This window comes from Vigna angularis, chromosome 5 (assembly GCF_016808095.1).
Source record: "Vigna angularis cultivar LongXiaoDou No.4 chromosome 5, ASM1680809v1, whole genome shotgun sequence".
Taxonomy (NCBI): Eukaryota; Viridiplantae; Streptophyta; class Magnoliopsida; order Fabales; family Fabaceae; genus Vigna; species Vigna angularis.
Window position 1 is genome coordinate 6,731,330 of NC_068974.1, and position 72,089 is coordinate 6,803,418.

General features: G+C 34.7%; 3 protein-coding genes across 6 annotated transcripts; 1 reads left to right on the forward strand and 2 right to left on the reverse strand.

The window, feature by feature from the left end:
* The first annotated feature begins 13,055 nt into the window (after positions 1-13,055).
* Positions 13,056-22,892, forward strand: LOC108318758 (probable ubiquitin-conjugating enzyme E2 26). Of its 4 annotated transcripts, none has more exons than XM_052877903.1 (8): positions 13,056-13,519; positions 14,817-14,957; positions 15,047-16,084; positions 16,166-16,229; positions 16,608-16,747; positions 16,843-17,154; positions 17,791-17,888; positions 22,399-22,892. In XM_052877903.1, the coding sequence occupies exons 1-8, from the start codon at positions 13,448-13,450 to the stop codon at positions 22,472-22,474; spliced, it is 1,941 nt and encodes a 646-aa protein (XP_052733863.1). In that variant the 5' UTR covers positions 13,056-13,447; the 3' UTR covers positions 22,475-22,892. The 4 variants fall into 4 exon arrangements, with proteins under 4 accessions (XP_052733863.1, XP_052733862.1, XP_052733864.1 ...); XM_052877904.1 differs by lacking the exon at positions 17,791-17,888 and having other exon boundaries at positions 13,061-13,519; positions 15,047-15,392; positions 15,570-16,084; XM_052877906.1 differs by lacking the exon at positions 17,791-17,888 and having other exon boundaries at positions 13,062-13,519; positions 15,047-15,392; positions 15,615-16,084.
* An 11,784-nt stretch (positions 22,893-34,676) lies between these two features.
* On the reverse strand, positions 34,677-37,458 carry LOC108339557 (uncharacterized). Its single transcript, XM_017576699.2, has 2 exons — positions 37,117-37,458; positions 34,677-35,236 (listed from the first exon to the last, which is right to left on the reverse strand). Exons 1-2 carry the CDS (start codon positions 37,325-37,327, stop codon positions 34,923-34,925), a joined length of 525 nt encoding a protein of 174 aa, XP_017432188.1. The 5' UTR covers positions 37,328-37,458; the 3' UTR covers positions 34,677-34,922.
* Positions 37,459-59,948: 22,490 nt separating this feature from the next.
* Positions 59,949-62,122, reverse strand: LOC108339874 (E3 ubiquitin-protein ligase RMA3). Its single transcript, XM_017577095.2, has 2 exons — positions 61,939-62,122; positions 59,949-61,087 (listed from the first exon to the last, which is right to left on the reverse strand). The coding sequence occupies exon 2, from the start codon at positions 61,061-61,063 to the stop codon at positions 60,311-60,313; it is 753 nt and encodes a 250-aa protein (XP_017432584.1). The 5' UTR covers positions 61,064-61,087; positions 61,939-62,122; the 3' UTR covers positions 59,949-60,310.
* Between the last annotated feature and the right edge of the window lie 9,967 nt (positions 62,123-72,089).

Consider the following 72,089-nt stretch of genomic DNA (forward strand, 5'->3'; position numbering starts at 1 on the left):
GATAAACCGTTTACCTAAAAATCTGGTTGGTTGGACAACTCAACTGTCTGGAAAACACAACCGCTTGGTCGTGGTTGATACCGAGTCAGTTGTTTCCATGATTTGCGATATCATGGTTAGATATTTCTAACCACTTATGCTTTGGTTTATCTGGATTAATTGATCCAGTTAGACTAAAGCTGACCGAATGTCTATTGACTCCTACGCTTCACTGGGTTGACGTGACCTTGTGACCTAATGTTGATCGCTTGGTTCAAGTAACAGACGATCGCTATTAAGACGATCGATGTTAGGAGCGACAATAACAAGTATATGATATGACGATTGTTCTGTACAGAAGGTTGGCGATCGTTCGGGATTGATCGTTTGATGACTCGTTAATATGTGGCTTGTTTACTCTTGGTAGTCGTATGGGCAAAAGCTATCGTTCAGTCGTTAGTTCAATCTACTATTGTCATCCGCTCAACTCAGATATCCTACTATACAAATACTAATAGTTAAAAATTGCTACAAAATTTACTTTTATTTTATAATATTTTATTATATTATAACAGTTAGAACCTGTCATAAAATATATTATATTTTATTATTATTTAATATTTATTGAAAATTTAAAACCGTTACAAATTGTTTAAATTATTTTTAAAAAATTTCAAAATTCCAAAAAGTATTTATGAATTATTTTTTTATAAATTTTATAATTAATATTTTAATTATTAGTTTCATTTAAAATTACATTTTAAAATATAATAACAGTAGGTTTAATAATTTTATCATATTTAAAAATTAATAATCTAATTTTATTATATAATAATTAAAAAATTAATAATCTAATATTTAATCGCAAGAAAATCTTCAAGTAAGTTGTTGTAAAAAAGATATCAACTTTTCATTTCAAAAAATTATACAACCACACATGTCGCACAATTTAGCAATATAATATCAAATCAATTTATTAGTTCTAAAATATCATGTTATATATATCATCCAATCCTCGATCAGATAAATTCAATCTTGCAAACTCTCATAAATCCTAATTATGTCGTGCAACACTTAAATAATAATTGGGGAATTGACACACTTAGATATGGCGACAAACTTAGATATGGCGACACACTTAGATATGGCGACAACCTTGTTAGCATATGTAGAGTTGTTTACGTTGTCAACTTCAGAGGCAGATTTGGCCAAAAGACAAGTTAAATCCAAAGTCTATAACAAAGGAACTGTTAAAGGAATTGATGATGAGTTAAGAATAGAAATGAAGGATGAGGAAACTAAAACAAAAAAATAAAGAGAAAAACAAAATGGGTGTAACCTTGCGTTATAAAAATTGAGAGAAAAAAAGAGAAAAAGTGTGAGAGTTATTCTAAAAAATTGAGAGAAAAACAAAGTGCATAAAAAAACATAGAGAAAGTACCTATTCAAGAAGAAGAAGTGGGGAGTGAAAAAGAAAGTGAGAAAAAGAGAGATCATGGGAAAAAAAAGGAAGAGAAGAAAAAGAAGTTATTTGAGAATGGTGACCCTCTTGTTACTCACCTACCATACCCTCACAGGCCAACAAGAAAGAATAAAGAAAGACAATTCACAAGGTTCCTGGATATGATAAAAAAGTTGTAAATAAATGTGTCATTCACTGAAGCAATGGAGCATATGCATAACCTATGCAAAGTTCAAGAAAATTTTATCAACCAATAAGAGGTGAATCTTAGAAGAGGAAACTCTAGAACTAGAGGCTGAATGTAGTGCAATTATTCAGAAGATTCTACCACAAAAAATTGTTGATCTAGGTAGCTTTACACTACTTGCGAGTATAGGACAATTTACAGTTGGAAAGCCTTGCTTGATCTTAGAGTAAGCATTAACCTCATGCCACTATCAATGATTGAAAATATTGGTGATGTGGAGATCTTACCTAGAACTATGACGTTGAAATTGGCTGATATATCAGTCAAACACCTTTATGGAATAATAAAAGACCTGGTAACAAGGTTGTCAAACTCGAGAGTTTACTTAAACTCGTGAGAGCCCAATAAACTTGACTCCTAAACTTGTAAGAATTTACTTTACTTGAAAAAAATTATATGAATAACATCCTAATTCAAATAAGTTCACAAAATTATATAATTTCAAATAAATATGTGCATAGAAATATTGTAAAACATAAATTGAAATGTCAAAGTGTCTATGTCTAATCCTCTAATCCTCTAAAAATGGCATTGTCATCTTCATCATCATTTTCATCCAATTCTTCTCCTAACGAATGTTATGCATCCTAATTGTCCCCAAAAATAATGTCATCAAGATCAAGAACATCTAGAGTAGGATCTATTGTTGTTCCATCTAAGTGAACATTTTCACCTTTAGGTTGCTCAATCTCAATAACGTCATTGAAATCACACAAAAACACTAAACGAGGGTGGATAGTGTTTTTGAAGTTCTTTCGCAAAGCAGCATCTAATGACTTATAAAGAGAATGTATATAAATTGTAAGATGTTTAAGCATTGGTTTTATGAGATAAGTAAATGGAAAATGTTTTGAAAAGCAAAGCAAAAAACCATAGATATTTATACTGGTTCACTCAACTTGAGCTACATCTAGTTCTCCCTTAAGAACTTTTAAGGGGTTCCAATAATCTTTTCCAAGATTACATGAGTTTTGCCTCTCTAGGTTCACACCGAGTATTCTCACCAATCCTGGTTTACAACAAGTATTATAACCACTCTTGGTTCTCTAGTCAACATGACTACATCGCGTTTAACCACTTCTGGTTTACAACAAGTATTCTTACCACTTGTGGTTCCCTAGTTAAGATAACTAGACTGAGTTTAACCACTCCTGGTATACAACCAGTATTCTTACCACTCCTGGTTTCACCCTAGACAATACATCTAGACAAGTATTTTAATTCTCTTTAGAATTTACAACACAAACAGTGTTAAGATCACATATACATGTAATAACTCTCAAGGAGGATATAAATATTATGAAGTGTTTTGTGTTTGCTAATATTTTTCTCTCACAAGATATTCAACTTCAGAAGATGAATGAGCATAGGAAGTGATAGGTCTTGGAAGGTTTACGTTAGGAAAAATAAAATATAGAATAAGAAGTGGTTAGGGGTAGTTAGGAGGACTTTAAACAATAGTTAAGGGAAGTTTTAATAAGTACTCAGGCAACTTTTGTATTTTAATGAGGGGGCATGTACTAGTTCTGGTTGTTGAGTGTTTTATTTCTGACTAGGGACTATTTTGTGTAGAAGGGAATGTTTTTCCTTTGAGGTTGTTGATTGTTTTTAGTATTTCCCATTTAATAAATTGTTACCTCATAGTGGGATTCATTTCTCTATTTGTGATTGTCTATTTTGAGATAGAATCTAGATTTCTTATCACCAAGAAACCTAACAGCAAGCTTGAGTTCACTTTCTTTCTATATGATAATCTTATTATGTTATTTTTTTCTTGGCTATCATCATCTTCTTCTTTTGAATCTTTCTTCTATATATAGTTTCTCTTGAAAGATGATCTTTAGATAGAGAAGTTGACTTCACGAGAATAAGTAGTCTTTAGAGGGGAAGTCAGACTTTAGTCTACTTTGTAGGTTTCAAACCTTTTTCTCAGAGCCTTAATCAAAACTAAGCTTGTGCGATGTGATTGAGCAAAGGGCTTCAAGGGAAACATTCTCAGAATGTTCTTCTTCTCTCACAACATCTTTTTCTATAGTGTAGTGATTCTGATAATATCTTTCTGCTTTATTGATCTGCATGAATATCAAGAACAAAGTATTAAAGCATCAAAGTACTTTTTTGTACATGCATTAAATGTTTTGAACGTTGATAAGCATTAGACAGTCTTTCATGTTCAAGACAATTTATCATTTGTTATTTCATTCATAAATGCATCGTTTGGTAAGACATATGGCATGTATAATCATCAAATGATATTAATATAAAATACTTTTTCAAAGGCTATAGTGTTTAACGGTCACTCATCAAATTATGTTTTGTTTTTTCGAAGATTTGCTTGCGATAACACTTGTATTGATAAAAATGTAGTTTATAACCTTAGTGTTACACAAGAGATGGACTTTTTTTTTTTCATAAAATGCTAGCTTGTTATGCTCATATAGTCTATTAGATAATTTCAAAGAGAGATACTTTCTATCAGACGCTGTTTACGATTTTCTAATTCATTTAGACAACTTGATCTAGAAAACATTTGTTATCTTGTCTTCAGACACTATCTTCATTAGAAGCTACTATTTTTTTTAAAAAAATTCATATACAAGAATATTTCGTTTAATTCTTTTTTTAAACCTCAAAACTTGAGTTTCTTAAATAGTCTATTCTCTAGACGATCTTGTCTTAACAATCATCTGCCTCTTCAGTTATCCATTCATTATCTAATTCAGTGTCATCAAATGGAAGCGCAATAGTTTTTCGAATTTGTCTACTTTTCAATTTAAAGTTATATATCACAAACTAAATCATTTATCTTTTTCTTATGCAAATGATTTCTTCTCTTTGTATGAACCTAAAATGAAATATCAAATTTTTAGTAAAGATATAAACCTAATAAACAAAATTATAAATTAAAAATAATTTAAATAACCATTTCAAATGAGCTTCAATTATGCTCACATCCCAAAGAACTACATGTCAAACTTAGAATTTGAATAGCAAATCTCTTCAACTCCGAAGTACCATCCCCAAACATCTCTCACCATTTCCCGGGATTTAATTTTTTCCTACATTCCTTTGTATCTTCCATTCCAAAAAGTCCTATAGCAAAATGAAATTCAACAATTTGTAAATTAATTTTTCTTCTTTTTACCATATCCGGTACCAATCTTCTCATGCACATATACAATCTTTCTTTCATCTCTCCATCATAAAGTTGGACCTAATATTCTCTTTTGCATAATCCATCTCTTCATAAGTGAAACCCATTGCAGGTTCATAAATGAATCCAATTGCGTGTTTTACATTTGAGTCTACCAATCTCAAGACCACCATAAGAGGGGCAATAGCTTTCAGGCATGTGGAGACAATCTTCCAAAATCGGCTATCTAATACCACATGTTCTACTTTCCCCCCCTCTTGTGATTTTCCAAACTTGTCCTCCACTCCTCAAAGCTAAACATGGCCATCAATGATGCCTTCAATTCCTGAAGACAAGCAAGAGTTAAATAAGCCGTGGCAAATCTAGTCACACCTGATCTTCTCAAGTCTCTACCTTTAGTGAACTTTTTCAACAAGAAATTCAACATTGATCTTCCATAAATATAAGTGGTAATCTTTCTTCCCTTCTTAATTGTCAATTCATTGACCTTCAAATTTTTTTCAAAATGTTCAAAGATCAAATCAATATAGTGCGTTGCACACGGAGTCCAATGCAATTTTCCCTTTTCTGTAACAACAACTCTCCAACTGCCTTGAAATTTGCAGCATTGTCAATGACAACTTGAACAACATTTTCTTCTCCAACAAACTCAACAATGTCGTCTAATATTTTGAATACTTTATCATTTGTTTTTGAAAAGTCAGAGGTGTCAAGTGAATAAAGAACAACCACTCCTTTAGGACTATTCTCCAAGAAGTTACAAATAAAACGTCTTTTTTTTGTCCGTCCAACCATCAAACATAATGGTACATCCAATTCTCTTCCATTCCTCCTTATATTCCTCAAGGATTGCATCTATTTTGTTCACAACTCGTTTCAAGAGCTTCTGTTTAATATCACGATAAAATGGTGGTTTATAGCCAACTCTATACTTACCAATCATTTCACACATCTTTTGCAAATGCTAAATTTCTAATTACATTTGAAAGGAATGACACTAGTATAAAAGAGTTCAGCCACTTGAGCATTAACTTCTTCCTTGTATCCTTTTTTCATCATTTGATTTATAGTTGCTTGGACTCCCCCTTTCTAGTAGTAGCAACTTTTTGTTTTCCTTTAAAACTGAATACCTTGTGTCCTCCTTCAACACTCCCACTTTCTTCATTGTCTTCATCAATGGAAATTAACTTTCTTTTCTTTAATGAAGCATCCTTAACTTTTGCAACTATTTTTATCATTAAATTTTTATTTCATTCGAAACAAAAGCACAAGATTCAGAATCCTCCCTAGTTCAGGAAAGATGATGTTTAAATCTAAATATACCTCCACTCACAATCTTTGAGCAATAGATACATTTAACTTTTCTTCCTTTACTATTAATATCAAACTCATGTTTCCATCCAATCAAACCGATTTCCGAAGCATTTTTACTTCTACTTTAATGGACGAAGGTACACTTGGATTAGTTACATTGACTTTGATGCATTTCTATAATGTTCCAAGTTTTTTCACTACAAAAGATGTTTGTTAGATTAAAAAAGATTTGGCAAATATTATCTTTTGATATTTATTGATATAGTTAAATAAGGTAATAATTTAACAATATCAAATAAAATATCTTAAGATATATTTTTCCCAAATTATCTTTAATCATAAAAATTTATCAATTATCAAAGTCTTTTTAGTTGAAAAAATAGAGAAAACCACAAGATCCAATTTTTGTTGCCTATTCCCTTTTCTTGGCTTAGCCAAATTTCATCACTTTTTTATGCTATGCTTGGATTGACTTCTTCTGGTCTTGATTATTTGCTATTCTTGGATATCTTTAAGGTGCCATGAGACCTTACCCAATTTATTTCCTCAACTCAATGAGCTCAACTTAACTACAACTACATCAACAACATCAAAATATCCAAAGAACATTTATGCAACTAAAAAGTTATTTTTAACATGCTTTTGTATCTCATGATAAATAAACCCAATTATAACAAATCCTAATTAAAATATTCTATTAAAGTACAAAAACCAATTAAGAATCCAATATTAAAGGCTAAATGAGGGAATTAATATGCACTCATCAGGGTACTAGAAAGCCCCTTAGTTTTATAAGTTTAATCACTAACCTTTGTAGGATACAAGATGTAGTTATGCAAGATCAACCAAGAAGAAGGTTGAGGCAACCTATTACTAATGCATACATCAGAGTCCATTGCGTGAACCCATTGTATAATGAACTAGAAGTGGTAGCAGGAAGAAGGCCACTCGAATCTCCAAATTGTGAAGACACAACTCCAACCACTACTGAAGCTGCAAATTAGCAACCACAACCAACACCTAATTCACCCTATATTCTTTTTCACCAACAATAGGAAGCCATCAATTTTTTTACAACACAATTTACTTACATGCAACAACTATTGGCAGCAACTTATAAGGCTCAAATTGCCCTACACTAGATTTTTTATACCTTCTTTTATCAACTTCGCAACAAAAGGCATATTTTCTTCATAACTTATGATCAATTCAAAGAGTTTATCTCTTGACCTAAAGATAGTCCTTTCTTCAAAGGGGAGTGTAATGGTGGTGTAATAGAACAACAAGACTTTACACAGGAACCTACACCACAACTTCCAGAGCTAGAACCAAAACAACAAACTCAGCAACTTGAGCAGTAATATCGAAGCCTGAAGTTGAGGCAACCTATTACTAATGCATACATTAGAGTCCATTGCATGAACCCATTGTATAATGAACTAGAAGTGGTAGCAGGAAGAAGGCCACTCGAATCTCCAAACTGTGAAGACACAACTCCAACCACTACTCAAGCTGCAAATTAGCAACCACAACCAACACCTAATTCACCCTATATTCTTTTTCGCCAACAATAGGAAGCCATCAATTTTTTTACAACACAATTTACTTACATGCAACAACTATTGGCAGCAACTTACAAGGCTCAAATTGCCCTACACTAGATTTTTTATACCTTCTTTTATCAACTTCGCAACAAAAGGCATATTTTCTTCATAACTTATGATCAATTCAAAGAGTTTAACTCTTGACCTAAAGATAGTCCTTTCTTCAAAGGGGAGTGTAATGGTGGTGTAATAGAACAACAAGACTTTACACAGGAACCTACACCACAACTTCCAGAGCTAGAACCAAAACAACAAACTCAACAACTTGAGCAGTAATCGAAGCCTGAAATTGAGGAGGAAAATGTTGTTGTAGATTTGAATATAGAAAGAGAGGAGGCTAAATGAACTAAACAAGTAGAGGAAGAAGTAGTTGATGAACTGATTAGGAGCACGAAGCTGATTAGGAGCCCGAAGCTGATGAGGAAACAAAAAAAGAGGAGGAGTTTTTTCACATAATCTCCTCGATAGGCCCAAATTTCTGAACCCTACCAAACCAAGTTTCTTTTTTTAAAAAAAATTATGCAATTTTAATTTCAAGAACTTGTTATTTTACTGCAACTGTTTTTAAATTCCTTGCATGATGTTTATTTTGATAACACGATTAAAAGTGAGTAAGCAAGTTAGAATAAGATGTACATAAATTTTAAAGTGTGCCACGGTAGTGAACATCTTTTGAAACAAAGATTGGAACATGATTCGAAACCAATGGAAGCCTACTCCTGGAATTACAACTTCGAAAAACAAAACTTTTAAATGAGCTTGATTTTGACATAGTCAAGAGGGAGTAGCACCTTAGAGTCTTTCCTATGATGAGAGTGAGAAATCAAATTTTCAAATTGAGAGTGTAAGAGCCTAAACAGGTTGTACACAAAAAACTCATGTGTAGAAACTACTTACTGGATCTTGTGCCACATCTTAGAAGAAACAAAACTTAACCAACATGAAAAGGATCAAGGCCATTTTTTATAGTAAACTCTAAAAAGCTAGAGCTAAAAACCATACCTATAATATTTATTGTTGAATCATTTTAGCACCAAGGCCTTTTAAACATACCCCCTTACCCAAAAAAAAATTATATCCACCTTCTTACTAGAACAAGATGAGAAATTCAATGTTGTTTGATCCTTGGAAATAGAAAGGAGGCTAGATAGAAGTCACAATTAGAAAATCATAAACAAGAGACCTGGAATTTAGAAACTTAAAAAAACATATTTAAATAAACACTAGCTGAAAAATAGAAAAAAAGAACAAGATAAAAAACAATACATGTGAGAAAAATGAAATAGTAATAGGCTTGAGAAATTGAAAAAACAATCTATCAAGGCCTCAAGAAAAGCTAAAAAGGAAAAGGATAAACTCATTGTACATTATTAGTTGGTCATGTTTTTTCTTAGTGAGCTTTGTTTATTATTAAAAAACCATGAAATCCTTTGTAAGGCAGACACATTACAAGCCTATAAAAGTCCTTAATGATCCATGGAAGTTTGGTGTAGGAAGCATTCGCAAGATGAGGATGAAGGTCTGGAAAGAGAAAAATATCATTGTGATGAGTGAAACACTATACATGAGAGGATTTCTCTTGCATAAACAGAGATCACATCTACAAACTCTGCATTGACTCTAAGATTTCAAAACTACACTATGATTTTTGAAAATGGATGAAACATTTATGCTTTTCTATATTGCACTGTCTAAAGAGGAAGCAACCATTGTGCTTAGTTCATGAACCAACCTTTTGTTTGTACATACACCTGATAATTTAGATTTTAAAATATTGTTAAAGGGAAAACAAGGTTTAATGTTAGGGGTCTTGATAAATGCCCTCTATTAGTTAATTTTAATGTTTAATTAACACTTATCTTGTTTCAGTTAATTTAAATGTTTAATTAACAGTTATCTTGTTTTAGTTAATTTCAATGTTTAATTAAAACTTATCTTGTTATAATTCTATGTAAAATCCATGTTTATCACCCTAATTTTACTTATTTTGTAGGTAAAGAAGAAATTAGAGAGTCAAAGTTAAATTTTGAAGAAAAATAGAGAAATTCAAGCACTTTTCAAGTAATATGACACAACACCGCTACAACACTAAATGACACAAAAAGAAAACCCAACATGGAAGGTTTCCTCAAGCCTTGACTTGAGGCTCAAGCCATGGAAAATATGTCATCATGAAGTAATCTCAGGAAGGCTCTAGCCAAGGAATGCACAACTTAAGCCTAGGAGGAAACCTCACGGCTGAAGCCATGAACCACCGCTTGATCCATGTTGTTAGGGTCTATAAATAACATTATTTCATATCTATTTTGAGAGAGTTGTTTGGGACTTTTTTAGAAGACTTTTAGAGAAACTTAGAGAGAGATGCTAGAGAGTCTCCTCATTAACATCCTTTGTTCTTATTATAACATATTTATAGGATTAGGTGATGAAATTTCTTCCTTGTTATAACTTCTTTCTACCATTTATGAAGAGCTAAATCTCCTATGGGTTAGAGTGAGATGTAACTACTTTGAACTCCCTTGTATTCGGTACTATCTTTCGTTTATGAATGTTTGCTTTTGATTCAAAGTTTGTTAATTGATTTATACTTAACGTTGGATGAATTGACCACTCATCGTACTTCACTTGCTTAAGATTCAGTTGAAACTAGTCTTAAGTTGTGGTATAATTAGTTATCTTGTGGGCTTCTATATGATAGAAATAAATCTTGGGTTGTAGTTGGAGATAAAGTCTTGATCTTAATGCAGGTGACCTATTCATGCAATCCCTAAGGAACCATACTAAAGGGTGGTTATCTTAGGCTCTAGGTGTCAAGGATGAACCTAGAGTTACACCTAAGCAAACTCCCAAGACTTGATCATTTGTAGCTTCATATCTAATAGTAAATCTGATGTAAGAGAGGGAAACATTGTGAAGTCAAACTCCAACACAGTTCAATCATCTAAAAGTCACTCATATAGTAATCCACATTATTTTCCAACTCATTTTATAACATTTTCACCAATACAAATATGTTTTCAACACATTTCAAACACAATCACTGTTTTATAAAAATCAAGATAGTTTAAACATTATATTCTCCGCCAAATCCTCGTGGATACGACACTTGTTATGCTACAAGTACCCATTATACTTGCTGGTGTATTTTGAGTTGCACACCACGAAACAAACATGTGCACATATCAAATGTTGTAGGAGGTAAAGTTGATTATTAAAGTTTTCCTCGTAGTATACTAGGTGTTAGTGATGAGTCAACATGTTATTGTTTATTTAATCCTAAAATGAAGAGAATTGTGAATAGTAAATACATATTGTTCAAAGAAGAGCATAATTGGGATTAAGGTTGAAATTATAAGAAATCAAAATTGAATTGATGTTGGGTGATGATGAACTCCATAGTGATGATAGTGAGAAGGAGAATAATGATGAGAATAATAGAAATTGGTTTGAGGAAGACATGGAGCTCGAGAGTGATGGTGAAAATAATGAAGGTAATGGAGTTAGAAATGAAATGGAAGACTTTGTTAGTGGTGAAGGATTAAGTGAAGAAGAAGAAAAAGAGATAACAAGGTACATAGTCCAAAGGTATATATGAAAAAAAGGGAAAGAGCACAAGAATTAAAAGTTACATAAAGCTTTGTATGGTTTAAGACAAACACTAAGAGCTTGGTTTAGTTGTATAGAGGCACAATTCATGCATAATGACTTTAAAAAATTACCAAGTGAATAAATCTTATTCATAAAAAGAGGCACTGAAGATAACATATTAATTGTCAACATCTATGTTGATGATCTATTTTATAATAACAATGATATGAGTATGATTACTTTCAAGAAATGTATGACACATGTTTTTGATATGACTGATTTAAGAAATATGAGATTCTCTTTCGACATTGAGATCTTTGATTGAATATTGTGAATGCTGTCAAATATTTTATCAACCAATGATGAGAAAGGGAAATACTTTGTAGATCAAAGACTGCAAGAGAATCTCTTGAAGATTGAAGCCGCAACACATTATATTTGAAATTCAGAATTGTTGAATGACTAAAAAAGAAAGAAGAAATAATTCAGAGGAACTAATGTATTCTGAATGCAATATCAAGAACTTCCAAATGAAGAAAGAAAAAGATTTTGAAGATATTCTCAATGGAATATGCATCACTAGTTAAAAAGACACAATGCGACTCTAAGTACCAAGATCTAGATTATGAAAATAAGAAGAATGCGAAAGAAACTGAAATGTTAAAACATTATCATATTAGGAGGAAAGAAAACAGAGAATACTATGTGAGCATTAGAGTTATATTCCTCTTTGTATAGAGTGATATTGGGTTGTGTGTAAACCATTGTAAATCCTTCACCAAGTGAAGTTATACCCTATGCGTGAGAGATTATTTTGATGTCATTGTGAGTTCTCTATCTTAGGAGGAGATTAAGAAAGGATGCTTGGAGATGTTAATACTCGTTGTAACCTAGAGAGGTTTATACTCGTGTTTCTTGGAGAGATTGATACCTAGAGTGATTTATACTCATTATAATTTGGAAAGGTTGATACTTGTATAAGGTATTTGATAAGTGAATTTCTTAAACAGGTAGCTTAAGAGACTAGACGTAGTTTCAGGTGGAAGTAAAACAATATAAATCCTTGTGTGCATTCTGCTTTGGTTTACTCATTAATTTATTGATAATATTATGTTTGCATGAAATGATTTTAGATGTTTATAGACTATTCATATTCTTCTAAAGCAATCTTGCACCAATAAATGAAATAAATTTTTAATGCTCTAAAGTTGTTTCTATTTCTATTTAATAAATCCTGTTTCATAACAGTTTGTTTTGAATTATCACATTATGTAGACATATTTTTATTTATTTTGTTTTGACTAGCCTATTTATAGTAACAAAATAACTCAATTTTGCACAAGTACATAGGTATCTCTATACTTTTAAAAATTAAATAAAAGAAATTAGAAATTAAAATAAATCATAGACCTAATTAGACCTAAGTTTACTTATAAGTTGTTAATATCATCCCAAGTCAATAAATTTAACACTTTTCTTTAATAATTAAAACTATTGATGATAATAATAAACATTTATATAATCAACAATAATTCCTTTTTATAAAAAATATTAAAATATATTAGTTTCATTAAAGATTTTAATTTCAATTAATAAAAAGTTAAATATTTCAATTTCCAGTGTTGGTTTGGAAAAGGTGGCCAAAGTCCATTGTGAATTAGAATATTTATTTCGCGAGTTCTTTCTACGAAAGCTCATCAACCCAAAAAAAAAAAAGAAAGAAAAAATGCGCACACACATATAAATTACACACACCCACACTCGTTGTTCGTTGCTGGCCATGTCAATGTTCATGACAAGGCGCGAACCCCCTTCGATAAGAACCTTTCTCCTGCCTCTCCGCTCTTCACATTGGATCATTTCCTATTCTCTCTCCTCTTGCGTTTTCTCCCTTTTGTTTCTCTCTCTTCTCTCTCTTCAAACGCACCGTTTCGCATTTCCATCGCACGATCCACCAGCATTCTTCTCACTCCACTTCCCAGTAATAACCCCTTCCGCACTCACTCCCTCAAAATTCGCGACTCTGCCGATTCTCTGCATTGAAACGCCGTCGTTATCTTCGACTGTGTTCCCGTTTCCGAAGCTGTTTTGATCGAGAGATGGACCCCGGCTTCGTCGAGATTCCACCTCCGGTGACTAGCAACACTCCCAATTCGATGAAGCCGGAAGAGGTGTGTAACTATATAACTATATGATTGTATAAATATATATCTCAGTGTCTATGTATCATCACTAATTTTTTTCTTTAATTTAATTTGGTTTTGTTTTTTTGGAAATTGTTTTATGTAGCCCGAGCTCTGGCTAAATTCTTGAAGTTTTTGTTCTGATATGAGGTTTTGAATGATGATCGTTTTGGTTGATCAATTTGGGTTTCATGACGCTTTTTATTTCCTAAAGGCTTTATTTTTTTAGTTTTGCGATGGCATGCATTTGATGGAGTTCGAGTTTTCTCGGATTGCGTGCTACGAGCTTCGTTTATTGATGTTTGGTTTCAGGAGGGGTATAGTTTCTTGATTTTAACATTGTAAATTTTGTGTGTTTTTTGGTTTGTAATGTTGTTTTTGCGAAAAAGAAAACATTTTTGGCTCTCATTTTGTTTCATTTTTTCAGTTTAGCCTCCGGAGTGTAATCATTTTTAGTCAGGTTGGGAAATTGTTTTTATCAGCCCAAGTTGGTCCTTTCTGTACGTTTTTTCACCGACAATCTTGATTTTGGACGATGTGACAAACATTAATTTGATATCGTATGTTCATGTGTTACCAAGTTAACCAACTTTTGAGATTTTGGGTTTTTTTCCTAATGGTTGCGCTCTTGTTACCAAGATTAGCTGACGTTTTAGGAGTTTTTGGCACAATGGTTGGTGATTTAGCTAATATTTAATTTCACTGTGTTCGTGATCATATCTGCTTTCTCTTCTGTATTTTTTTAGTGACGCTTCAGAAAAACTAAAAAGATAAGAATTTTGACTGAATTATGCTATTGTTGGAAGGAATAAATTGGTTTGGTTGCTCAACAAACGAAGAATTAACAAGCTTGCCAAATAATTTGATATAAAAAGGTTTTTCTGTGTAGCGTTTTCATTCTTTTCTTTTGTTCCCCTGAAACTTTTCTGGTATTGTTACATATAAAGCTATGTTCATATTTAAATTTGGGTTCTTTTCTGTTAACATATTGTAATTGCAATTCCTAATTGTATAGTTGTTTCTTGTCCAGTTGTATCATTGCTGGGAATATCTTAACATGCTGAATTGCTGATTAATTCTTTTTTATAACATCAGAAATTTTGAACAGTGCTTTATTTCCTAATTTTGACTGAGATATGCAAGTTGACTGAATTAATTGAATTTACATACACTTCAATAACAACTTTTCCCCTTTTATATAGTTTTCTTTTTTTGTTTTTCTAGATTCAATTATGACTATGGGATTTATATAGATTTGTATATTAATTGTATTTTACTTTTGTAGGCCATAAGGCATGATGTGATTGACATAGATGACGACAATGATTCTACTGAATTAGTATTAGTTGGTGATAAAGTTGGTAAAATTGACAAGGGGAAGGCGATAGCAACAGTTCATGATGATTATGGTGATCATCAAAATATGGTATACGACTTACCGTTTCTCACAAATGGTTGTTGTTATCTTTTCCAACAATGTGAAAGACTCAAATTTTGCTGGAAATCTCTTTTCAGGAATTGTTAGATGATGATGTTATGGATAAATCTGGATCAGGTGATGGGCACAATGCTGACAGTTCATGTGATGATGATGACTACTCTGATTTGTTTTCGGATGATTACATTGATGCAGACCAATCTGCTTTAATACAGAATCATTTTGATAATGTGGATATACCTCCCGGAATTGAGGTACCTATTCCTTGGATGGCAGATCTAGGTTTGAAGAAAACTAACAATCATTCGTTGTCTCCTTGGTCTCATACCATGTCTGGTGCTTACGTTTCTCAAGTGACTGATTCATCTCAGCATTTGTTAACATTAGAGCCTTCTAACCTTGAAACTCAAGGACCTTCTGCAGGTAATTCTAATTTGCAAGTTAAAATGAATACTATTATTCAGCACCCTTCTGGAGTAGAGTTATCTTCCCCTCTGGTAAAATGCCTGAATAAGAAGAAATCAAATGCCTCAAAACACAGGAGGCATAAGCCAAAGTTGGCATTTGGAATGAAGTCATCTAAATCTAATTTATTTACAGGACCTTCTGAAAGTAAAAAGAAGGCTAACATTTTTTATGCTCCAGCTAGCAACATCTTTGTAGACAATTTTGAGGCCAAGAAACTGCCAAATGCAAGTGAGGTACCACATTGGGGACATTTTGGAAATTCTAAGACAGCAGATGGAAGTAAAACTTTGAATCATTCAAATTTTGTTGGATCTTCTTTTCATTTTCCTGGAGCTGGATTTAATAATGATATGTGGTCGAAGAAAGATCTTCATTTTCAGCCACTCTCTAGTTATACTGTTAAATCAAGTTTTGTTGGTCCCTTTGTTCCTTTTAGTGCTGCTCCGGAGCCCTTGTTTGATAACTCTAGGGTTCATTATCCTGTGGGAGATGGAAATAATGGAGCAGCTGCCGAAAGTGCTGTTGCTACAATATCCGATGAAGCCAGAGATGAAATTTTGAGGAAATTTCAAAACTTTAAACAATTTGACACTATTGAAAACACTTCAGACCATTACTTTCTTAATGCTAGCTGTTCCATGAAACAGGTAACAGTTTAATGCATTCCTTTCTTTTTTCAGTTTTAATATTAATTATTTAGGCTTCATGTCAATTTATTTCCTGAACAGGTTTCACAGAAATGTGCTAAAAGACTCCAGGAAGAGTGGAAGTCATTGGAGAAGGATTTGCCGGGTGAGAGTTTGTTTAGTATTCCTGTAATAATGCCTAAAATAATTTCCACCAAGTCACTCTGTATTTTATTAAATTGATTTCTTTTCAAGCTGATGGATCTTATGGTATGATTGTGATTGTTATTAATATGATAAGGGTACTTATTGTCATACAAAAGGACCATTTGCATGGTTTCATTGTTTTAATAAACACATACACACGCGCACTTATGAAACAATGATACATTGTTTCCGTTCATGGAGTCCAGATACAATTTTAGTCTGAATCTGGAAGTTAACATGGCTATATATTATGTTTTGAATGATTATGAGCAATATGTGGCATGCTTTTCGGGAAATCCCTTGCTGTTTCTTTGACACTTGATTTTATCTTGATCAGATTCAATATTTGTCAGAGTTTATGAATCAAGAATAGATCTTTTGAGGGCAGTAATTATTGGAGCAGAGGGAACACCTTATCATGATGGCCTTTTCTTTTTTGATTTTTTCTTCCCAAGTAGCTATCCCACTGTACCCCCGGTCAGTGATTGAGGATACTGTATCTGAACTACACATTTTTTCATGTTCACATTTTTCTTTTTTCAAATCTAACCAAGGGGCATTTTTCAATGCAGGACGTCCACTACCACTCTTGTGGGCTTCGGCTCAACCCAAATTTATATAGTTCTGGCAAAGTTTGCCTTAGTCTACTTAACACCTGGTCTGGCCATGAGAATGAGAAGTGGCAACCAGGTGTTTCAACAATTTTACAGGTTCTGGTCTCTATACAGGGTCTAATCCTGAATTCAGAGCCATACTATAATGAGCCTGGATTTTCCCATCTAATGGGTTCTAAAGAGGGTGCATTTAATTCCTTGCATTACAATGAGAACACATTCATCCTATCATTGAGGACAATGGAGTATATCATGAGAAGACCTCCAAAGGTTTGATTCTTGAAATATCTTGTTTCATTTTTGCGTATATTAAACAATTTTTATCGTTTGAGAAAGTGTACCTTGTCATGTTCACTCATACCTTATTGCACACTGATGGAATGTCTTATCACGTGAATCCCATATTTCATGCATTGCACACTTTATTGTATAGTTATTTGGGAACAACGTGGTGCATTAATGTATTATTTATCCGTTCAACAGCATACCCATATTCACTTAAGATATGTTCACTGCTGTTACTAATGAAAAAGTTGACCTGGGCCACGCTGATCAGTATACAACTGGGCCTAATCTGTCAAAGGATGTAGGATGTTGGGCCCATTAGAGACAAAAAGGCTCCCCAAGTAGTTGAAGAAATACTGCTGATGTTATATTTCCCATAATTTTGTTTTGCTGTGAACTGTGGTTCACAACCTGGTATATTCAGTGGGATGGGCAATTGCTTCAGTAGTGAAGAATTTGTTGGATTTCTCTTATTCTTTTAGGACCTTCCTTTGCTTGATAGACGTTTTCTCATTTATCCTTCATCAGTATCAATTGGTTCTTTCATTGATGTCTCATGCCTCCAAAAAATGATGAACTGCTTCATTAAAGTATTGCCCTGACGTTGTGATGCAAACACAGTTCAAGGAACACTGTCACAGTGTTCAAGTGGAGATGGCTATCATGATCAGATTCTTCAGCAATCTCCCAATGCAGGTGGTCCTCGACTACTGCACACTGTGAGTCCACCGAAGATGCACCTTCTAGCCTTTGATGGCTCTGAACGACTTGCCTGCTTTTTTCAAGCTGAATAGTATTTTGCTCTTATACACACTTCTCTTCATGAACTTATTACATTTCTTCCCTTCTTTGTGTAGGGACATACTCTTGCATAGTATTAGTGGATGTTTTCTAATCATCAGATCATCAATTGGGATGCCTTTCTCTGCTTTGTGGAGCTATGTTTTTGATATAGGACTTTGTATAGTCGGCTACTCTGTTTTTCTTTTGTAGTTGTTAGAAATGGTTAATAGTTATTTCTAAATAGGGAAGTGATGTTCTGACTTACTAATTCATATTCATTTATAAAAATTCCAAAATCTCTCCTAATTCAGTATAGTTTGGAATCCAGTCTTCCCTTAGAATCCCAAATTCTTTAAATTCTGAGTAATTCCTTCTCCTAGAATTGTCTACATCAGTGGTATCAAACAAATTTAATGGCTTTTCAAGGTGCACAGTTCCAGCTTTCTATTGTCTGTCATCCTCAAACGGATGGACAAATTAAACTGAGGTTGTTAATAGATGTTTGGAAACCTTCTTAAGATGCATGCTGCAATGTTCCTCAGGATTGGTCAAAGTGGTTAGCTTTGGCTGAGTGGTGGTATAATACCACTTATCATAGTATGTTAGGTACTTGGGTTTGGAACCTAACAAGAACACACTCAGAAGATAAAAACAGTAATGGAAGAATGGGATTTTCTATTATTCACCATAAAAGAATCCTCTTTACAAAGAATGGGTTGGGAGCATAACCTCCCTGGTTGAGAGCATAACCTTCCTCTACAGGCTAAAGACCTGACTTTACACAAAATACACTCGATCCCCTCTATAGAGTTACAAGAGCTCTATTTATAGCAGCTCTGACCCGTTGCCCTTTTTACAACTGACACCCGCACACCCTTAACTCCTAAACCCAATCTATCTATCATCCTAGATCCTAACATTACACCCCGCTGCAGAACAACCTTGTCCTCAAGGTTGGAATTGTAAGATTTGATCTCCTAACTCCTCTTCATCATCGTGTAATGAATGGAACCCTCTGGCAACTGCCCTCCAATTCAGGTATGGAGGTTTGGGTAGTGGCAATTCCTCCTCCAATGACTTCCATTCTTCTTGGATTTTATTAGCTTCTAGCATTCTGGTCACCTCTTTTCTAGAATCATAAGCCCTGAGGAAATGGTCTTCGATGTCTTTCAAAGCTTCAAAAAGTTCTCTCCCCTCGGCAGGTGCATCAAGAACGACAAGGCCCTTTTTTTGTTCGCTGGTCCACCTCTTCACAAAATCCTGCCTGTGTCAAGGGCTAGTTCTCATCCAAGCACCGCCACATGTGCCACATCTGTTCAACCTCCGTCGTCGCTGCCGTCTCGTTTTCTCTGGTGAAGTTAGGGGTTTTGTGCGCATCGAGGAGCGCGACCCATCCTTGGTTGTCGTTGCCTCATTCTCCTCCACATGCAACGTCATGCACGACTTCTCTACGATCAGCTTCCAATGTGTATTTGTCACGCGCCACCTTTCCGGTGTGGAAATTACACTGTGACACTGCCATTCGTCTTGCCGAAGCCTCCTGAGTGCATTTTTGTCCTTATTTCTTAGTTTTGGTGGTTGTAACTCAGACCTAGGGTTTTCTCCTTTGGTTGTTTTGGAACCCAAAGTCCTTCAAATCTCTTTTTCATCATTGTTTGACTCACCGAATCATGTTGAGTCCATATACGTCCTTGGTTCCTGATTTCAAAGTCAGTAGACCGCGCCACTTTGTCACTTTTTTCTTCATTCGTTATTGGTCACTTTCTCCTTGGGCTTGAGTCTAGTTTGTTTAGCCCGTGGTTCTTGTGATACAGTGCTAAGTATCACCATTTGGGAGTAGTTCAGCACAAAACCTTTGGACCTCCAACCTATCTTTCGCCTTTAATGTCATCATAAGTCTCAATCTTTGTTCCTCGAATCTGTCATCCTTACAGTTCTCAACACAATCCAACCATGGTTCCTAGTGGTGCTTTGATGAATAAAGGAGACCATTATGACATTCTACTTTCTCAGTTTCCGTCATTCGCCATGTGTTGGAAGTCCCACATCGACTAGAGATAAGGCTAATTCATACTTTATAAGTGGGTGCAAACCTCACCTTACAAGCCGGTTTTGTGGGGTTGAGTTAGGCTTAAGGAGGCAATCCAGATCCATTGGTCGCCAGACTAAACTGTGGTGGTGGTCGATGGCAAGCATTAGCGGACGGCGTCGGAATGACAAGAAATAGAGGTTGTTGGTGACAAACTTATGTGGATAGCTCATGGAAAATTAGTGCCAACGGTAAACAGCACCAGACAGTGACAAACGACGCTCGATAGCGGCAAACAGTGCCAGACAGCGACAAAAAGTGCCGGACAATTGCAGACATCAACTAGGCACTGCTCATTGAGGTATTCAAGAAAAGATGAAATTTTTAAGGTCGCCGGTGGCAGTGACCATGGGCCACCGGCGGCAAAGGCAGAAAAGATTCAGACAACCTGACACTGATACCATGTTAGAAGTAGATTTTAAGCCTAACTCAACCCCACAAAACTGGCTTGTAAGGTGAGGTTTGCACCTCACTTATATATTATAAATTGGCCTTATCTCTAGTCGATGTGAGACTTGCAACACACCTCCTTCACGCCAAGGTATAGACATCTCGTGCGTGATAGTAAAAATTGGGTGGTCCGATAACGGCCCGACAACGGGTGGAATGGAAATGCCCAATAAACAAGAAATATTGCTAGCATAGGCTTTAATCATGGCTCTGATACCATATTAGAAAGTGAGTTTTTAAGCCTAACTCAACCCACAAAACCGGCTTGTAGGGTGAGGTATCTCTAGTCAATGTGGGACTTCCAACATCTTCCATCCACCTTTTCCTACCCAGTCTTCATTCTAATTGTAAGACCGTTCGGCCAATTACTGAGAGACCGTTTGGACTATAAGGGCTCACGGGCAAGCTTCTTTCTGGGTAACGATGTTCTGGACTATAAGGGCTCCCACAATGGAAGCACAACCCCTCTTCCCTCCTCTTGACGTACTCGGGGTAAGGCAAATTTCTCTCTCCTCTTCCACGACCGTCGCTCATGGTGCTACTCCTAGCTCGGGACACTATTGTTCCCTGAGGAGCTTCCCTTCGTGTCGTCGCCGTATTCTCTGCTACTCCCGATCGTCCTAGACCTGGTTTAAACGGTTCCGATCTCGCTACGGTGCCAATCCCACCTTGATATCGCCCCCACGACTGGTAGCTCTTGGTTCTGATTCCTCTTGTCGTTCGCACGCCTTGACTCGCCTCCTCCACATCTCGCGCAACCTCCATCGCTATTAATAAATCTCGGGGATTATGCGGTCGAATTTGACTTCGAACTTCCCCTTGCAGACCCGCGGAAAAATACTCAAGGAGCTGATCCTCCTTCACTCCCTTCGTTTGCGCCACTAACATCTCAAAATCCTGGATATACTCATCGACGGTGCTCTTTTGTTTGACCGCCACTAACCTCTCGAACATTGTTCCTCTGTCGCGACCTCCAAACCTCCTTATTAGAGCTTCCCGCAAACCTTCCCATGTTGGCGCCTGAGTTTTCTCTTTCCAGAAGTGGAACCAGTAGCTCGCGCTCCCTTCCATGCAGACGTACACCAATCAGAGTTTTTCCCTTTCTGTCGCCTTCTAGATCTCAAAATTTCTCTACGCGAGAAATCCAACCCAGCGGATCGATTCCTTCGAAGGTTGGTAACTCGATCCTCTTCACCCAGTTTGGTTGCGCGCTACTCAGATCTTCTAAGTATTCGCCTTCTCTTCGTCCTCCTCTGCTTCCATTCACCGAACCTTGACTTCCCTCTCGATGGCTCTCGTCATTTCGCCCTCTTTCTCCAAACATTTGCATAAATTCTTTAAGCTCTTGACGTAAGCCCATTGTCTCCGCCTTCAATCCATCTACCGTCATCTCAATAGTCTCCATTCGTCCCTCGATCACATTCAACCTTCCCTCCATTCTTCCTTCCAACGCATTTAATTTCCCCTCCATCTCACTCCTGTCTCACTGATCCGGCAGGTCGGACCAAATTAATAGGTTTCTGGATTGAAAACCTATCTAAGATGCACTCACTTACACTAACAACCAGAAAAGTAAGTATAAACTGTATATTTTCTATATTTCAATATCGTATCTGCACACTCAACAACCTCCAAGAGAGTCAAATACTCTCCCCTCCACAGGATAAACGTGATCCTGTCTTTACATTAACAATTCAAAAGTGTCTAAAAACAAAATACAACAGCTCTTTTATAGGAGCTTTATTTCCCGCCCAAATTCCTAATGCAGTTATAACTACCTAGCGCTTCTCCCCCGCTTTTTGTGTGTGTATGTATTTATGTGTGTATGTTTTGCAAATTACGTTTTAGTTGTAACTGTTTTTTTTTTGGTTAAAATATTGGACCATTGAGGTTATTTTTTGTTTCAGAATTTTGAGGACTTCGTGGCTGGGCAATTCTGCAGTCGAGCTCATGATATTCTGGTGGCATGCAAAGCATACATAGATGGTGCTCAAGTAGGTTGTTTGACCAAAGGTGGGGTGCAGGATGTTGATCAAGGTGACAAGAGCTGCTCCAATCAGTTTAGGACATCTTTATCTGCACATGTGGACGTGCTTGTTAGAGAGTTTACGAAAATTGGAGCTAAGGACTGTGACAAAGTATTTCCATCAGCAAAGGAGAAAACTCCGTTGGATGAAATGCCCGAGGTTGCTGCAATTCCTGATAAAAAATTTCGAGACATGATGAAGTCTTAGAATATATTACATTTTGTCTATAGCTTAATATAGATGATAGCATGTATGATTGAGTTAAATCGAACTCATTACTGATTATAGCAATGGTTGCACATAGTTCTGGATATTGTTTATAGTTGCAGACGATTCTTATAATCCATAGAATGTCATAAAAACCTTCTTTGTTTTATGCTGGCTTATGTTTTTTTCGTTGCTTATTTGTTGCCTCCTAGTATTTTGGAGTACCAGCATATGTGGCAGTGAATAAAAGATTCTAAAAACAAAAAGTGCTGAAGTATCGTCCTCACAATGTATGATAGACTACGCATTCAAAGAGATAGATGCTTTTTAGTTTATTTATCTTAGACACTGAACAAATTTGCACCAGAAATCAAGAGGACTGTTAGGTCGTTATGATCTTAATAAGACTACCATTTTTCTGGCATTCAATCCTCTTCTGAGAAAAATGCTACAGATAGCATGAGTAAAGAATAATGTTCACATTCTGCAGCCCAATGACATGGCAAATAAAAGGAGAGCATTATGCCTTGTCATGAAGTGGTAGTAAAAAGAAAGAAGCTATAAAGGTAGTAGAAGTATCGGAATTTGAAGTTGTGATAGATAAATCTGAGATACTTGCCAATTAATCTGAAGTTTTGGTCAGCAAACCTGAGATCATGATCAGAAAATCTGAGGTAATGATCATAGCACAATAGGTGACACAAGTTGTAATAAGTGAAGACAAGATACCTTATGAAGAATAGTTTTGTGCAGTAGAAGAATGTTAAGCACAATGTATAGAACAAATAACTGCAAACATTGTCACGATGATCCTATACCCAGTTGCTGAAAACCTTAAATCCTACCATTAATCTCTCAACCTCCACTTTCATTACAACAATGATGCACTCTAAATATGATGATAGAAAAACATATAAGAAAGAATCAGATAGAAACATGCATATAGGGAAAAATCATATAAAAGTATACATATAGGATAAAACATATAGAAATAGAAACGTGCATATATAGGGAAAAATCATATAAAAGTATACATATAGGATCAAAACATATAGAAGAAAATTATGTTTGTTGTTTGCATTTTTTCTGTATTACTTAATATTGATTCTTCGTATCTACATTACATGGTCATTTTGATCTGAATGTACTTCTATTAAATTGCTATTATGATATTGTAGTTTTGATAATTGTGGAAAAAGCTATGACATTGTGCTATAGGGAATGTTCTTGAACGATGCTAGGTCAACCTACAAGCAAAGATTTAAGAAGTGTCTTTGTAGAAGACAACCTAAGAGAGCTTAGAGAAAGTGAGATTGCAATTTGGAAAAGTTTCACTAACATTCATTTCCATGTTGCCTTTAGAAGAGGACGAGCTCTCTTTTGATAGGAGAAGGAGAACTCTTTAGAAAGAAATGAATTACATGTATCTACAAAAGGTTCTTTGCATTTCAAAAGGTCTTAAAAGCTTCCTTTGTCCAAGGGGAGCGGATGATGCTAAAATGTGGCGTTAATGATGGTCCAAGGCCCAAATGTGTTGTTAATCCTCTTAAACTTGTGCTAATCTACTTTGGTAATATAATCAACACTAAAACAAATTTCTTGACTCAAATACAAGGCCTAAAAGAAAGATATATGTTAGCAAAATGACGAAAGCATAGAATTTTATATGATGCCCAAATCAAGTCTCAAAAACTCACTCTGCAAGAAGATCATTATGAAAACTTGTATTATTTGTGAAAAGCTTTTGTAATAAGTAGATTCTTGTATAGGACTTAGAGTAGCTTTTTGTTTCCATGTACTATATGCTTTAATATGTCTTCGGATTCAAAAATGCTCCACAATAATCGATTAGTTACTTAGGTAATCGATTATCACAGAGAAGTTTTATAAAATGCTAAAAACTCATTTTGGCTTTGGGAAAATCAATTACCAGGAATGGATAATCGATTAAAACTTACAATAATTAATATTAGAGTTTTTTTAGCACATTTTTGGTTGTTATACATTCATTAAATGCATAATCGATTACCTAAATGGGATAATCGATTATCACAACAAGAAATGTCTAACAATAGATCTTTAGAGGTGTCATCGAGTGAAGTCTTTATAAAGATATTTTAGACTCTCATTCTAACACATAACTGGACGTTTTTTTTAACAAAACTGAAGTGAGAACTAGGGTTTTTGTAACCTTGTGAAATAGTTAAAGAGCGAGAACTTTCATTGTAGGTGTGATTGAGTGTTGTTGTTGTTGTTGTTAAGTGAAGCTTGTCATCCTTTGTGAAGCATTCAGAGGAGGTGTTCATCCCTTGTGGTGTTAAGGGAAAGTGAGTATCATCTCTTCTTGGAACAAGAGAGATGTTTTTTAAACCTTAAACTTGTTTTTCCATGTCATTGTAAAGTTTATTGGTTTTATGACAGTGAAACATTGATCTGTATGTGGGATTAGCAACTGGACATAGGATTCTTGTGATTCGAACTAGTATAAAATTATTTGTGCAATTTCCTTCTTCCTTTACTCTATTTTATTTATTTAAATTATCTGCTAAATAAGATAAAATTGAGAGAAAAGTTTAAAAGGCACACATTTGCGAAAAGAAACCAATTCACTCCCCTCTTAGTTTATTTTTAACACACTAATCATTTCGTTGCACCGCTTTGACAATATATACCAGTTTTACAAAGGTTTTTAAGAGAAAGAAAGAGACTAATAAGTAATCCTCCACAAAAGTAGAGTTCTTTGAGGTCCATCTTCCTCTTCCATCCTCTTTGCCATTACCCTAATGAGAGATTCAATGGGTCCTCTATGACTTACCTTCACTCCAAGCAAAAAGACTCTTCTTCTCTTCTTATTACCACACTACTCCTAGCTCTCGCTTCTTTGTAGAATCTAATAATCTTTTCTCCTCTCCACTCATGGTTGTTCTCGTGGTCGTCTCTAACCCTTAATAACACCTCCTATTTATACTCCACAATAAGCCCTAGTCTACCATACCCTAGGCCTATTAGTCCATAAAAAGCTAAAAACAGAGAAACCTATTCTACCCTTCCTACTTTACTAGCTAGGGTTTGAACCATGTGTTCCATACCACACACCAATGCATCTTGCCACTCCAACTAACTCTCTTGGTTATCAATACCATGTAAAAAGTACAATTTTATATACACTTAAACACCTCACATTATCACACAATAAATAAAAAAAATCAATAAGAACACATATTTCATGCATACATGAAAATTAAATTCATAACTTCACACAACAAGCCACCTACATACATAAACATATTATCCTTTATTAACAAATACTTCATATATTCTCATTATTAAAAATTTTCTAGGTCTTAGACATACTGGTAAGAACACTTCTACATTTTAATTTTTGAATTGACAGATCCGATTTGTTTTGATCATATTGGCCATTCTTGTACAATTTGACATTAATCAGAACAACCAATCCAGAACAGTAAATTTAACATTGGGCAATCTGCAACACAAACAATACTTATCTGATCAAGCAATCTAGAATACAAACATCTTTACTGAATTGATCATTCCAGTTATTATTCCTAGATTTGATTAATAATTTCCATAATGACTATAATAAGATTTTAGACTTATCATATGCCTCTATGGAGTTCAAAATCTAAGAGGTTTACAACTTTTGACCTCTATTTCTTTTTAAAAAAAATCATGCTTGTAACATGTTACTTCTTTCAAGCTCTTAATATTGTCAACAACTTACTTGTGAGTCTGTTCTAAGTACAATATTCATTGGTTGCAACTTGATTTTCTTAACCTTTTGTTTCATTTTTAAATATTAGTTAGTTATCCATGTTCATCTCTCTTTTGGTATCCGAAGTAGGAATTTCGTTTGTATCCTAACAATCCTTCCCTACAACGAAATTATCAACAAGTACACCATGGTCTGCACTACGCATCTCTTGCTCTCCACCTTCCATGATTATCTGGGTGTCTGTCATCTGCCACTGGTCAAAGTTTCACCTTACCATAGAGGGACATACTCATCTAAGCTAGTAACCAAGACTAACAATCGACTCTGATACCAATTGTAGGAAGGGTCAACACACACAAAGGTCTCCATACTAGTAAGATATTGTCTACTCTAGGGCAAGCCCTCACGGATTCACTTTTGGTACCATTACAAAAGTCCTCTTACTAATGAAGGTATTTTATGTGTACATAAATCCATGTTCATCTCTTATTCTTATCTGATGCGGGACTTTTGTTTGTATCCTAACAATCCTCCCTTACAGGTAGAGAGTGGTGTCAATCCCTGAAGTGGTTGGCCTCAGATCTAATTGGTGTTTTGTCTCCTAGTGAACATCCTCCTCTATAATCCTAACAAGTGATATTAGAGCCAAGTTAGGCTTAGATGAGTACAATAGTCCCTGTATCAAAAGTCTTTCTAGAAAAGGGTTTCAGGTAAGCATGTTCTGTTAAGATGAACGACGGTACGAAAAGGGGTACTCGTGGTTAGAAATTATTCCGCTAGAGGGGGAGTGTACCAATGTGGAAGGGAATCAACCTTAAAGGGGGAAATTGTTAGAATTCTAAGTGTGAGTCTAAGTCCCACATTGGCTAGAAATAAGAAAGTGGAGTGTCATATAAGTGTGAAGACCCATTAACCTATTGCCTTAATATTTTGGGTAAAGAGTGGTGTCAATCTCTTATGTGGTTGGGCTCATATCTCATTGGTGTCGTATCTACCAACTGAACCTCCTCCTTTATAAACCGAACAAATAGTATCAAAGCCAAGTTAGGCTTAGATGAGTACAATGGTCCATGTATCGAAAGTCTTCATAGCAAAAGGATTTCAAGTAATCGTGTCCCATTAAGATGAACGAAGATTCGAAAAGGGGTACTCGTGATTGGAAATGCTTCCGCTGGAGGGGGAGTGTTCCAATGTGGAAGGGACTCAGCCTTGAAGGGTTGATATTGTTAGAATTCCAAGTGTGAGTCTAAGTCCCATATTAGGTAGAAATGAGAAAGTGAAGTATCATATAAGGGTGAAGACCCATTAACCTGTTGCCTTAAGGTTTTTGGTAGAGAGTAATGACAATCCCTTTTGTAGTTGAGCTTAGATCTTATTGGTGTCGTATCTCCCTAATGAACCTACTCCTCTATTAACCTAATAAGTCGTATCAGAGCCAGGTTAGGCTTAGATGAGTACAATGGTCCTTGTATCAAATGTCTTCCTAGAAAAATGTTTCAGGTAAGCGTGTCCTGTTAAGATGAACAATGATATGAAAAGGGGTACTCATGATTGGAAATGCTTCCGCTGAAGGGGGGAGTGTACCAGTGTGAAAGGGACTCACCCTTGAAGGGGCAGAATTTTAGAATTCCAAGTGTGAGTCTAAGTCCCACATTGGGTAAAACTGAGAAAGTGGAGTACCATATAAGGGTGAAAATTCATTAACCTATTACCTTAAGGTTTTTGGTAGAGAGTGGTGTCAATCCCTTATGTGGTTGGACTCAGATCTCATTAGTGTTGTATCTCCCTAGTGAACTTCCTCCTCTATAAACCTAACATACTTAGCCTTATTGTTCAAAGGCATGGACTAGAACATGTCTTGGTCACAATCATCTTCATGAGTATCAATCATGATATCCCATTTTGTAATGATTTTCTACAACTGATCATGTGGATTTCAAATACATCTTCATCCTATCTTTCTATTAAGGAAAGTTTTCTCTAAGAAAGGTGGGAGGCCTTGAGAGAGATGCTCCTTTTTTGATCAATTTCTATTCCATTCCTACCATGCCTACCATACATATTGAATCCATTTTGTGATCAATTGATATACTTTCACTAAGCAAGTGTTGTTTGAACGTCGCCCACTCCAAACTGAAACAACCTAATTATTATTTGAATAATTGGTTAGATCCTCAAGTATTATTTGGAATCTAATAAGTTATAGCTAAAAACTCGAAGTATTGTTTAGACCACAACTACTTCTCATTATACCACTAAATGTTATTTCAAATACAATCACTCTTGACTATGACATTAAGGTTATACCAAGGAAGTGATCTAAAAGATCCAAGGGTTTCTCAAAAGAGAAGTTCACTAGTGCAAAAATAGCGTATAACGTCACGCGTTCAACGTCCAACCATTGAATATCCAGCCTTAAAATTGACCGGTGACATTTTTGTAAATAAATGCAATTATTAGACGTCATTTAAAATTATAATTCGACGTCAATTTGTTATATTGGGTAAATTTTGCGAAAATACTTGGCGCGAAGGTGAAAATGTATTTACGCATGACGTCGAATTCCCTAGAATTAGACGTCAAAAGGATATAAAACGTCGAATGCCTCAGCGTTAGACATTAAAAGGTTAGTGAATTCAATAAAAATTTAAGCGGGAGATTGAAAATTCATTCACTTAATCTTAGCGCGTGATACCCTCTTCTCTGCTCAAATTTTTCTTGAACAAAGTTTGACAACCATCACATGTAATTTTTCTTTCATTTGAAATGCATGTTAATTAACTACTTTAGGTATGATTTTTGTTTGTTTTGACCGATTATTTTCGTGTTATTTTCCTTCATAGGCGCATTCTGCTTTCTCTCTTACTGGTAGCAATACTTCATTTCGACGAACCCATCTTTGAAGGTTAGTTTTCGTTTTCATTTTGAAGAACTTATTTGTTGAACTTGTTTGTTGTTGTTGTTTGGTTGAACCTGTTTGTTGTGGTTGTTTGATTGAACTTGTTTATTATTTGTTATTGTTGGTTGTTGTTGATACTACAATACACGTTCATAGTTCATGCTTTATAAAATACCAAAAACTAAAATTTGTTGTTTTTCTACTTTTCAGGTCTCGTAGAGTTGTAAAAAAGGATCACAATTATTTAAAAAACAAAAAAAATTGATTAACGTCAAATATTGACAAAATTCGACGTTAATTTGCTTTATTGTGAACGTCGAATTGTTCTATGTTCGACGTCAATTTAACGTCTCCCGATATGACGTCGACCTCGAATTCAACGTGAAAGGCCAAAAAACACCAATATTATACGGTATTTTTGTACTAGTAGTTACGTCTTATGATGAATACAAAGGTTATACACTCTTCTAAATAGCTATGGAACATAAGTAGTGTTCTTTTGAAGCTTGGGGTACAAAAAGACTTAAGGCTTTAGGGTTAAGATTGGTAGTGTTTTGACTAGGGATGGGCAAAAATAACTAATTTGTACTGAACTATAGTTAATTACACTATATTATACTGAAATAAACTAATTCATTTTTACTAAAACTTAAATAAACTATTTTCTAGTTCAGTTTTGAAAAACTAAACTTATCTCATTTTTAGTTTAGTTAATTGTCTCAGAACTGTACTGTGGTTTTCCCATTCCTCCCTTATTTCCAATTATTCCTAAAACGTTGCCCTAGTTGCCCAAGCTCAATGCGGCGTTGCACACCATGACCCTAGTTTTGTTTTGTATGTGTCATCAATTAGGATTTGGTGAAAAAGGTGTTTGGTTGATGGGTTTGCCTAAAGTAGAGAATTCTGAGTTCGCGCAGATGAGATGATATTTGTATGGATGAATTATTTTATTATTTTTTGTTTGTACCAAATTAATATTATTGTGGCGTATATTAATTAATTATGGGAATTTTACTTTATATTGCTTTATTTTCTTCTGCAGTTTTTTGGTTTGTCTTTGGGAAGAGTTTAGTATTGATGTGTTGTCATAGGCTAATTGAACTTGGACTGTAGTTAATTGAACTGCAATATAGTGAACTAAAAACTAGTTAATTGAACTGTACTGCAGTATAATTGAACTAGAAAATAATTCAGTTCAGTTACTCTGAACTATTTTTTAATTCAGTACAGTTTTCTGAACTGGTTTATAGTTAACTATAACTTTTTATAGTACAGGCAGTATAATGTACTTTGCCCACCCCTAGTTTTGACAACTCTAGTTCTCCTACTTTTCTTCAAATTGAGAGATTGATTTATGTAGAGCTCTAAAGAAATTAGTGACTGCAAATCATGTTTTCTTGTTGAGAAGCTTTAACTTATGTTTTCATCTTCAAGCTTGAGTTTGACCATGCAAAGACATAAAGACACATTAAGTACTCTTGGTGGAACATTAAACGCGTATCTCCTCTTTATTGCTTATTAAGCCTAGCTTAGACTGCTTTTATTCAAACTATAGTAATGCAAGCGATTATACAAGGCAAATAACATTTTTAGAGTTGACATAAGACATTTCAGGATGGTATTTGGCGCAGGGTAGCTTTAATGTGTCTTCCAAGAGATCATTGATGCAAACTTGAGCTTTAACTTGGTATAGTATAAGATGAAAACAATTCTCTGCAACATAAAAAAAGCATAAAAAATATTTTGTGAAGCACAACGTTAGCTTAAGATTGTGTGTATCGTCTTAGTAAAACTTCATTTATCAAATGTAGCAAAGGTTACAATGTGTTGCTACATTTTTGGACAAGGCATTTGTTTCTTACAAGATTTATTTAGAATACAAGCATCTTATAGGCGAAGCACATTCATGATTATACTTTGTTGTTAAAAAAACTTAATCAAAAGTCTCAAGAGTCTATTGGACTTTACTCTAACATGTAGCAATAGGGTCACCCAAAAAAGTAATTCAAGAGTCTACATACCCGACTTTGATCCTCAGACCATGTTTGGTTTTCTATTACGTAAGAGATGAATTGACTGGAACCTTACAATTTCATTAGTAATGACATTTCGTTCAAGTACATCTATAGAGGAAGATCTACAAAAGGGTACACAAATGACAAGATGGAAGTAAAAGTTCAAAGTGGATGAGGACCCTTTTAAGATGTGTTAAGAGAAACAAAAATTTTAATCTTTGTGTATTGATAATAAATTATAAAGATATTCAAAACCGAATTGATTTAAAAGAATAATTGAGAATTAAGAAGTGATAATCTATTAAAACTAAATTACTTTTATTGATTTGATTTTTTTTCCAAACAAAATAGTTTAATTTAATTTTATGTTTAACACTTTAAAGTCGACCTAATCGAACCAAACCAAATTAATTATTTAAATATTATTATCTTAGTTATTATTTCATCTAATATGAAATGTATGTGCATGTGAAAAATCAAATATGCCTAATTCGTGTCTACAAACTTGTCGCACAAGGATAATGATTAACATATGAAAAAATAGAAGAGTTATTTTGGTTTAATAAATATTACATAATTAACCTTGGAAGAGAAAAATGGTAAAACAAAATAAAATATTAGTGAAAATAAATGTAAAAAATAACTAACTTTGATATTTCCATGTTTATGTTTTTGACTTTCGTGCAATAGAGTAAATATGTCTGCTAAGATTTGTTCGGCTAATGAGAAGTGAATGATAAGTGTTATATAATATTTATACCACACAATGTATATAGAACACCTTTATTTTATTTTGTTTTGTTTTTCCTTTGTTAACAAAGTATAGAATCCTGTCTCGTTGTAAGAAAAATATCTAATATATAACAATGTTAAAACTAGCAAATATTTAATTATAGTAAAATAAAAAATAAAGTTATTCATCATAATATAATATTAGGCCCAAAAGATTAAACCGGATACATATACTAATAAAAAGTTATACAATAAAATTGAAAAACTAATTAAAACCAAACTAAATATTAATTTAATCATGTTCAAATTTTTTTGTTATCAAATCAAACCAAATTCAAACATGTTTTTAATGGTTTATTCAAATGTATTCTTAACTAAAAATAACACTCATAGTAGACTGTTACATATGCTTATACTTCGAATGATTTAATAATTATATCGAACTTGACTTGCAACTTATATGGTTTACATTCATGCATGTTGACACACAAACTAATTCTTTTTACTGTTTTAAATATATTCGAAAAAGACAATAGTGCAAAAAAAGACCTTTAACGTCACCTTTTAGACGTCTCACCCTCGAATATCCAACGTAAAAAATGACCTGTGGCATTTTTCATAAATAAAACAACTATTTAGACGTCGGTTATGTAAGGGCCCGACGTCTAAATACTCATGTACGTCGGCTCCCCCTAATAGACACCAAAACTAAACGAAAAAGTTAAAAAAAATAAAATTTTATTCTATTTAGACGTCTGTTATGAAGGGAACCGACTTCTGAAGTACTTTAGACGTTTGTTAGTTGGGGGCACCGACGTCTAAACCTAAACCCAGAAATTTAAAAAGTCACTTTTTGACTCCATTTAGACGTCTGATCCCGCCAGTCCGACTTCTGAAGCACTTTAGACGTCTGTTAGTTGGGAGAACCGACTTCTAAACCCTAAATTCAAAAATTTAAAAAGTCACTTTTTGACTCCGTTTAGACGTCTGATCCCACCAGTCTGACTTCTGAAGCACTTTAGACGTCTGTTAGTTGGGGGAACCGACTTCTAAACCTTAAATCCAGAAATTTAAAAAGTCACTTTTTGACTCCATTTAGACGTCTGATCCCGCCAGTCCGACTTCTGAAGCACTTTAGACGTCTGTTAGTTAGGGGAACCGACTTCTAAACCCTAAATCCAGAAATTTAAAAAGTCACTTTTTGACTCCGTTTAGACGTCTGATCCCGCCACTCCGACTTCTGAAGCACTTTAGACGTCTGTTAGTAGGGAGAACCGACGTCTAAATTTTGGCATTAAAACACTGTGAACGCGAGACAGTCGTTACGCGCACTCATTGTTCATCATCTTCGTCGCGTTTTCTCTCTACGGGTTACGCTTTTCAGGTTCGTTTTCTCACTTTTGCACCGTTTTAAATTAATTTTACTCCGATTACATCACTCTTTGATGCATTATCTTTCATTTGAACCGATTAAAATGCGTTTTCGTTGGGTTTTGGTGTAGTTATTCTCGTGCCTTTAGGCAACGTTCTGTGGCAGTGATTTCTTGCGTTTTGTACTCCTCCAATTCCCTCCACTACATTTTTAAAACCATCCAATTATCTTCAACTAAAATATAAAGTTGTAAACATGAATCACCATGAGTCAGGAGCAACCTCAGAGACGTCTAACTTGTATGGATCGAACGTCTATATGGACGTCGGACCTATATAGGTCTGACGTATAGGTCCGACGTCTATATAGACGTCAAACCTATATAGGTCCGACGTCTATATAGACGTCAAACCTATATAGGTCCGACGTCTATAGAGACGTCTGACCTAAAGGGTCCGACGTCTCATTAACGTCACCCATATAGACGTCGGACAGAGATCAGACGTTAAAAGCCCAAAATAATAGACGTCTAAAGTCCTTTTTGCACTAGTGAGAGACATGACCTAAATCCTTTTATATTGTATTATGTGATGTTGTAATGTATGGTTTAAATCGTTTTAAGTTCTTTAACTAAAAATTTAACGTAGTTTCTGCCACATCGGTGTAATGAGAGTTGTATCAATATTTTTCTTAAAAAGAAAACATAATTGTTTATTTTTCTTTTAAATAAGTAATTAGTAAAACAGGACAACACATCTTTCATACTCATAATTGAAGTGTTATTCTCCCATTTATATTAGAATTTGACCGTGTTCATTCTAATGTATGCCTTTATCAGAAAGATTATCAACGTAAAATTCTAAGGACAATGATACTTAGACAACATTTTAACACTATCTACGTGTCATTCATTCTGTGATTGGTCCATGTTAGTGTTTATGATTACTATTATTGATTGTGAAGTAATTTTGGACCAATCACACATAACACGTAAATGATATTAAAATATTGTCAAAGTATTATTATTCAAATTCTAATTATGGTTAAAGAATCACAACATAAAACCTAATTACCTACATTTGAGTTTTGTTGATCCATATAGCCACGAGAACTAGGATTTAATACGAATTATCTAATTTGTTTAATAAACATATATCTCACGTGTCACCAGTGTCCATGGAAAGTTGAAAAGAAACAGAAGCAGAAAAATATGAAAACTCAATTCAAATCGTGCCATGATTCAATGGCAAATTCACTTATCATATGGGTAACTAGAATAATCTAAAAAACCGAAAATAAGGTTGCATCCAATAACTGTACAGAAGCGTAAATGAGTATTTGAGTAATCAAATTATCGAAACTTGAGAGACGAGGCTAAGAACAAAAGGAGCTTATAGGGAAAAACAGCTTTTGTTGTAGCAATGGCCTCTTATACTTACCACCTCAAACGAATTTTTCTATGCTTGTGGTCAACGTTGACTTGGGCACAGCACCAATAACTGTATCTTTCTTCTCACCATTCTTGAAAATCATAACAGTGGGAATGCTTCGAATTCCATAACGAGTTGCAGTTGAAGGGCTCTCATCAGTGTTGAGTTTGTAACATTTGAGCTTCCCAGTATATTGCTTTGCAAGCTCATCAATTATAGGGTGAATCATTCGGCAGGGACCACACCATGGAGCCCAGAATTCAACGAGAACAGCAGAATCAGATTCAAGTACAAGGGATTGCCAATTTGCATCGGTAATAGCAGCCACTGTAATTCACAATAACAGAAAGTATTTCATTCCAATTAGTATTTCTCTCAACCTGGCAAAACTTTCAATTGGTATTTTCTCAAATATGCAAAAATTTCTCTTGAAATGAACGGAAAGAGGTTGTATCCACAAGAATTTGATTGCATTGTAGTGATAATGTGCTGAAATGGGGAACATGAAAACCATATAAAAAAATTCAGACAGACCAATAGAAAACACAAGTCCAAACAAAACAATCTAGTTTATATTTGTTGATTAACCTGTCATGTGATCCATGTCTGGGAATTGACAAGTTTTAGGTTTGGTTAACTAGGGCCTAATACAACTCTCTTCCTTGACCTAGGCTTGAAACTAGATATGAAACTGAAAGTGTTGCAGCAAGAAGTATGAAGGAACTTACTGCCAGAAGCATTCACTGTCTATTCTGTGGTGGTGAGACTTTTTTTTTTCTCCCTCAAGTGGGTGTTCCCTCCTTGTTATCAAGATTTTATCTTTTATCCAGGTTTTAAGGAAATGAATATTCAGTAAATCAGAATGATATAAACTACCCGGATTTTCACACCCCTTTCCTTACTTTCCACAAAAGAAAAAAAAATATTGTTTTCAGATATCTTGCACATCTTTGGGACCAACTTGAACATCCTGAACTCTGGTCAGTATCTTCATCCGTCACCCGAGTCAGAACAACTTCTAGATAACATAGTGTTAATTTTCAAGCCATCCCGGCTCTGCATAATACTGAACATATCATAACATCGACACAACGGTCATCGGCCGACCTTGCGATATCCCCCAATGGACGATCCAGAAACCATAGGGCAGAGTTTAATCTGTCCTTATGTTGATTGATAAGAGAAAAAAAACACGCATTGACAAAAAAGCAAGACCTTCTTATTAGGTTTATTCAATCAATGCAAATGAAATTCCCAAAACAATAAATTTAAGATGAACAACTTTGGGGAAATAAAGTTGGTATAAAAGTTGAAGAACTACTTAAACGAAAATCAAATTTTAATTGGAAAATAATACCTAACCCCATTTAGGATACTACACTTCAGCTTGTTATACATGAAAACTATATATATCCCTATCATGTTACTTCACCCATCAAAGACCCCAAACTAATTGATGCTTTGTCAATAAACTCTACCGAAAATGGGTCTGCCATTGCCGTACATCAACGAATGTATCAACACCGCTAATAGCTAGATGAACTATTGACACTAGTGCAATTCAAAATCAGAATTTCTAACACAGCCTGCCATTTTATTACATCTTCTAACATTAATCCAAGATCATTCCCTTCTGAACCCAAATATCCCAATGTCAATGTCCTCCATACATTCAGACAAAGGAAAATATCAAACATCAATCAGTTAAGTGAAAAATAATTATTATATTTCAACAATTAGTATACGTTCAAAACTACTTTCTACGACAAGTTCTCGGATGTTGTTATAGTTCAAACCCCAAGTCTTAAATAATCTCAAAAGTCTAAAATGATTTTACACACGAGTTGATTTGTAAGATTTTCAGACTTCTTGAAAAGATTATTTTTCAATTCCACAACTAATTTTAACTCTAGAAAAATTATTCTTCGATTTTAATTTCGACACCAAAAGTCCAACGATTAAGCAACAAAATCCCACATTTTTTTATTTTATTTAATTTATTACTGCGAAAACATGAGCCACTACCAAAAAAACGTTGAAGTTCTTTCAGTTTCACTGTCTGAAACTAGATCAATTCCATTTTATTCTTATATTTTAAGAAAAGAACATGCATCTATTAGCTGTTAAAAACGAAAATATTTATTTTTAAATTACAATTTCAAAACCAAAAAATATATGCCGAAGCAAACGAAAGAAGAAAAACTGACCATCAACGACGGCATCCTGAGCCTCGCACACAACGCGCGCGGCGTGTGAGGCGACTTTGGGAGCGGAGGCTGCCACGAATCGTGCGACGGTTGGTCTGAGTCTGAGGCCGATGCACTGCGGGAGCTTGGCGGAGGTGGGGCGAGCGGCGAAGGGGAAGGAAACGGCGGAAGGAATGCCAACGAAGGCGAGAGAGTCGAAGAGTGTGGCCATGGTTGAAGGAAGCAGAGATCTGAGTTGAGATGTAGTGAGTGTGTGACAAGAAGAAGAAAGAGAGAAGAGGGAAGTGTAGTGATTTGCTGTATGAATAAGGATGAGATCACAGGACTAGTGTCCAAATGTCTGAATTTTTTTTTTCTTTAAAAACAGAACAAAATAAATAGAATGTTTGTATTTTTTAATTTTTTTAAATAAATTTTTAGGTAACTTATAAATTTATAAACTTAAGGATTTTTAATTGAATTTTTATTAAAATATTTATCATATGGAATATTTAATATATTTTTTATTTTTTTAAGTAGTTGTCCTTTGAATTTTGTTGTCAATAAAATAATATGATTTTTATTATCGTCTTTCTATCTTTAGGTCATTTATTAATTTATTTATGTCTTCTTTAATTCTCTTTAATTTGGGAATTAATTTGATTCTATCATCTTTTAAACTGAGTTAATCAATAAATCATAAATGGAGATATCATACAAACAAGAAGTATGTGCACGATGTTGTGTTACGTTGTGTTTACTTAAAGAAGAGGATTTAAGAAAAAGGAAAAAAAAATTGAATTTGAAGGTATTTGAAAGTAAACTGTATATTATTTTTTTAAAGTGATTTGCTAATAATTGAAAGTGAATTTGAAAATTGAGTTGTTTGAGATTTGACTAATGTAATAGATTAAAAAATATTTTAATAGATAAAAAATAAAGATTATCAAATTACAAAGTGGTAATAATAATTAAAATGATATTTATAAATAAAATACTTTTTGGTAAAAATTATTTTAAAGAATAGAATAAAAAAATTAATAAAATAATTAAAAGAATATTTTTTAGGAAATTACTATTTTTTCTTTAAATATTATTTTTTTTGTTTAAATATTATTTTCTTAAGAATATAATGTAACCATAAATGGTATAATAATAATTATTATTATTTATTACTAGTTAAAACATATGCACTATCTATGTCCATATTCTTATTATATTAAAAATATACCGTTTTATTATTTAATGAGTAATTAATTAAAAATAAATGAATAATTTTATTTTAAATATATACAATTTTAGAAAGTATATAGTTGTTATTTTAAAAAAAGTTATTTAATGTTTTAAATAAAGATAATTTATTCTATAATTTGTTTTATTAAATAAAGGTTTAATGTAGGTTCTTTTTTTTTTTTCCAGAATCTCAAATAGATCTCCTACTTATTCGGTGTCTCAATTAGGTCCTTATGTTTGAAAAATTGAAACAAATAGAGGTTGGCCGTTAAATTGGACAAACGACGTTTAAGAGGCCCTTACGTGACATGCTGACAGTATTTTCGCCTAAGCTAAACCTTCTTTGCCTGGGCGAAAACTAAGTTGCTTGAGCGAGATTTAGGCTAAAATTTGTGGTGTCCACTGGAACATTTTAGCTTACGTGAAACTTTGTTCGCCTGGGCGACAATGTCCTGCAACTAAGGTTGAGCCACTACAGCTTTTTCACTTAGGCGAAACTTGGATAGCCTGGGCAAATCCTTTTAAAACTATTGTCTCGTCAATCTAGCTGAAGTGAAAATTTTTAGCTTAAGCGAGACCACGCGACCCTATATTAAAACTCAGAAAAGAAAGGACTGATTCATAACCACTTTCTTTCCAACATAGTGCTTTCTTTCCTTAAATTATAAGGCGCGAGGTATGAAGAGATAAAACACTAGTACTTTATCACAGAAAGAAAAGTGGTTTTGCTTCCATAGGAATATGATCCTTTCTTGATTAAGATTCCTACTTTTTGGTATACCATTAACATCATTGCTGGTATTGAGGTAAGGTAGACCATTTTCATGGATTACACAATAGAGTATACTTTGATAAAATTCGACCCTAAAACAGCTACCAAGAAAGGCAAACAGTAAACTGAATATAACACAACTTCATTCATTCAAGATAGTCAAATACGTTGTTATTTGAGTTTTCATTCACAAACTCACTTTAACATCATCTATTGCATCCTATCAAAACGAATATATAAGCAAAACTTGTGTTTCGATTTTTTGCATATCTCGTCCAGGCGAGAAGATTTAGCTTAGGCGAAAATACTATCAACATGCCACGTAAAGGCCTCTTAAACGACGGTTGTCCAATTTGACGACAAGCCTCTATTTGTTTTAATTTTTCAAAAATAAGAACCCAATTGAGACATCGAATAACTAAGGGACCTATTTGAGATTCTGGACGAAAAAATGGACTTACCGAAACATTAAACCTTAAATAAATTAGTAAGCTATATTTTTTATTTATTAAAAAGTTATAGTAGAATTGTCAAGAAATACATCTTTTTAACAATACAAAAGTTCAAATACGAAGTGAACAGACCATAGACATAAAATAAAAGTTATTGACATGAAAATATACAGGAAGTATACATACAAATTAATTAACAACCGATATCCATTATTAAGTAAAGCAAAGATATGGAATCAAGTACCTCCAATTTAGAATAGAATATAGAGTTACGTTTTTCACATAGAATCGAATAGGATACATTTAGCATCAAAGTTGGAAATTATGAAATTATAGGAGAGTAAAAATGATATTTCGTGTGAAATTCTTTCAAATATGAGCACATCAGCAGTGATAAAAAAAAATCATCTATCCCGCAAATTAGTTTTTTTGCATTGCTTCAAAATCCCCGTAAGCGAACATGTTTAATTCTCCAATCTGTCTACGTCATTCCTCTTGAACAGAAGATTATGCATGACACCTGAATAAACATACATTAAGGGTTTGTTATTTCATAAATATCTTTATTCCCTTTTTAATGATTACACTTTTAAGTGTAAAAGTTCTATGTAAACTTGACCAATACATTAATACTATTAAGACGATGCCATATTGTTTGACCAATCATGTATTTAAGGATTCAATCAAATTTAAATTTGAATTAATAAAATCAAAGCATTTAAAAGAAATGGTTTAGTGAAGATATCATCCCATTGATGATGGGTTGGGTTTTGACAAACTTATGTTCAAAACCATTTTTTTTATATGTAAAGGGATATCTTACTTCTATATCCATATATATTAGGTGTTGTATAAGGATTTTAAATAGGTTGATTGTGTTAGTGTTGTCACAATAGAGTATAATGTTTGTAGAATTAAAGTAATCTTCCGGTTGATACTTTATTCAGAAGTTAAAATCAATAACTTGCAATTGACATATATTCTATTTCTATTGTAGACAAAGTAATGGAGTTTTGTTTCTTGTTTGACCAAGAAATTAGGCATGGCGCAATGAATTGCAATCCTATATTTAATTTTTTTTTTCTATATCGACACGGTCTCCAACATTGTTTGCATCACAAAAATACTTCTAATATAAGGTTTTCTTGAAGCACAAACACAAATTAGTTAACCCCTATGAAAAGGGAAAAAAACTAAGAAAGTAGGGTTGAATTGTATTCAAATGATGGTTCTATAAATTCAGTATTCAATTAAAAGGGTTTTTTTTATGTAGAGCAACAAAGGAAATCTTTAACCATTTACTAATTTACTTAAATGTTCTAGTTTTACTTATTTACTTAACGACTATGCTTCCATACTAGCGCAAATAAGAATAATGTGCAAAGTAAAGAGATAGAGAGAAAAAGGGTATACACAACATTTTTATTCTGGTTTATCTGCTTAAATAATGTCAAATTTTCAATTAACTTATTGAGTTCTATTAAACAGACTAATATTATGAAGTAAAAAGAGTATTCTTTGGGTTTCTGACCACTATTGACTAACCCCTTGAGTTTAGTTTAAGTTCATACACATTCCTCACTTATCCCTTGAGTACTCTTTCCCTAATTACTCTCGTTTCAACATGAGCATTCTTTCCTAAGCCAATCTTAACTCAACTCAAGTATTATTTCAACTTCCAACCATTCTTAGCTGACCTATTCAAGTATTATTCCAATAAGTCATTCCTTTCTTAAGAAAATATTTTTTCATAAATCATTTATGGCTTAAACAAGTATTCTTTGAATAATAGTTAATCTTGACTAATAACTGAGCATTCTTTACCAATCAACCATTATTGGCTAGGATGATTAAATGGTATAATTTATGATCATTGATCACACTTTTTCTTATTAGGAAGGTTGACAATTTTAAGAGGTATGTAAAAATAATGATCTCTTGTAGCTTGAAAAAATGAACACCAGTAGTGTTCCCCTTAAAGTTTTTATTGGCCCGAAAAAATTAGTAGTGCTTTTGTAAACAACAATGTGGTCTTTATTACTTTCTTCTTGAAGTTAAAAAGGTTTCTATATAATCTTGAAGAAAGCAGTATTCGTGGAATTGCTTTTGACCTTTTTTGGCTATTATGCAATTTCAATTCTTTTGAATGTATTTTCCTTCTGAAGAGTTTGACGATGACAAATGCATTAAATGTATTTTATGCAACAAAAAATGTTCTTTCTTCCTTTAAGCAACATCCCAATAGTTAGATGTGCTTATTGTTGGGTGCCACACAACAACCAAATATACCAGCAAGTATATTGGGTTATTTGTAGTATAACATGTAACACCCAAATTTCTAGGGTGTCACGGGTTATTCAAAAATTGGTAAATTTTAAAACTTTATCATAGTGCGTAAACGTATTTTCAAAACCTTAACATTTAAATGTGCATAATTTATTCCAAACATAATAATTCTAAAACACTTGTCTAATGAAAATAAGGAAGGAACTAAAATAACTCCAATTACATTGTCTAAAAGTTCAAACTCAATGACTTTAAATAAAAGTCCCAAGTTTGTTCCCCATCATCTCTTGATTCTATCATGCCTCAACACCATCTGCAACATCATCTACCCAAGTATAACACATTATGCGATCATCGACGATAACACCATTCACAACACACAAACACAAACATGTATGGGGTAAGCTATCGATAAAACAATCATAATAACAAGATATAAACACACTAATTATATCAACCATAAACAACCACCTCATACATAGTAGTAATAACAATAGGATTCCTAATCCTCTAACATAAGAATTCAATCATAATGTATTACTCGTTCCTCGATCCCTGATCCTCGATCCCCAATCCTTGATCTCTAACCCTTGATGTCATCACTAACATCTCACACATAGACCTTTAGTCTATCCACTCATTAGCACCTATGCTAAATACTTACTATAACCATTATAGTAACATCACTATCAACATAACATAACCTGAAGCATTTTCAATACCATGATCATATCATAGATACACCACCATCATGATTATCCCAATCATGAATAACACCATGAGCATCACCAACCCATGAACTTCGTCATGACAAGACTCAGTCACACTCTTGTACCTTACCTCACCTGCCTATAGTCGCTCATACAGACCCATTTGTATCTTTCCCTATAGATAAACTCGAGTCATCCTTCTTTTGGTTTTGGACATGTTCCCCTATCACACAAGGCGGAACATCTACCCCCCCCCCCCCCCCCCCCCCCCCCCCCCCCCCCCCCCCCCCCCCCACCAAAGAAGATTTAGCACTCAAATATCATTCTCTTTTCTACAAGTATTTGCCAAAGAGAACATCACTCTCTTTTCAACAACCAATGCTAAAGAGAGTCACCCCCTTTTCAACAACCCATGCTAATGGAAGCACCTATTCGCATATAGAACCAATATTTACTAGGTACAACAAGTAGACTAATCTCCCATGCCTCATGCTCATTAACCACACACAATCTTGTGCATTTCATCTTTCCCTCATGCTTTAAACTCAACCACAAGTCAAATCTGATCTTAAACACAACATTAATCTCAATATCTTATAATCATCACATTCCACAACTCCTTAAGCTTGGTCCATGTTCATTTTTCATCAAAACAGATTGTTTCGAGTAAAATTACTCTAGATAATCGATTATCATAAGTGATAATTGATTATTTCTGAAACATACACATATACGCAAATTACCTTGTGATAATTATTATCACTTAAGATAATTGATTATCTTAGTGGTTCCACACAGCAAATCACCAAAATTCATCACGAATGAAGGGATAATCGATTATCATCCTAAATAATCACGTTCCTAGACCAAAACCTAAGGTCCAACCGCCATGTATCAACCCTAAATCACGTGAAAACATGCTTAAGACATCATACATGTCTATACCTCTCATACACACATAGATTCACACTCATATGCACATAATATATCAAAAGAATCATCCAAAATCCATCATCATGTAGATTTCAATGCAAACAACCGAAAAACTCTGCACATGTTTATCATACCATATTTATATCATATGTTTGCATAGTAAAACCCCATTATCATAACTTTGTTCCCCCTTAGCATCAAATCCTATTTATGGGATAACCCAACAAAACCATACATAAATTCATAGGAAAAATGATGGAAACCCATTTAGGGCATTCCATTCAAAGGAGTACCAACTTAAGCTAAGACTAAGAAAGGGAAGTTGGAGAAGGACTTTTAGAAAGCTCTTTCTTGATTTTCTTTCTCTAAGTCTTAGAAGGATTCTTTTTAATACTTATATGGTTGTTTTGTAGGGTCTAATAAAGCTTGGAGACCATGGTTGAGCCACCCAAAAAGCATGAGAAGCCAAGGAAAGCAAATGAGCTAAAAAGGGGAGAAAAAGAGGTGATTTCCGGATTGGAGAGCTTTGCTTCCAGATTAGAAATGCAAAGGAAATTGGCTTTCGGATTGTAATCCGCGCCCAACCACAATCATGCCTGGCTCAGCCACTGCGTATTAGATTTTGAATTTTGCATGTTTTCCTTGTGTGCTTGGAGTGGGAAGCGTGATCCAGCTAACTTGGCTCTCAAGCTCGACTTTTATTTGAATTTTTGGAGGGAATTTAGGCCAGAATTGAGGCCCCTCTTCACCTATAAATAAAAGGGTCTCTCCTTTGTAATTTTCACTTTTGGATGTAATGAAATGCTACAGAATTGTTTGCTCAACCTCTTATATCCCTTAGACACCTCTGAATTTGGAATTCAGATACTCTCCTCTAGCTTCCTTCCTTAGTAGGAAGACCTTCTGAGCTTGGAGGCATCATACACACACCATACCTTCATTTCAACTTTCATCAAACACCTTCTATGCATCCATTTCACTGCACCATTTTTCATTCCGCTGTGCATATGTTTTAGAGCTTCTTCTTGCGTGCTTAATGCTAGGAGAGGGTTCCATCAAGTGGTATCATGAGCTTAGGTCATCCACGCACAAGGAGCTAAGCTATTTCCTCCATGTTCTATTTCATTTCTGAATTCTGTTATGCTTTCTGTTTCAGATTTCCAGCTTCTGTTTTGAATTAATTTTCAGTCTGTTTTGCTATTTCCAGTCACTATTGTTGTGCTTCCATTGTGTAATCATGTTTATATTTCATTTTAAACGATGAATCTTCTTTGCTTGAGTCATTTTCAGCCTTATCTTTCAATTTCAAGTTTGTCATAAGTCATGTGCACATTCTGATGCAGTTTTAATTCTGTTTGTTCGAGTGTTAATCTGTTCTACTGTGTTTTTCGGTTTGCTTGAGTTTAGAGTGCTGGAAAAGCTTTAAATGAACCAATTAAGGAAATGAGAACATGTTCTAGCCTTGGTGATATAAGCAAAAGCACTAGAAACTGATTCTGGTTTCAAATCTGCTCAAGAAATTCAAATCTGGTTTTAAAATTTCAAATCTGTTTCAGCTGGTTTTATTTGATTCTGCTGCTTGGCAAAATTTTTTTTGATGTTATTGGAAGTGGCTAAAGGTATGGCAGACCATTAAAAGCAAGGAAATGCATTTTGCATAGCTTGGTTCCCTTAAAAACCAGTAGCCTTTGCTGTCCAGTATTTTATTCCAGCTTTTCACCGTGCTATCATCTTTGGTTTGGTCCATTCTGGTTTGGTCATACTAAGAACTTTAATTCTAGCTTGGATTTGTGCAATGGCATTTTCTTGAGTCAATTTGATCACTGTTCCAGCCTTTGGTTCTTTTAAAACTAATTTTGGTGGTGAGTTGGTGCATTTTACTGCATAAATTGGTATAGCAGAGGTGATTTTCGAACTCTGCTATTTCAGTGTTGTTTAAGAGTTTCAGCAAGTCTAAATTGATGATTTAAAGTTGCTAGCACTGTTCATTTGGTCAAAACTTAGCCTATATGCAGATTTACATTTTAAACCATCACTTTTTGGGTTAAATTGGAAGTGAACCAGTGATTTTGAATTGTAAACAGTTTCTGAGTTGTTTAAGAGTTTGAACATGCTTAAAATCATCAAGCAAAGTTGTTTGGTCATTCACATGAGCTGTTGAATCACTTCCACTTGTTTTATGGTTCAAAACCACCATTTCAGTGTACTTTTTCTGGTGCAGATTACTGTTACAGCCACTGTTTTTGGTATTGTTGTGCAAATTTATTTTTGGATTGTAGCAAGAGCTGGTTCATTGTTTAATATTGAAAATAAATGATCAAAATAAGTCATATCAAGTGTTAAAAAGCCTGCAGAACCGTGCAATCCAGTTTCAAACAGTTAAAACCCCAAAACACAATCTGATTTTCATTGGGGCATTTTAACAAACACTTTGGTAAAATATCAAACAGTTTGGTCTGGATGAGTTTGTGATCTGCTATTTTCGTTTTTATTGCTTTCTTAATCTATTCTAGTGCCAGTATTAGGTTCCTTTAGAGTGCTTGCCGTTATTCCATTCCTGTCCCCATTTGATTTCCTCATTCTTGGCTTCCAAACTGTCAAACATTCATAAATCTGGTTTGAAATTCTGGTGCAGTTTGCTAATTCTTTTTGGTGACTGTTTTGGATGATTTTGATGGTGTTGTGAAGTCCTTTTGGAGCATTCAAGTTGCAGAACCCTTTGCCTACCAAGGTAGCATCTTAGGAAGTGAAGAGGAACCTAAATTTTAGAATTCAAGTGTGTTGTCCAAATAACGTTAATTGCATTTTTCAGCAGCATAAAACATTTTTCTGCAGTGAGAATTTGAGTGAAAATTGGCAACTCCTATAGCCAAATTTTGAGAGACCAGTTCCATACCAAAGTGAATGAGAGATTGAGTGTTTAGAACCTAAAAGGAACTTGCTAGAACACCTTAAAACAATTCAGAAGTGAGATTTGAGTGGATGCACATGAAGCCAAAATACTTGGCCGAGAGGAAAATCCTGTTTTAGCTTCCAATGCTGAAAAGTCCAATTTCTTAAATCTGATTTGTGCTATTCAATTGGCCTATGCAGTTTTTGTTTTGCAAGGCAATGCCAATGATCAAAAAGATTTTTGAAACACCTGTTTGAATTGGTTTTTGCAATTGAAGAATTAATTTGCTCAATTGGAGCATTAGCTTTTCTTTGATATAACAGTGCAGGTCTGAAACTGAATGGTGATCATCAAGGAGATGCAAATGGATCTGTCTAAGCTGAAGTGCTACTGATTTGACGAGAAAGTAATTGGATGAGTGCAAACCCCAGATTTCTCTGTGCAAAATTGTTTTGGAATGTATCCTGTAGCTAACTGCAGCAGTTCACGTAAACATTGATTAAGCACTGTGCCAATCATCAAGCATACATCTAATTGCATCTCAAGGGCTGAATACAACCTGTTCCAGTGCAGAAAACATGTTCTGCAGTAGCTAGTTTTGGTCTATTTTTAAATTCAATAGTGAATCTTACTTTGAAAATGGTCAAGTAAGTAACCTTAGACATTCTGGCTAGGTAAGACTTGGTATTTAAGCGGCCTTTGTCTCACCTCTCTTACCTGGGAATTGTCTCTTGGTAAAATCTTAAACCTTTTCAAACTAAGAATCCACTTTTGAAATTAAAAAGATGTCTAAGGAAATCATGATCACCAAGAGAGGAATAGAAATGAGTGAGCTTAGGAACTTGTTTGCCCAATACATGAAAAATCAAAATGAAGGTGAACAAAAAGAAAGAAGGAAGGATGAAAGGTACAACCAAGCTAGGAAAGATATTCCATTTTTTGGTAAAGACATTAGTGCTTTAACATTCTTAGCTTGGGAAAGAAAAATTGATAAACTACATTCTTTTCTTGCAAAAGATAGTGAATCCTTTGCTCTTAACATGTATCTTTCTAGATTAAAAGAACATGCAAGTGAGTGGTGGAATCATAGGCAATATAGTGTCAAGAAAGGTAGAAAATCCTCAATTCATGATTGGTATGAACTAAGAGCTTGCATGAGAAGAAATTTTGTTCCTCCTTCAGCCAAGAAAGAACTAGAATTAATGGGACACCTCATTCAAGAGGGAAAAACATTTATGAAAGGTCTAGATGGTTTCTCTAGTAGGGAAATTGAATTTAAAGAAAAACTTGAGAAACTCTTGGATAAGAGAAGAAAGAGAGAGACTAGAAGGAGAGAAGAGGAATTGAGAGAAAAGATAAAAGAAGAAAAGAGAAAGAGAGAAGAAGAGGAATTAAGAGAAAAGATAGAAGAAGAAAAGAGAAAGAGAGAAGAAGAGAAGAGAGAAGAAGACGAGAGAAGAAAAGAAGAAGATAGAAAAGAAGAAGAAGAAAGAAGAGAAAAAGAAAACAGAGAAAAGGAGCAATTGTTATTGATGGCAAATTCTACTCCTACAATTCAAAGGGAACCAAAAAGGGAAGGTTTCCAATCCTTTAATTCTTCTTCAATTATCTTTAAGTCTTTGAATGATAACTTCTCTTTTAAATTAATTTCCATACCAATTTTCATTATACTACCCTCTTCAAAATATGGCAATTTAAACAAAAAAAGAGTGACTTGTGAATTAGGACTTTCAAATTTCCTTAAAACTATTAAACAAAGTCCTTATTCTAAAGTTACTTCCATAAAAAAATTCTTTCTTGGATTGATACTAATTGGAGATATATTTGATGCTTATTGTAGATATATTTTTGATCCAGGAGGAAAGTGACAAACCAAAGTTGTGCTTCTTTATATCTTCCCAATTTGAGGACAAATCGTTTTTTTCAAGAGGGAGGGTATGATGGAAACCCATTTAGGGCATTCCCTTCAAAGGAGTACCAACTTAAGCTAAGACTAAGAAAGGGAAGTTGGAGAAGGACTTTTAGAAAGCTCTTTCTTGATTTTCTTTCTCTAAGTCTTAGAAAGATTCCTTTTAATACTTATATGGTTGTTTTGTAGGGTCTAATAAAGCTTAGAGACCATGGTTGAGCCACCCAAAAAGCATGAGAAGCCAAGGAAAGCAAAGAAGCTAAAAGGGGGAGAAAAAGAGGTGATTTCCGGATTGGAGAGCTTTGCTTCCGGATTAGAAATGCAAAGGAAATTGGCTTCCGAATTGTAATCCGCGCCCAGCCACAACCATGCCTGGCTCAGCCACTGCGTATTAGATTTTGATTTTTGCATGTTTTCCTTGTGTGCTTGGAGTGGGAAGCGCGACCCAGCTAACTTGGCTCTCAAGCTCGACTTTTATTTGAATTTTTGGAGGGAATTTAGGCCAGAATTGAGGCCCCTCTTCACCTATAAATAAGAGTGCCTCTCCTTTGTAATTTTCACATTTGGATGTAATGAAATGCTGCAGAATTGCTTGCTCAGCCTCTTATACCCCTTAGTCACCTCTGAATTTTGAATTCATATACTCTCCTCTAGCTTCATTCCTTAGTAGGAAGGCCTTCTGAGCTTGGAGGCATCATACACACACCATACCTTCATCCAAACTTTCGTCAAACACCTTCTATGCATCCATTTCACTGCACCATTTTTCATTCCGTTGTGCATCTGTTTTGGAGCTTCTTCTTGCGTGCTTAATGCTAGGAGAGGGTTCCATCAAAAGACCCAACACAATATGTTATAAACCCTATCCCCATGCATACACAAACAATTTCCCAACAACAACCATAGATAACCATACCCATAACCATGCACTCATCCATCAAAATCAAAATTACCCAATGATGATAACTAATAATTCGTGGCATACAACAAACAAAACAAAACAAAGGTAAGTTTCCCTGTACATTGGCTAAATACTAGGGTTTTAACTACAACATCAAAACACCGTTAATCTTCCTTTTGCTTTAAAGGTTTATGTTGCTTTTTCTCTTCTTTCTCAAACATCTTTCTCTCCTTTGCTTCTCTCTTTGATTTAAAGCTTCTAAGGTTTTTAAAACACAAAATGTCACTCATCTCTCTATATCTTAATATTTATAAAACAATCCAACTCTATCTTTAATATCTCCTCACTTATAATAATATATTTTAAAAACCAAATCTATCTAAATCTTTATTCTCCTTCTATCTCACTTCCACCATCTACCTTTTATTTTCTTTTATTTAATTTACACACTTTTACTTCATACACCCCCTTATTTAATTTCTTCACCAATTAAAAAAAAGGTAAAAGATTATTTTGCCCTTAAGCAAAAATACAAATAAAACCAAGGTTTTCCTCAACTCCCTTTATCCCTAGAATTGAACCCACAACCCTAAATCATCCTTCTATTAACAAGTCAACACATCACATTGATAATATCACACACACATACACATCAATCACTTAATTATCAACATAACAATCATGTGTTGCACTTTATTAATAATAACATCAAAGAAATAACATAATTATGTTCTAACAACGATATTCACACGCAACACCTTATTAGTCATATCAACTCTTAAAAGAAACATACTTAAGTCTTAACAAAACTTTATTTCTAAAACCCCTATTTTCCCTGGGTCTTACATAACAAGTATCATATCAACATGGGTGTGGTAAACAACACAATGTTCTAACTAGTTTGATCATTGATAAAACAATAAATGGGTTGTAAGACGTATAAAACATAGTTGATTCACAAAACATGTTGAAGTTCGACTTCACCACTTTTTCCTTCTCTTATAATGGTTTTGTTGTTAGACATTACGCTGCAAGTAATCAAGTCTTAGGAGTTCACTTTGAATGTAACTCTAGGTCTATCCTTAGCACCTAGAGCCTAGGATTACCAAACTTCAATATGATCCCTCAATGATTGCTTAAATTGATCACCTACATTAATATCAAAACTCTATAGCCAGCTCCAGCCTTAAATCTATTCCTAGCATCTAAAAGTGTGCATGTGAATTGGTTGGACAACAACTTGAAACTAGTTTCCACTCAATCTCAAGCTAATGAAATAAGATAAGTGATAAGTTCATCTAACAAGTATAAACCAATTCACAAACATGTAATTAAAAGAAAGCATTCATAACAGTAGTGTAAAAACAGCGTATAACGTAACACGTTCAACGTCTAACCACTCAATAGCCAACGTTAAAAATGACCGGTGACAATTTTGTAAATAAATGCAATTATTAAACGTTGTTTAGAATTATAATTCGATATAAAAGGATATAAAACGTCGAATGCCTCAGCTTAGACGTCAAAAGGTTAGTGAATTCAATAAAAATTTGAGCGGGAGATTGAAAATTCATTCACTTTATCTTAGCGCGCGAAACCCTCTTCTTTGCTCAAACTTTTCTCGAACTAAGTTTGACGACCATCACATGTAATTTTTCTTTCATTTGATACAAATGCATGTTAATTAACTACTTTAGGTATGATTTTCGTTTGTTTTCAGCGATTATTTTCGTCTTCTTGTCCTTCATAGGCGCATTATGCTTTTTCTCTAACTGGTGGCAACAGTTTATTCCGATGAACCCACCTTTTGAAGGTTAGTTTTCGTTTTCGTTTTGAAGAACTTATTTGTTGAACTTGTTTGTTGTTTTTTTTTGTTGAACTTGTTTGTTGTTGTTGTTTGGTTGAACTTGTTTGTTGTTGTTGTTTGATTGAACTTGTTTGTTGTTTGATTGTACTTGTTTGTTGTTTGTTATTGTTATTTGTTGTTGATCCTATATTACCGTTCATAGTTCTGTTTTTCAGGTCTCGTAGAGTTATAAAAAAGGATTATAATTAATTAAAAAAAATTGATTAACATCGTATATTGACAAAATTTGACGTTAAATTAACGTTGTATATTGACAAAATTTGACGTTAAATTAACGTCGAATTTTTTAAATTCGACGTCAATTTAACGTCTCCCGATATGACGTCGTTCTCGAATTCAACATGAAAGACAAAAAATATTCGACGTTCTACGTTGTTTTTGTACTAGTGTAAATAAAACAATATGAAATATAAGAGAGTTTCAAAGGGTTTACATCTAAGTTCAATGCTTAGGAGATTTAGCTCCTTATAATATATGTAAAGAGTTTAATACAAGGAAGGACTATCCTAGTCCTCTAATGATCTTCTTTAAAGAATAGAGGAACTATGTGAGAAGACTCTCTAAAGTCTCTCTCTAATCTGTCTAGAAAAGTCTAGCAAAAATTTTCATAAAAGGTCTCTAAAAATAGAGAAACAATTATGTTTTTATAAACATTAAAAGTGTGGCTTCAACAGTGGCATCATAGCTCTAGCTTTGAGGTTTCCTCCCAAGATGGGTTTTCTTTCTGGCTTAGGTCGTGTTCTTCTATGCTAGAGCCCTTGAGATAATTTCTAAGAGAATAATTCTTCATGAATTTAGCCTCAGGTCAAAGCTTGAGGTTTCCTTCCAAGGTGGGTTTCTTCGTATGGCTCAGGCCTCAATTCCCACACTACAACGTCACTTAAGTGAGTTTACCATATTTTGCTTAGAATTCCTCTATTTTCTTCTTTGACTCTCTAAGTTCATCAAAACTTGTAAAATAAGGGGTGATTTCCACACACACACATAACAGAATCAAAACAAGACAAGTGACAAATTAATATAAAAACTAACTCATATTAGGCACTTATCACTTATCTCCTTCTTGGAAAATATGTATTTGCTTGATTTTTCTAAACCTACAACTCATACGAAGTAGACAATTTTAGCAAAGTTGATAATTCTATGTTCAAGGATTTGGTAAAGAAAAATAACTTTAGCTCTTTATTCCAGAGATCATGATAATGTGACTTGTTCTTTGTCCAATTGATCTCTTTTACTGAGAAAAGTAATAAACATTCTAGCAACATAAAATAAGCATTTAAGTGTTTTAAATTTGGTAGGAGGTTAGCTCACTTCTATTTGTTTGTCGTCTAAAAGCATTTGTGTTTTGTCAAGTGTAAAATAAGATTGCACATTGTGACATAGGGATGACAATGGGTCGGGTCAAGTTGGGCACGAATAATGCCTATCTACTACCCAACCCACATGAAAAAATTGTACATGTTACTTGCACTATTACTTGTTGAATACCCGCATAAAAAAAATCATAGATTTTTTTCAACCTGCAGGTACCCTCTAGATACCCATGGATATTTAAAAAAAATGCTTATTTGATATCCTAATAACAAAAATAAAAACTCAACAAAAAGGCATATATTTCAACGTTTTATAAAAAAAGACCTCGACTAACTCAGACAAAAGGAATGTGAAATATAAAAGAATGGATAATAAAAATATAGTCACAAAAATAAATGAAAACGAAGTTTAAAACTCTATAAAATTATTTATTAAAAAATATACAAGCATATTGGAAATTGGATCTTCTACCACTAAGGCAGGAAGGAGGTTGAGATAGAAAAACTTAGGAAAGAAAGGACTATGTTGATGGAAGAAGTGGTTGATTTGTAGCAAGAGCAACTAAGATATGCTAACAGTGCAAGAGAAGTGAATCAAAAGATTCAATCTGTAGAACAAAGGCATAAACAAATGGGTTCTTTCCTAGACAAGTTAGGCATCCCAACCCAAGAAAGAGATTAGAAAGCGACTGGAATGACATAGTGGCACATATTATACCTTTGTGAACTCCTCAATCGGAATGCTAACACCTCAACTTCGAACTCAAACTCTTTGTGATTTAGAATGGCAACGCCAGCTGATTAATTTGCCCCAATTCGAGGAATGTGTGCCCTAGTCTAACATTTAGAGGTTAGAGACTAATACTATAGTTCAATCATTACCCATGAAAAAATCATATCCACAGACTCAAACATGATTCAGGAAAGATAATAAACAAGAAGAATACATGACAACAACAGTAAATCCCTTTCACTTAGATGAAAAAATGCTTACCTGTTCATAAATCTCTAACAGTAGAGACAAATCCTTTGTTGTTTCGCCCATTAGTTCTGGCTCGTTGCACTCATAAGTCCTTGAGGAGCATGCGAGACAAGTCCTTGTTGAGATGGCAAGAGGACTCGAACGACCTTGTTCTTGTAAACAAGTTTATACGGTACAGTACGAAAGATCGACAAATGTTTATAATTTCTTGATTGATGCAAGTTAGGGTGTGACTTATATTTATGATATTCGTAATTGACTTAACTTGTCATAGCATTGTTATGACGACTTATGTTCATAGTTTTGAGTTCTTTTATTTTGATGGTATTCTTGTTAGCTCACCTTCGTTTGTTTATTATGTTATGTAATGATCGTATAACTTGTGTTGTTATTCGGGAGCAAGTGAGATTGCACATGTTTCTGATGCTATGTAGAGTCACGATATGACTGGGAGAACTTACGGATTTCTTTTAAATTCATTAATTAGATAAACTTTTTAAGATAATGTAATTTATTTTGGATTAATTACTTGAAGGTTTTGAACATGGTTTTGTAGTATTCGTTATATTGTTTTAATTTGCTCGTTAGGATAATAAATTTTTATTAATTTTTTCTGTGATGGTAGAAGAGGTTAAGGTTTTAAAAATATTGAACACTTTATACTTACTCGTGGCATCCTGAAATGGGGTGTTACACTAGGCATGAAATAATCATTATGGTGATCACATTGATTGCACAAAACTCTTGGTCAATTCTTCAGTTAGATGTTAAGTCATCATTCCTACATGAAAATTTGAATGAGTAGGTATTTCTTAAACAATCTCCAAGATATGTTAAGATTGGAAAAAGCATAAAGTGTATAAATTAAAAAAAAGCTCTATACGAACTCCAATAAGCCCCATCAGCTTGGTATAGTTGTATTGAAGCTTATTTTCTCAAAGAAGATTTTTAAAAGTGTTCTTATGAGTATACATTTTTTTGTGAATGAAGAAAATGATGTAAAAATATTGATGGTCTATTTATATGTTGGTGACTTGTTATTTATAGGAAATGATGAAACTGTTTGATAAGTTTAAAAGGTCTATAATGGCTGAATTTAACATGTCCAGTCTTGGAAAAATGCATTAATTTCTAGGTATAGAGGTTATTCAATCATATGCAGGTATTTTTATTTCTCAAAAGGAATATGTACTAGAGATTTTGAGAAAGTTTCAGATGGAGAATTGTAATCCAGTTTGCACACTAAACAAGTTTGACATTAGTAAATTATTACAATGGAAGAAATGTTGATATCACCATATAAAAGCAACTTGTAGGAAATTTGATGTACCTCACTAAGACGAGGTTGAATATAGTGTATGTAGTAAGTCTTATTTGCATATTCATGGAATGTCCAAAGGAAATGCATCTCCAAGCAGCAAAATGAATTCTTAGATATTTGTAAGGTACAACTGAGTACGAAATTTTGTTTCAAAAGGGAGAAAAGTCAAATTTGGTTGGCCTTATGGATAATGACTATGTTGGTGACAATGATGTTAGAAAAATCACATCTGGTTATGTCTTTAAGGTGGGGACATGGGTTGTTTCATGGTGCTCTTAAAAGCAACCAATTGTCACTTTATTGACAATAGAAGCAAAACTTGTAATTGTGACAACATGTGTCTCTTAAGCCATTGGGCTGCATGAAGTTCATTTCAAGAAACAAGGCCTACTCTTATTTACTTTGACAATAGTTCAATCATAAAATGTTCCGAAAATCCTATTTTGCATGGGATAAGTAAAAATATTAATGTTTCGATATCATTTCTTGATAGATCAAGCAAGTAATGAAGAATTTGATTTGGTTTATTGTAAAAATGATATCAAATTGCAGACATATTCATAAAAGCTCTCAAACTTGTAACATTTTAGAAGTTGAGATGAATGATTGTAGTTTATAAGATAAGCTCTTAGTTTAAATTGATACTAGAAACTAATGTCAGTTTAAGGGAGAGTTTGTTAGATATTTTCTGGTTCTACTATGACATGTTTTGTATAGTTAGTATCTTATTTAAGTTATTTTGATTTCCTATATTTTAAGAGTTAGTTTCATATTTATTTATTTTTGTTCTATTTTATGTAGCCTATTTAATAGGCATTTTATCATTGAATAAAAGTGTGAATTATTCTTCCCAAACTGTTTTCTTTCATTTTTTTTATTATGTTGTTCATACAACAAAATCTAGGTCAAGATTTGATAGTCTCCTGAAAATTGCCAAACTTTACATTATAGTTTTCTCTAGGACAAGGTACAAAAGTTATACATGAATCTATCAAAGTAACTTAGAAATATACCTTTGTCTAAGTTGAAGTCATATTTATGAATTTGATCCTTGATATTAAGATGTAACAAGAACAACCAAAACCATGAAAGTAAGCTATATTAAATTTTCTAATTCTTAATAATTTATAAGGAGTCTTTTTAAGCATGGGTCTAATGAGTACTTTATTTTGTACATTACATGTAGTGTTAATTACCTCAACATAGAAGTTCTTTGGTAAACAGTTTTCACATATCATGATTTTAGCCATCTAATCAAAAGTTATGTTCTTTTTTTCCCTTGACATCATTCTATCAACGAGAAATCAGTAAAGAGAAATTGTGGTATATGTCATATACTTCAAAAATCTTCTGAATATCTCTATTTTCAAACAAATTCAAATGATCACTTCTTACGCTTGAGCTATAGAAACCCTGCCTTGCCTTGTACTCGTTTATAAAATTCCTTAAACACATTTAACGTCTCATGTTAAGACAAAATCTTCTATAAAAATAAAATGTTGAAACACTCTCACATTTTTAAAGTTTAACAAAACAACATTAAACAAAATGAGAATATGATAATGTTATCATCAGAATAGCTGAAACATAGGTGATAAGGTAAATACTCTGAAAACTTAGTAACTTAAGAAAGTCTTAGAAAAACACTTAGGCATGAACCAAACACACCACTAAACGATTCCCAAAGTTAAAGCTTTAGCGAGAGTCTTGCTAAATGCAGAAGCTATACTATACCAAACGACAATCAGTCAAACTCTCAAACAAATAAGAATGTAAAAGTGTCAAGACAATGTTTTTGGTATGCCCTTTTAAAGTCTCTATTAATATTCCAAAAAGGTGTGATAGAAGACAACTCTCTAAATGCACTTACTGAAGAGCACAATATCCTAAAACGTTTACAATAGACTAGACGATATCATGAGCTAAACAATCCACTTCATCATCCAATGATGTCTTTAATCATGTTTGAGGTCTTAGTAAAAAGCTTAAATGATAAAATGCTACCCGAACGGTCGAAAATGTAAAAAACATGTTATTCTGAACAAGCATTAAATTTCATTAAATGTTCAACGTTCAAAAACAACAAAAGTGATAAGAGAAAAGAAATATTTGTTGCATGCATATCTACTCTACTTTGTGTAGATAACCTACTACATGCATCCACATGTTCTATACTATTCATATCAGAAGTAGATGTTAGAAAAAAAGAATACATTCACAGAATGTTCTCTCCATCAAAAGTCGGGCCAGATAAATAGTACAACCTACTTCTGTCAAAGTATTGAAAAAGAAAGTCTACTATGACAAGTTCACTTTAACCAACGATTGCTTCATACGACAAGACTAAAAAGACATGAGAATAAGGCTAAAGCTCAATCGAACATATATCTTTTGAGAAGCCTTTAAATAGAAGATGATTCAAAAAAAGAATTAAGAGAATAACATACGAAGATAATAGCCTACAAAGAGAAAAGCATGCAAAGAAGAAAGCATATCATTGAGAGAAAAGCACATAAAGCTTAAGAACTCAAAAGAGAATATCTGAGAGAGAAAAAGCTCAAGTCTAGATATACTCTCAAGCTTTATTGTAATATAAGATTACTATTTGTAGACTAAATTGTATTGAATATATATCCTCTCTGTGAGAGTAATCGTCTAACGACTTGTAAGCAATCAGATTGATTGCACATTCTGAAGAGAATTCAAACACTTGTTGATTAATTCAAGTGAGTTAAGGATTACTAAGCAACGTATCAGGTTGATACTAGGATTATCTAGTGGAAACCAGAAGTGAGTGAAACTCAACTAGACGGTGTATCAGGTTGATACTAGGAGTGTCTAGGGATACCAGGATGGTCAAGACTACTGCACAACCAGGACTGGGTAAAACTCAACTAGGCAGTGTATTAGGTGAATACTAGGATTGTCTAATGGATATTAGAAGTGGTGAGAATACTTAGTTGTAATCTTGTTGAAGATTATAGTGGAACCACCTAAGGTTAGAGGATACTGGACATAGCTTAGTTGGAGTGAATCAGTATAAAAATATTTGTGCACTTATTGTTGTATTCTCAAACGAACTCCAAATGATTTAAAAATTTGTTAGAATGACCAAAAAATCATGAAAACCCCTCACAAAATTTTAGCTCAAAATTTAAAGTCTAACTATTGTAAATATTTGTTCAAAGTTTGAAAAAAAAGACAAAATAAATTTCCAAAAAATAGAAAAAAACATTTTCTGGAAAATCTAGAAGGATTAGCTAGTTACATAGCTACCACGGTATCAAAAAAAATTTCTACCCCAAATCCATGTATAATAATAGAAAATTGGTTAACCAAAGTGACAATTAAGGTCATTTTAAGATCTGCAATTCAAATAATTTTTAAACTTTAGATTCACCCAAATGAAGGGCTCTTGAGATTTTCTCCTGAAATAGAAGTTTAAAAGAGTGGTCAAAAAAGTTTCCGTTCAAAGATAATACCTATAGCTATGAAAACCAAAAATCACATTAAATAGTTATATGTAGGACTGTATTTCTAGGTTGTACATACTTGTTCTTATGTGCAAGTATGTTTCTGTGTTTCTAGGTTTATGTGATATGGAATATTTACACAAACGACAAATTTTTAAAAAATAAAAACATACTTTACACAATGGTAAAAATCGAGGCAAAAAAGGGTCTATTGCCTCGGTTATGGATCCAACTGAGGTCATGCACCTTTTAATTAATTAATTTTAAGGGTCTACGACCTCAGTTGGAACTAAAACCGAGGCAATACATCCATTTATTTTTGTTTACTGTTTCGGGTTTTTTGAACCGACGCAAAATCGTAACCTTTTTACTTTGATTTTTGAACTGAGGCAAAAATTATTGACTTTTTATCTCGTCTGAATATATCTCGTTTCTATAATCGCTATCATAAATCCAAAACAACCGCTGTTGTATCTCAGTAGTGCACCTTCCTTTCTAACAAGCTTTAGAAAGAATATAAGCTTTCTATGAAGAATTAAGTAATCCTCTTACAAGGTTTTTCTTTTGAAATTTAGTAATACACAACCTTATTGTATTTTAACCCATTCACCACACACAATCTTAAAAAAAAAAAACTTACGAGCCTATATTTTTTGCATATTTAGTTTTTAAATAGTTGGGGAAATAAATCTTATAACATTATTCACTTTGATAAGTGACAACCTTCTAAGAAATCTATCATTATATATCTTTTCTGGGAGAATTATTTCTTAGATTCACCTTATTCATGATTATTGTAGTTAGAAATAGTAGTTAAAAATACTTTGAAATCTTAATTTTAGAACACGATTAAAACAACAAAATTGATTTGTGTATTGATTTTGTAATTAAGTTTTTATTAATTGAGCTATTCAGTAATTAAAGTAGTTAGGATGAACCAATATTATCATGCATGTTATTCTTATTCATTAGTGAAACCTCTTATAGACAGTAATATTCTCAAAAGAAAAAAGTTTTTTATTCTTTCAAAATCTCATTCTAGCATTATTTATTTGTTCATATATATTTTTTATTAAACATTTAAGTTAAATATGTTTTTAATCCTTAAACTTATAAACAAAATTAAATTTTTTTCTTATTCAAAACTTTAATATAATTTGATGCTCAAATTTAAAATATGAATAAATAAAGTCTTTTTAATCCAATTACATTACTATTTTTATATATAAAAACATGTTTCATGTTAGCCTTTAAATTGTTAAAATTGTTATACCATTTTATGTGTTTTCACTTCAATGTCAACTCAAAAATGTATTTGAGATCAAAATGTATCAAATTTCAGATAAACAAAATTTAGTTTTATGTTAAATTTCGACTGAAAACATATTTCATCCAAAATTTATCAAAACTATTATTTTAAAACTGGTTCAAGAAATCCAGTGGCAAGCTTTCAAATATATTTAACTTGAGTAGTTTTATTGCAATGTATAAAAGTGGTTAAAGTAGTTTAAGACCCACACGTCCCAATTGGCAATAACACATTAACATACCTCGAGCTTTTGGACAATAGTACTTTTGACACCAAATATTTTTTCTCTCATTTTCACTACCTTTTCCTCTCTCTCTCTTCTTCTAAAAGTACAAAATATCACTTTTATTAGGACCATTTTATCCCTATAAAATATGGTCAAATAGTAGTAACCGGTGTCAAATAACTTTTTCCTTTTGTCTTATAGCAAATGAATATTTCAGAGTTTACATCAATAAATTGATTTAAGACATCAAAATCAAAACCACATTAGCAGTTAGGAATAAACAAGTTCCAATACAAATTGATTCAACACAAAGGAGGGAAGGGAGAGAACATATTTTCATGGTCACGTTTGAAGCCTCTTGAAACTCTAAGAATTCTTCTTCACCATACCTCTTACTAACTGCTCCATCTGGTTTGTAGGTCATTTGGCACCACAGCAGGAACATAAACTTCCATCTAGTTACATGCATGCCATAGTTAATCATCATAAAATAACAAGACCGATATCATAATCACAATATATTTTCTAAAATCTACTATCCACATGATGGAACAACCTATTGGTAGATCCTAACAATATAAATATTCAGAGATGAACATGAGTGCCTATACAGTGTGTGCAGTAAAATGTCTTCAGAATAATAGAAGACACAAAATTATACAACATAGGAGAAAGATGGAAAGTCTGTTCAGGGACTTGTCAATCTGCATTTCTTGCCTTCTCATTCTAGGACTGCCATTTCCATTATGTGGGTATGAAAACAAGTTTGCATCTGAGACCCCAAAAATTCTTGTCAAGACCATCTCACCAAACATACCAATCATAGGATTAAAGAAGCTAGTCATAGCAGCACCTCCAAGATAAGGCAATCCATTGGTGCCATAGCTTTCATAGAGGTGAGGGAAGTACTGCTGATAATGAAATGGTCTTGGCTGTGATTGGAAATAACTTGGATGAAGTTGGTGGCCAGAATGTGCTGGTGCACGAGCAGAAGAAGTTAACAAATCATTCAAGTTGTAAGGAGGTGGCCTGTGAGGTATTCCAAGACTCATCTGGAGTTTCTTGGCCTTTGATTCTGAATTTGATGTTCCACGGCCATAGAGAGGGACTACTAAGGTGTGAGAGATCTTAGATTTACAAACTGGGCATGTCTGCGGCTGGTCTGGTTCAACAGATGAGTTTTGAACATGCAGCCACTTGTATATGCATGGCCAACAGTAAAGGTGACCACAGAGTGTAACCACAGGGTCATATGCTGCTTCCAAACAAATATTGCAATCAAAGCAATCATTTTCACACGTAGAGACTGTTGGCTCAGCTGAAATGGATTTTGATTTTTGCTTTAGAGAGACTTCCCCATTGGAGTCAAAGTGTTTAGATTCCATGGTATTTCTTCCAGAATATACAATCTATCAAATGATTGAAGAGCATTAGAAGTAATTATGTTAAACAGACCATATCTAGAAGTATAACTAGTCAGCTCAGAGATCCAAATGACAACTAAAACAAAGTGCCTATCGATAATTTACCCCAATGAGCATGCCAATATTTTCTTTTAACTTATGAATTATGAATTTGAAGTAATAGCTAAGGATCACAAACCATATCAATTCACACAGAAGAACCACTGGTTCCCCCAAAGTCAAATAATATTGCTTAAAAACTATTCATTTTATGATTGAAAACTATGGTATCCTCATACGTTACAAATTAAATAAACCAACATTTCATCATATGTGGTCATAGATCCTTTCTCAACAACTTGAAAGAGACAGTCACTCATTTTGGAGTGAACAATAATCTCTTCATCAAAGAAACGCCATTTATAAAAAAATTAGTGGTGAACCAGCAAGAGATATGTAAGCTTGTACAAGCCTTAATTTTCATAGAACAATCCCAACAAACTTTTTTTTCCCTCGAGAAAATGAAAAACAAAATTATTTAAGAAAAACCTCTACACAAATTAGGTTTATTCCACGATTATTCATCATCAATTCCCAGTTTCCCATCCCATTATCCTAAAAGAATGCAGATTAAATCCTCAATTTTAGAGCATATCGAAAGGAACCTTAAAACACTACCCCAGATGAAAGTCCAAAGCATGGAAACATCAAAACACAAGGGCAGAAAAAGCCAATACCCATCCTTAAAAAAATCCAATTTTGAGCCCAATAATCCCCAAGAAAAACTGAAATTCTCGTTACCACATATGACAACAAGGGCAGAAAAAAAAAACAAAGGGTAAGAAAAAAAAATGTACCTTTACAACACAAGAAAAAGTGTCAATGGAGAACGCAATGCATAAAAGGAACAAGAGGAGAAAAAAAGTTGGAAGGGAAAGAAAGTGAAAATGAAAGAAAAGCGTTACGGGGAGCAAGAGAGAATTGGAATGTGACAGAAACAATGGAGGAGAGTTAAATGTGGAAGAAGATTGTGTTGCGGGGAAGAATGTATCGGAACGTGGTGGTGCCACCTTATTTAATATTTTTTTTACTAGCTATCAATTGATAAAAGTAAAACGTTTTTGTTTGTTTTTGTTATTTTTTTATCATTTGTTTGTTTCTGTTATTTTCTTTTCAGCGATATGTTTTTTTAACCAAAAAAATTTATTATCTTCTTAACTATTACGCCAATAAAATGTGCAAAAATAGGATATGTTGCAAAAGAATTTTACAACTACTTTACGTGTCTGGTAGAGAGGATTACAAAATGAACTAATTATAGATTTATTTTAAAATATGCATCAATCAAATTATTAGAGTTAAATATGTTTAACTCTAATAAAGTCTATCAGTGAGCAATTAAGTCTAAATGGGTTAATCCTTTCCGAGAAGTGAGACTAAGGAGGTACGTTTTACGGTAAGAAGAAGATTCTAACGCCCTTAGTTGTCATTTGTCGACGAATACATTTTATATTATTTTATAAAATATAGAATAAAAATGTTATATACTTTAAAATAGGATGAAGAATAATTTTAGTTGGCTTATGTATAGTAGGATATTTATTGGATAAAATATTTTAGATATTTTAAACGGTTAAGATATTTATGAGTAATTAACCAGATTTTTAGGTAAAGTTATTTTTATTGGCCTATAAATACAGGGCAAAAATCCAGGTACGTTCCTTCTACATTACACTTAGGCCAGAGGAACTCTAAATAATACTCTACAGTGATAATATAATCATTTTCTTGAGAGTTGAGGCTTCATAACTCACATCTGACTTGAGCGTTGGAGTATCTTCGCAGGTACCTCCCCCTCCTTTGGAGCATGAACAACAACAATTGAGGAAAAGCGAGCGTCCCAGACATCTAGAAGCAACAAAGACACACCGGACAACATTTACACCGAAACATTTTGGCGCCCACCGTGGGGCCGAGTGTCATCCCGCAGAAGCCGCAAGAGGAGCACTCGGTCTCGACGAATCACTTCTTCGGATAAGGCTACTCCAATAAGATGAAGCCGCCGCATCGCCGCCAGGATTCTCCTCCGTGAGCCATTGACGCCACTGTGAGCACCTTTGCGAAATCGTGCCAATTTGCAGGTCAGACCCAGCGTAGAGACAGCCCCCAAATCGGGTCCGTCCATCAGCCTATGTTGCGCCACCAGGCACTGCTGTCATAGGGGCACCATTAGGTCATCCCCATCGTCTCCACGATCGCACAATCTTGCAAACCAAAAACCCTAAATTCCCAAATCACAACCCAAAGATCGCGCACACCACTTACAAGGCCGAAGCCGCCCAGACAACAACCTCCGCCTCTTTGTCACCAAAACCTTAGGTGGCATCTTCAACCGCGCAGGTGCCGTCGAAAGGTCACGGCCGAGTCTGACTGGCGATTCTGCCAGGAGCTCGGTTCTAATCACATGAGCAGGCTCACCGGCAGCAAACTCGCCGTTTGCATGGTAGACTCCCACACGAGAGATCGCCAAACAGATCGCAGACTCAAGCCCCCGTGCCATCCACCTCGCCATTCGGTTCCGCCTCCGCACCATCCGCAGCGCCTTCAAGCCAGGACTAGGTTTGCGTTTTCGCCACTACTTCCACATTTACAATGGCAACCCCTATGGTGAGCAATTCCACCGCGGGTGTCGCACTCAACCTCCGTAACCGTGATTCACGAAGTCATTTCTCACGCCTCTTGTGCAAACTCGATGTCACTGCCATCCACTATGAACGCGACAACTAACACCTCTGTACCGACCGATCCTCCCGACACATAGAACGAGCGAGCGCTTAACCCAATGTCGCCCACCTAGGTCACAATCATGATCGAGCGTCCAAACTAACGTTGCTCGAGCGTACATAGACCGAACGGTCCTCAAAGGTCGTCCATCTAGGTCGACCATCAAGAACGAGCGTCCAATCTAAGACTGACCTTTGGCCAACCGTACATAGAACGAGCGGTCTCAAAAGGTCGTCCTCATCCGGTCGCCAATAAGCGATCGTCAACCTCCAAGAAAGGACGATCCTATCGCCGTGAAAGATAATGCCAGTTACGCATTCATCGGGCACACGTCAATCGCCCTCTATAGCGATCGTCCAGCAACAGGATAAGCGATCGACAAAGTCCAAGACAAAACGATCTCGTCATCCTCCAAAGGTCGCCCAACCAGGTCGAACATCAAGAACACCTAGCGCACGCCAGTTTAAAGGCAATCTACCTATTATGGAACCTGGTAGGTGTCCGTCAACTCGCCCTCAAATCGTTCGGCCTTCTCGGCCCCAAGCGTTCCACCATTTAGCCGTTCGGCCTCGCAGGTTTTCGGTCTTTCGACCTCAACCACCAGGCCATTCGTGGCCTCAAATTTTCAACCATTCGACCGTTTGGCCTGAAGGTATTCGCCCTTTGGCTTCAACCGCTTGACCATTCATGGCTACGAGCGCTCCTGCATTCGGCCACTCAGCCTCACGAACGTTCGGCATTCGGCCTATATCGTTAGCTCATCCATGGCCTCAAATGTTCCAGCATTTGATCGTTCGACCCCACTGATGTTCGGCCATTCGGCCTCACTAACGATCGGCCGCCCGACTTAAATCTCAATCGAACGGTCTAACCTATATGTTTGATATTATGTATCTTACAGGTCACAAGGGACAATCAACCGAAGACCGGCGATCTTACTCTATCAACTGATCGGCCTTATAACATAATCTATTTTTTATATTAATTTTCTAAATCTTGTAAATGCATTGGTTTCTTTGGCTACTCTTTTTCTCATTCTACAGTGCAGATAAGCACACCTTGCATACAAAAGCGGACGCTAGAGAGTCGTCCATGCTCAAGCACTCAAAACCGGGAAAACACTCTCAAACCTGGTATATGTTCGCCCTAGAACACCCAGGTGCATTGAATAAAGGGATGCACTCCCTCTGGTAGATGTTCGCCCTAGAACACCCAGGTGCATTGAATAAAGGGATACACTCCCTCTGGTAGATGTTCACCCTAGAACACCCAAGTGCATTGAATAAAGGGATACACTCCCTCTGGAAGATGTTCACCCTAGAACACCCAGAACATCAAAACTAGGGGACCATCCTCTAGCCTACCTTATGTTTGCACAAGAACATCCAATTTTCAAGCATTCGGCCATTCAGCCTCAAAGGTATTCGCCCTTTGGCTTCAACCGCTCGACCATTCATGGCCACGAGCGCTCGGCCATTCGAGCCCACTGATGCTCGGCCATTCGGCCTCACTGACATTCGGCCGCTCGGTGGCTACCGCTCGGCCATCCGTGGCCTCAAGCGTTCCGACATTATGCCTCATTGACGTTCGGTCTATAGCGTTCGGCCATGCATGGTCTCACGTGTTCAAACATTTAACCGTTCTGTCATTCTGCCTCATTGTCGTTCGGCCGCTAGGCCTCAACCCCTTCGGCCTCAATCAATTCGGCTTTTTGTGGCCTCGAGCGTCCAGCATTCTGCCTCATTGACGCTCGGCCATCCGTGGCCTCAAGCGTTCCAGCATTCTGCCTCATTGACGTTCGGTCTCTAGCGCTTGGCCATGCATGGCACGTTCGGCCTCTAGCGCTCGGCCATGCATGGCCTCACGTATTCAAACATTCAACCGTTTGGCCTTTTGCGACCTCAAGCTTTCCAACTTTTAGCCGTTCGGCCTCACATGTTTTTGGTCCTTCGACCTCCACCGCTTGGTCATCCTGGGCCTTTGGTGTTAAAACATTCGGTCACTCGGCCTCTACGCTCGGTTATACATGGTCTCACGTGTTCAAACATTTAACCGTTCCGCCATTCGATCTCATTGTCGTTCGGCCGCTAGGCCTCAACCCCTTTGGCCTCAATCGTTCGGCCATCCGTGGCCTCAAGCGTTCCAGCATTCTGCCTCATTGTCGTTCGGCCGCTAGGCCTCAACCCCTTCGGCCTCAATCGATTCGGCTTTTCGTGGCCTCGAGCATCCAACATTCTGCCTCATTGACGCTCGGCCATACGTGGCCTCAAGCGTTCCAGCATTCTGCCTCATTGACGTTCGGTCTCTAGCGCTTGGCCATGCATGGCACGTTCGGCCTCTAGTGCTCGGCCATGCATGGTCTCACGTGTTCAAACATTCAACCGTTCGGCCTTTTGCGACCTCAAGCTTTCCAACTTTTTGCCATTCGGCCTCACATGTTTTTGGTCCTTCGACCTCAACCGCTCGGTCATCCTAGGCCTTAGGTGTTAAAACATTCGGTCACTCGGCCTCTACGCTCGGTTATACATGGCCTCATGTGTTCAAACGTTCAACCGTTCGGCCTTTTGCGGCCTCAAGCTTTCCAACTTTTGGCCATTCGGCCTCACATTTTGGTCCTTTGACCTCCACCGCTCGGTCATCCTTGGCCTCAGGTGTTAAAACGCTCAGCATAGGGCAACGACCGGAAACACGCTCCCTAACACAGCGAATACAGCTCCCCTCAAACTCATAAGTCCTATAGTTACCACGTCCATAAAACAGAACGGTTAACTCGGACTTGGGGGGCATGTATCGTAGGATATTTATTGGATAAAATATCTTAGATATTTTGAGCGGTTAAGATATTTATGAGTAACTAACCAGAATTTTAGGTAAGGTTATTTTTATTGGCCTATAAATACAATGACAGGGTAAGATATTTATGAGTAACTAACCAGATTTTTAGGTAAGATTATTTTTATTGGCCTATAAATACAATGACAGGGCAAAAATCCAGGTATGTTCCCTCTACGTTACACTTAGGCCAGAGGAACTCTAAATAATATTCTATAGTGATAATATAATCATTTTCTTGAGAGCTGAGGCTCCATAACTCACATCTGACTTGAGCGTCGGAGTATCTTCGCAGGTACCTCCCCCTCCTTTGGAGCATGAACAACAACAATTGAGGAAAAGCGAGCGTCCCAGACATCTAGAAGCAACAAAGACACACTGGACAACATTTACACCGAAACAGCTTAATATCTATTTTGATTCTTTATTAATTAGTTTTTGTTCTATATTATTCTTTTATTTTTAAAATGTTTAAAGTTGTCTTTTTTTTTTGTAAAATTGGTTTAATTTAGTTCTTTTTTCTTTCTGCATTTAAATCGCTAAAAACTAATGTCTACTTTAGTTAATATTTAATGAGCAATTTAATTTTAAAATACGTGCCAAGATCAATCCAACTAACGTGACAATTATAATTATTATTAATTTTATTTATTTTTATTAAAAAATTTGTCCCTTTTCTTGCAAATCGAAATGCAATAAAGAGAGTCACCGAAAGGTAAGAACAGAGCAAGCTCTATTGCCATCACCAACCACCACGACACCAACACATCAGAACACTCGCGGACCCAAAATCACACTACGACCTATGTCTTCTCCATCACAGTACCAACCTGCATAGACGAATCTGATATCACCCAAAACACGACTAGCAACCACTAATGAGAGTCTAGAATCGCAAGAAAACATAACCCCAAGAAATCTCCAAAACGCAAGATCAAACCGTAAGAACAAGAGCCCCAAAACACATTTCGAAAATCTAAAAAATAAGAAAAAAGACCCTAATTTGAAAATAAAAACACCCAAATCCCTAATTCACATCCCCAAAGTCACGAGATCAGAAACCCAAAAATGGAACCCCAATTCAAAGCCCTAAAACGAACTGCAAAAGGAGAAAAAAGGAGCACCTCTCCTCTTTGCCAAAACAGACTCAAACCAACACAAGGGTTTGTCCGTGAGAAAGAACCAAAAGGTGTGAGAAAGACCCCAAAAGTGGGGAAGACAAAAATGATTATGGTTCTTGAAAAGAAATCAGGCATTTGTGAAAAATTAATTACGATTTAATTGTAATTCACCTAATTAGGATTTAAAAATAATTAGAAATTAACATAGCACTAGTTATTAGTGTAACATCCCGATTTCTGAGATGTCACAGATTATTAAAAATCGACAAAATTTCAAATTTATCATAGTGCGAAAACGTACTTAAAGAAAACCTTATCCAATTACATTATTTCGAGCAATAAAATAATGAAATAAATACTCCAATTATATTATCTTAACTTGTAAAACAAAATAGCTTTAAATGAATTCCTAGGCTATTCCCAATCCTCTCTTGAGTCAATCACGCCTCTAGAACATCTATAACATCATATGCTCACATATAACACATTATACGATTATCGTCGATAATTTCATTCACAAACACACAAACACAAATATGTATGGGGTAAGCTACCGATAAAACAATCATAACAACAAGATATATACATACTAATTATATCAACCATAATCAAACAGACAACAAGATACATATTTTCTGGTTATACCACTAGTGTAGAAAAAGCCATTGACGTCACCGTTTAGACGTCTGACCCCCAAATATCAAACATAAAAAATGACTGGTGGCATTTTTGTAATTAGAAAGAGTAAATAGTCTATTTAGATGTCAGACAACTCCACTGGATGCCCAAAAGATACGTAAAAGTAAGAAAAAATAATTTTTTTATTACTATTAGACATTTGGGTTGGAGGGTCTGACATCTATAGTCTATTTTAGACGTCTGTTATGGGGAAACAGACTTCTAAATACTCAGTCCAAAAATTTAAAAAGTCAATTTTTGACTTCACTTAGACGTTTGATCCCGTCACTCCGACTTCTAAAGTCATTTGGACGTTTGTTATGGGGGGAACAAACTTTTAAATACTTAGCCCAAAAATTTAAAAAGTCACTTTTTGACTCCATTTAGATGTCTGATCCCGTCACGCCGACTTCTAAAGCCATTTAGACGTTTGTTATGGGGGGAACATACTTCTAAATACTCAGCCCAAAAATTTAAAAAGTCATTTTTTGACTCCATTTAGACATCTCATCCCGCCACTCCGACTTCTAAAGCCATTTAAACGTGTGTTATGTGGGGAACAGACTTCTAAATACCCAACCCAATAATTTAAAAAGTCACTTTTTAACTCTAGTTTTAGACGTTTGATCTCGCCACTCCGACTTCTAAAGCCATTTAGACATCGGTTATGGGGTGAACCGACTTCTAAATGTTTGCATTAAAACATCGCGAACGCAAGGCAACCGTTACGCGCACTCACTATTCATTATCTTCCTCGCGTTTTCTCTCCACGGGCTGCATTTTTCAGGTTCGTTTTCTCACTTTTACACCATTTTAAATTAATTTTACTCTGATTACATTAATCTTTGATGAATTATCTTCCATTTGAACCGATTAAAATGCGTTTTCGGTGGGTTTTGGTACAGTTTTGCTCTTGTCCTTGGGCGACGTTCTTGGGCGGCGATTGCTTGCGTTTTGCACTCCTCCAATTCCCTCCACTACGTTTCTAAAACCATCCAATACAAAACAAACGTACAATCCATTCTCTTCAACTAAAATATAAAGTTGTAAACTCGAATCACCATAAGCCAAGAGCAACCCAAGAGGCCTCAAGGGGAGAAAGATCCAATCAAATACAACGACGTTTTAGACGTGTGATCTGTTCAGGTCAGACGTTTATATAGACATTCGATCTATACAGGTCAGAGGTTTATATAGACGTCTAACTAGGGTCCGACGTCCCATCAACGTCACCTGAATAGATGTCAGGTCAGGATCAAACGTAAGGTCGGGATCAGATGTAAAAAGCCCAAAATAATAGACGTCTAAAGCCTTTTTTGCACTAATGTACCAACCATAATCAAACACACAACAAGATGCATACCTTCTGATTATATCAATCATAATCAAACACCCCATACATGTTACCAATGAAGAGCATTGGTAAATTTGAAGATAAATTATTTTGATGATGTTGAAAGATGATACATTGTTATAGTTGTTTTAAAAGCAATTTGTAGATTATAAATGTATTAGGAAAAGCCTTAAACATGTAATACTTAGAAAAATTCGTATTTTTTAGAACTGCTACGCATTTAATCGATTATTAGAAGCTATAATCGATTATCCTGAGCCCTTCTGAAAAACCTCGTTGCTCTGGAATAATCGATTATTACTCTAAATAATCGATTATTACTCTAAATAATCGATTATCACTAGTTCTGATGAGAACTGCCAAAGTCTCTGGAATAATCGATTATTCCTCAGGATAATCGATTATCACTTTTTGAAAACCCTGTAACGGACTCGAATAATCGATTATCACTAACAATAATCGATTATTTGCGGCAGTTATAATTCATCTTTGCGAACTTAGACCAGTTGGCTATATAGGTGAGTTCCAAAACTCTTAGAAAACAACTAAGCTTTTGAGAATACAGTGTGATCTGAGGAAGTTCCATAAGCTAGCTCATTGTACTGCCTAGTCTCGTGAAAAGGAGAAGCTCACACTTTGCGGGTCAAAGGTCGGAGCGATTCTCTTCGAGTTGGCAACGCTACTGTTCTTCCTGTTCGTTGGTCGAAGGAAGAACTGTTCTACACTGTTCCGGTTCGTCAGTCGAAGGAAAGTGTAGATTGTTTGCTTCTAGTTCGTTGGTCGAAGGAAGGTTTTATATTTCTGTTTTTATCCACTCTTAATTGTAATTTTGTTGAAACTGATTTTAGTAAAAATCGTTAATCACTTTTTATAGTGATTAACAACTGGACGTAGATTCTTTTGAATCGAACCAGGATAAAAATCCAGTATGTCAACTTTTCTATTCCTTACACTCGTTACTGTTTTATGCACATCAATTGTTTGTTAAATTTTCTGTAAGAAAATTGATTTTCTAAAACCGACCATCATAACTTGATTTGTGACTGTAACACGTTTTCCGAATATTTTATTTCGCTACGCGACTCTATAACGGTACCGATTGTTCCGACAATACATAGTAGTAATAACAATAGGATTCCTAATCTCTAACATAAAAAATATAATCATGCTGAATTACTTGATCCCCGATCCCGGATCCTTGAACATCGATCATCGATTCTTGATCTCTAACCCTTGATATCATCACTAACATCTCACACATAGACCCTTGGTCTATCCACTCATTAGCAGCCATGTTAAGTACTTATTATAACCATTATAATCTCCCTTTTTGGTTGCTTCATTGCATGAAATTGTGTTATCGTATACACGACCCACCCATCAAACCTTTACACTCGTGTTTGAAATAATTGGAAACACTAGAAGGGAGGTTGAATAGTGTTGTGAAATTTTTTTTGCCAAAAGGTCATTTAAAAACTTTGTTAAGAATTAAATGATCTACACGAGTTGTCAAACACTTGATTTATAAAGTATTGTTTAAACAGAAAGTTCATAGATAAATGTTTTTTTAAGTAGTTTCACAAAGCTACTACAATGTTATGAGTGCAATAAACCTGGACATATTAAGTCTGAGTGTCCTAATCTTGGAAATATGAAAAGAAGAATTATTGGTCCCAAACATGACAAGAAGAAAATGATGATGAGCATCTTGGAAGATTTAGACACATCTAATGAAGATGAAGAAGCAAAGTTGTGCCTCGTGGCAGGAAACATTGAAAGCTCATCATATGACTCTAATGATGAGGTAGACTTTTCTAACTTGCACTCCGTCATTCATGCATATTATGAACTACTTTCATACTCTTCAAAATTGTTTAATACGTAAAAATTGTTGCAAAAACGAAGCAAATAACTTTCAAAAGAAAACAATGCTTTGAAAGAAGAAGTAACATTATTCAAGGATGATGTGAAATCTCTGAAACAAAATGTTAGTAATCTCAAAGAAAAGTTAATTATTTTAGAAAAGAAAAAGGAGAAAACTCTTTCAAAATAAGAAGCTTGTAAATGACACAACTACGGCTAAAGATGCTAAACACGTCGAGTCTCTCAAACATGAAAACAAAATTCTCATCAAAGTGTTAAACAAAACACTTGAATTGAGCGATCAGTTAAGACTCCAACTTAAAGATAGTAGGCATCCCTTTGATAAGAGAGGCTTAGGATTTAATAGGAATAATGT

Excerpts from the sequence above, each read along its gene's own strand:
- LOC108318758 (XM_052877902.1), top strand. The coding sequence starts at position 13,448 with ATGGACCCCGGCTTCGTCGAGATTCCACCTCCGGTGACTAGCAACACT. Across the intron at positions 16,085-16,165 it reads CTAGCTGTTCCATGAAACAG|GTTTCACAGAAATGTGCTAA; the intron begins GTAACAGTTTAA and ends TTTCCTGAACAG. Across the intron at positions 16,748-16,842 it reads GCTATCCCACTGTACCCCCG|GACGTCCACTACCACTCTTG; the intron begins GTCAGTGATTGA and ends TTTTCAATGCAG.
- LOC108339557 (XM_017576699.2), bottom strand. The coding sequence starts at position 37,327 with ATGGCCACACTCTTCGACTCTCTCGCCTTCGTTGGCATTCCTTCCGCC. Across the intron at positions 35,237-37,116 it reads TCAGGATGCCGTCGTTGATG|TGGCTGCTATTACCGATGCA; the intron begins GTCAGTTTTTCT and ends TGTGAATTACAG.
- LOC108339874 (XM_017577095.2), bottom strand. The coding sequence starts at position 61,063 with ATGGAATCTAAACACTTTGACTCCAATGGGGAAGTCTCTCTAAAGCAA.